At 39.0% G+C, this 72,089-nt stretch overlaps 1 protein-coding gene across 1 annotated transcript; it reads left to right on the forward strand.

Annotated features, from left to right (window-relative positions):
- The first annotated feature begins 19,562 nt into the window (after nucleotides 1–19,562).
- On the forward strand, nucleotides 19,563–56,842 carry LOC123637270 (interleukin 18 receptor accessory protein). The gene is made up of 11 exons (XM_045550324.1): nucleotides 19,563–19,575; nucleotides 24,321–24,489; nucleotides 24,960–25,281; nucleotides 25,376–25,559; nucleotides 43,199–43,346; nucleotides 47,312–47,377; nucleotides 48,846–48,969; nucleotides 50,778–50,929; nucleotides 52,064–52,201; nucleotides 55,114–55,287; nucleotides 56,071–56,842. Exons 2-11 carry the CDS (start codon nucleotides 24,420–24,422, stop codon nucleotides 56,553–56,555), a joined length of 1,863 nt encoding a protein of 620 aa, XP_045406280.1. The 5' UTR covers nucleotides 19,563–19,575; nucleotides 24,321–24,419; the 3' UTR covers nucleotides 56,556–56,842.
- The last annotated feature ends 15,247 nt before the right edge of the window (nucleotides 56,843–72,089 follow it).

The raw sequence follows: 72,089 nt of genomic DNA on the forward strand, positions 1-72,089 counted from the left end.
TTGGAGGCTGCAGACACTTTTCTGGGGAGGCAAATTACACTCTGGGGGGATAGGGCTGGGTCCTGCGGAGAGGAAGCCGGCTGCTTAGGACTAGCTCAGAGAAGAGAGTGAGAGACCTTCTCACTTCAGGAGTCCTTCTAAGCCATTAGGGGCAAATAAGCATTCAAAGGCAGTACAGGACGAAACTGGAGTATGTCCTTTGTGGCGTCTGCTGAGATACAGGGATTTGGAACCCCCCGCAGGGGCTAAGAGGTGGCCTGCTTTGGGCTTGCGAGCGTTCTCAGCAAGGCGCAGAAAGCGGACAGCCATCTGAAGTGGGGACATTGGCAACATCAGTGGCCAAAGCCGAGTTGAATCACAGCTTTAAATACTCAGAGGAAACGACCTCTCTCCCTGGCCTGACGTGCAGCTGTGAGGAAGGGGCCCCCGCGTCTGGGCAGACCATCTTTCTAAGCAGAAGCTACTCTGAGAGGAGGGACCTCCAGCAACGGAGGAATCCTCAGAGGGTGGCCCCGCCACAGAGCTAACAGGAAGCGGGGTGCGAGCACTGTGAGCGGGACACAGGCACGCAGGCTGGTGGTGATCTCAGCGCAGGCTGGGCACTTTCAGACCAGCACCCACATACCTATGTGAGGCTTTTGAAAACTAATTTGTATCTCTTTCTGGAATATTTTGTGGGTGCACACATGCACCCAGGGAACACCATACCTCATTTATACAATTGCTACAACTTGAAGCATGTGTTTCATAATTAATGGCGAACATGTTAATAGACTTTCGAATTGCGTTTGGGAGTCTTAGGGTCCCTCACAGGTGCCTCAGGGACCATTCTGAGATGGTGGGATGGAAAACTGGGGGACATGTGAGCTGGGCCCCCCTTCACCTCACCGCTCCTCCAAATGCACACAACCAGAGCCACGCTGCTTTTATCCATGCTGTATGTTGAGGTCTCACATAACGTTTTGTTTAACAAAATAGAGTACCTCTGAAAAGGTCATGGTTTAGATGGAATGAACATAATTCTCCCTAGCTAGTTTAAACAGAAATGGTTACAGAATTGTTTAGAGAGATAAAGAAACCCACTCTAGGCTCCTTTTCCTGGGCTATCCTCCAAATTCACACACCAAAAATCCTGGGCTGCCAAAAGAGCTGCTGATCCTGCCACAGCCAGAAAGAAATATGTGCAGTCAGGAAGCTCCAGAACCACGCAGGCTGCAGGCCAAGTTGATCGAGAGGCCCCGATGGTGGAATTGTTGAGGGCTGAGAAACCAGTTGTTTCTGTGCACTAACTCGGAGCACTAGGAGCAATGGCTTTGAATGAGCAGTGGGGGACGCCGGGCACTGCCCTCGAATCGCCAGCAGAGATGGCCTTAGAGGTGCTGCCTTCCAGTCCAAGTCATTCGTTTTAGATGCTCTCCAAGGCCCCTATGAAGATGAGACAGAGGAGGGAGTCGCAGAGCAGAGAGGCCAGTAAGTCAATGCCTTGAGGTTTAGAGTCTTTCTCTTGAAGGACATTTGGCTCTGGTTCCTGGCACATGGAACTGACCAGAAGGCATCTTGGTCATAGAGTGACCTTGGAAAGAAATAGACTAAGGCTACTTATATTGTGCTTGCTACTCCTTACAACCAGACCTCATATGGACCAACATAACCTCTAAAACATGCCTGAAAAGCAACTGCACTGTGAATTTAAAATGATTATCTCATAAGGCCTCTGAAAATGAAAGAATGAATAAGTGGGTTTTTAGAAGTATGTGTGGCATAATAATCAGCTTTAAAATCTCCAAAAGATTTGGTTACATTATCTATACTATATTCAATGACCATTTGCACTATGTGCAGAATGAAGTTTAAAGACGAATGAAGGTGTTAGGAAAATATGAGCTATAATTGGGATGCATTTTTTAACAAATGTATATGAAATTAGCATCCAAATGAGAGTTGTCCTCTTCAAAGTATGCACTTAAGCAGACCACAGACTTTCTAAAATGGTTTTCTTGAAGCAAACCACTTTTTAAAATTTGTCTTTAGGAAACTCACAACCCAAGGCACACGATAGCTAATACCCTTACATTTTCATTCATTAGTAAAGTAGATATTTTTGAAATTATCAAAGTCACTTGAGCTAAGCCTGATGAATAATGTTGATAATAAAGTTGATTTTTAAAATCAAAAGCATAGTGTGATGTTAAAGTTACATTTTTTTTTTTGCAATGAGTTGTAAACTACTTATTGGCTTTTGAAGTTGTTTCTTTTGATTTTCAATGTCATTATATTATTACATTCACATTGTGAAATTTAGAAAAAGTGTGGCCAAGAGGGAATTCAAGCTTATGTTAACTGAAAAGACAAAAAGAGAGGACCTGGCTTTACTTTTTAAAATGTTTATTATGAAACATTTGAAACATATAGGGAAGTAGAAGGAAATGTACAATAAGTACTCATGTATCTACAATCCAGATTCAAAGATTATAAACATTTTTCTATATTTCATTTATCCCTCACTGTATTTTTTGTACTATTTATTTTTGCTATAATTTTTTTGCATCATGACATCACTCTCAAATACTTCAGCATGCATCTCCAAGAAATAGATTTTTATCTACAAAACCACAATATGATTGCCAACATTTAACAATATTAATTCCCTAACACTCAAATTATCTATCTTTGGCCATCTTCAGGTTGACTCGTAAGTATTTTTGATACCACTGTTGTATCTTTGATCATTTCCTTTTGTTGTTGTTGTGGTTTTCTGATATGAGAAGATGTTCTAGACTTAACTTGTTCTTTTCTTTGTTTCACACAAAGCTATTTCTCCAAGGAGCCATAATCCCTTTCAGTGGGAAATTATATGTAGAGACCATAGTCTAGCTCTTAAGGTTGCTCACTCTTATCTAGGTTCATCAAAGTTTTTAGGCTTTTTAAGTAGATAGAGCAAGGAAATACACATATATAAAATGAATTATGAATTAATACTGAAAAGTCCAATTTAAATTCAGGACTACAGCTTTTACTTAGTCTCATCAATTTTACATTGATATCACTTCCATACAGAAAATCCCAGTTCCCAAAGACATTCACATAATTGTTAATTTGCTTTATCTCACAAGGTATATATTAAACACATATAATATACATATACTTCAGAATAAATCTGATACTAACATGTCTATCAATATTTTATTTGCTAAAATGCAGTTCAAGTTTTTTTGCACTGTTTTATCCCTTGAGAGTATTTCCTTAGAAATAAAGTCAAGTTGTGATGTTCTAAAGTCATTTTAGATTATTCATCTTGGTGTAGTTTTATCTATTCAATATACAGTTAGATTAATTTGTTTTATTTTGTTTTTTAGGGATTGATTCTTAAAATTTTATTTTGTTTTCTAATACTGCAAAAATATTTACATTCTTTTAAGATCAAATCTATAAAATGTGGTATATGCAGAGAAATCTATTAATACTTTCTATTCTTCTTTTTGCCACTCCTTCTCCTATAGCTAAACATTTTTCAAAATGATGTTGGTTTATCCTTCTGTATTTTAATATAAATAAATATACATGCATATTTATATCGTCTTACCTCTCAGAGATAAATGATAGATATTACATACAATTTTTCCACCTTGATTTTACCCCTTGATAATAAATTCTAGAAATCACTCCATAATTGTATATGGAGTTATTTCCTGTTCTTTTGTATAGATACATGATATACTGTTGCGTGGCCATATCATAGTTTATTGGACCAGTCCCAAATGTTTCCAGTCTTTTGCTCTTATAAATTATGTTATAAAGGAGTTTTATACATACATATTTTCACATTTTTTGCTAGAATATTTTTGGGATAGATTCTTAAATGTAGAATTTCTGGGTCAGAAGGTAATGCATATGTAATTTTGCTCAATATTGACAAATTCATCTTCATATGGGTTGTACCATGTTGCATTTCCATCATCAATGTATAGGAATGCTGGCTCTTTAGCTTTGGCCCCTTTCTCTCTAGAGATGTTGATCTCTTTCATTATTACTATTTGAAGGTCTTTACATATCAGCAATATTAAGACTTTGTGATGTAAGTTGCAAATATTTTTTTCCAGTTTGTCATTTGTCCTTTTACTTTGCTTTTGGTTCCCAAAATTATAGAGGAATAATCCATTCTTCCAATACTTATATAGATTCGTTTTTCATTTTAAATCTTTAATGCATTTAGAACTTTTTCTGGTGTGTATTTTGAATGTGTAGTTTTGGTGTGTAGAGTGAATCCATTGCATTGTTTTCCATAAGATCATCCATTGATCATGCCACCACTTTAGAAAGGTCATCTTTTACCCACTGATTTGGAATGCCCAATTTAACTTCTACTAAATTTCCATATCGAATTAGGCTTATTCATGGACTATCTACATTGGTCAATATTGTTTTTAATTGATACATAATAATTGTACATATTTATGGGGCATAATGTGATTTTTGATACATGTATACATATATACATTCTATAAAAATTAAATCAGAATATTTAGCATATCCATCACCTCATAACATTTATCACTTCTTAGTGCTGAGAACATTTAAAATTCTCTTTTGTAGCTATTTCTATTTTTAACTTTTTGAGGAATGTCTATATTGTTTTCCATAATGGCTGGCTGTACTAACTTACTTTCCCACCAACAGTGTTTAAGCGTTCCCTTTTCTCTGAATCCTTGCCAGGATTTCTTTTCTTTTTTTTTTTTTTGTTTTGTCTTTTTGGTATTAGCCACTCTAACTGGGGTAAGATGATATCTCATTGTGGTTTTGATTTGCATTTCCCTGATGCTTAGTGATTCTGAGCATTTTTTCATATACCTGTGGGCCATTTTCAGGTTTTCTTTTGAGAATGTCTATTCAGATCCTTTGCCCAATTTTAATGAAATTATTTGGGTTCTTTTGCAATTGAGTTCCTTATATATTCCAGATATTAACCCTTTTTCAGATGCATAGTTTGCAAATAATTTCTCCCATTTTGTAGGTTTCTTTTCATTCTGTTGTTTCGTTTGCTGTGCAAAATCTTCTTAGTTTGATATAATCCTGTATGTCCACTTTTTATTTTGTTGCCTGTGTTTTGCCCAAAAATCCTTGCCCAGGCCAATGTCATGAAGTGTTTCCCTGAAGTTTTCTTCTAGTAGTTTTATCACTTTGGGTCTTATATTTAAGTCTTTAATCTATTTTGAGTTTATTTTTGCATATGGTGAGAGATAGGAGTATAGCTTCATTCTTCTACGTGTGTATATCCAGTTTATTCAGCAACATTTATTGAAAAGACTATCCTTTCTCCACTGTGTGTTCATGGCACCTTTGTCAAAAATCAGTTGGCTGTAAGTATGTGGATTTATTTCTGCCCATTAGTCTATCTGTCTATTTTTATGCCAGTACCATACTGTTTGGGTTACTATAGCTTTATGATATATTTTGAAGTCAAGCAGTGTGATGTTTCCAGCTTTATTCTTTTTGCTCAAGATTGCTTTGACTCTTCAAGGTCTTTTGCGGTTTCTCACAAATTTTAGGATTGTTTTTCTGTTTTGCAGAAGAATGTCATTGGTATTTTGATAGGGATTATTTTGAATCTGTAGATCACTATGGGTAGTATAGTCATTTTAACAACATTCATTCTTTCAATCCATAAGCATGGGCTATATTTCCATTTTTTGTGTTTTCTTCCTTTAATTTCTTTCATAATTGTTTCATAATTTTCAGTGTAGAGGTCATTTACCTCCTTTTCAATTTATTCTTAAGTAATTTATTATTTTTGTAGTTATTATAAATGGTATTGTTTTCTAGATTTCATTTTCAGATAGCTTGCCATTAGTGTATAGACACATTAATGGTTTTTGAATCTTGATTTTGCATCCTCTAACTTTACTGAATTTATTTATTAGTTCTAAAAGTCTTTTAAATGATTCTTTAAGATTTTCTATATATGAGATCATGCCATCTGCAAATGGGGACAATTTCACCTCTTCTTTTCTGAATGGGTGCCTTTTATTTCTTTCTTATGCCTAATTGTTCTGGCTAGGACTTAAAGTACTATGTTAACTAGAAGTGGTACAAGTGGGCATCCTTGTCTTGCTCCAGATCTTAGAATAAAAGCATTCACTTTTTCTTCTTTCAGAATATAATCTGTGGGCTTGTTATATATGGCCTCTATTGCATCGAGGTACTTATACTTTCTATAAATAATTTCTTGAGAGTTTTTACCATGAAGGGATGTTGAATTTTGTCAAAGGCATTTCCTGTATCAATTGAAATGTTCACATGGTTTCTTTCCTTTGTTCTATTAATGTGATGTGTCACATTTATTGATTTTCATCCTCCCATCCCTGGGTTGAATCCCACTTGATCATGGTAAATGATCTTTTTAATGTGCTGTGGAATTCAGTTTGCTGAATTTTTTTTGAGGATGTTTATATTTATGTTCATCAGGGATGTAGTAGTTTTCTTTTCTTTTTTCTTGTGTCCTTGTCTGGTTTTGGTATCAGAGTAATGCTAGTCTTATAGAATGAGTTTGGATATATATGCTCCTCTTCAATTTTCTAGAATAGCTTGAGTAGAATTGGTATTAGTTTTCCTGTAAACGTTTGGTAGAATTCAGCAGTGAACCATCAGGTCTTTTCTTCTATGGGAGACATTAGATTCAATCTTGTTACTCATTATTGGTCTTTTCAGATTTTCTATTTCTCCATAATTCAATATTGGTAGGTTGTATGTGTCACGAAATGTGTCCATTTCTTCTAGGTTATCCAATTTGTTGGTATATAATTGTTCATAATAGTCTCTTCTGATCCTTTGTACTTATGTGGTATCCATTGTAATGTCTCCTTTTTCATTTCTGATATTGTTTGTCTTCTTTCTTTTTTTCTTAATCTTATTAAATGAACCCAGTGGATATATACAGAACATTCCATTCAAGAGCTGCAGAATATATATTCTTATATATATTCTTCTCAACTGCACATGAAACATTCTCCAAAATAGATCATATATTAGGTCATAAAACAAGTCTTAGTAAATTTAAAAAGATTAAAATCATATCAAGTATCTTTTCTGACCACAATGATATAAAACAATAACAGGAGAAACTTTGAAACTTTACAAATACATGGAAATTGAATAACAGGCTCCTGAATAACCAATGACGAAATCAAAAGGGAAATGAAAGAATCTCTTGAGACAACTTAAAGTGGAAACGCAAGAAGGAAATTTATAGCAATAAACACCTACATCTAAAAAGAAGAAAGATTTTAAATAAACAAGCTAACATTGCACCTCAAGAAACTAGAAAAACAAGAACAAACTAAATTCAAAATTAATAGAAGGAAAGAAATAATAAATATCAGAGTAGAAAGAAATGAAATAGAGACTGAAAAAATACACAAAAGATCAACAAAATGAAGAGATTTTTTTGAAAATGGTCAACTTTCTATTCATGTGATAATACTACACTGTTTTAATCATAAAGATTTTATAATATGTTTAAATATCTTGTAGTAGATGTGTCCTCTGCTCCTTCCCAAAGTTCCTATTTTTTAGCAATTTCCTGGTTTTTCTTGTATGTTTTTTTCTTTCAAATTAACTTTATAAATAGCATATTTAATGCTAGAAAAAACCTTGATGGCTTTTTTATTGAGTTCACATTCAATTTTTAAATTAATATGGGGAGGGTTGATTTCTCTTTGAGGTTGAGCCTTCCTAGACAAGAACATAAGACATCTTTCCACTTGTGCAAGTCTGATATTACATCAGAGCATAATAAAGAGGAGTTGGAAATTTAAAATGAATGACCTAAAATGGAAAACACAATATCTGGATTGGAAAATAGTGAAGTGTCACCCATAATGTAAAGCAAAAAACTAAATAAATGAAAATAGAGAAAAAACAAAATAATTAGAAACTTAGTCTAAATTAAAGTAATAGAATGTGAAATGAGAACAGATACTTTACAAAATGAGAGTAGAGAAGCAAAGAAAATTATTTTAGAAATAATTAAAGAAAATATCTCAAAATGTAAATGGGAGGATATGCATTTCCAGATTGAAAGAGCTCCCCAATTACTCAGCAAAATGGATAGGTAAATGCCTTAAGATTTGGGAGGAAAAATGATGTTGTTAACTTAATAAGTGACTGAAAATGAGAAAGTCACATTCAATTGAGGTTTATTAAGCCAAGATTTTAAGAATGTGCCCAGGAAAAGCACATCCCACAAAGTATCTGTTGTGGACTGGTCTCTCCATAGAAGAGGTTGAGGATTTCACATTTAAAGAAAAAAGGGGCTTCACAGGAAAAAGGGAGGGGTGAAGGAGGTGAGCAGTAAAACCACTGATGGTATTCTAGTAAATCTACATAAGATAAGATGAACACTCAAAAAAGGGAGTGGAGGAAGTAGTCAATGTTGTAAATGTTCTCAGGGTGGGTAGAAGAGTGTCTCTTCCTGGATTTGCATCTGTCGAGATAAACTTGTAATCAGCATTTAGGAGTTCATTCAGGCCACAATCCTAAGGTTATAATTGACATGCACCCATTTTATAGGGGCTATATATCTTGAAGGAGTTTTTATAGGGCTGAAGGAAATAAAAAATATTTTAACCCAAAATACATTTCTTTGTCATGTTTTGAGATGGCTACAGGCAAACAGGAATATGCTGTAAGGCTGTTTACGTGGACAGGTTGAGGGAGAGATTTGCGTCTGTAGAGAATCTCTATTAAATGCACCCATACCCTGCCTATTTTTTCTGGGACAAGTCTGCAGAGAGTCTGGTACCCCTAAAGATCTGAATAAAAAACCATTTCCCTGAGGGCTGTTATGAGGTTTATATGCATAACAAGACTACCTTGCCAACTCGGCTTTATTTCTCCCTCCCATACCTGGTCCAAAGAGAAAAATTCTGTTTAGCCATTTTCTAAGCCCCTTCATTTCTTAAAAGAGTATCCCTGTACGTCATTGGGGAGAGGATGGCAGTGTTTGTGTGGCTCAGTTCTCAGTTCTCCCTTTTGGCATAATGAATTACAGGGATGGGGGGTGTTCCTGAGATTTTTCTTTTTCTTTTACAATATGTCACTTAAAGTTCTCTACTAAGCCAAACAATTATTCAAATATAAGGGCAAAATAGAGATTTTCTGACATGTAAGACCTCAAGATACTCACTTCCCATGTACCCTTTTTCTGAGGGCCAAAGGAAGAGGTGGTCCTCTAAAAAGAGAACATACCCTAAGAAGAGAATGGTTTGGGGTTCAGAAACAGGACATCCAGCTTAGGAGGGTGGTGAAAATATCTCTAGGCTTGATGGCGAATGGAAATCCAAGGATACCAATTATGCATTTGCCATTGTCAATGGAAAAGAAGCCTAACACTGTAAAATAATTTAAAGAGGTTTATTCTGAGCCAAATTTGAGTACCATGACCCAGATCCACACCCAAGAAGCCCTGAGCAAGTGAACTCGCTGTGGTTGAGTTGCAACTTGGTTTTATACATTTCAGGGAGACAGGGATTATAGATAAAGTCATAAGTCAATACATGGAAGGCATACATTGGTTTGGCTCCAAAAGGTGGGCCATCGCAGAGCAGGGGCTTAAAGTTTATAGGTGGGTTTAATGACTCTTTGACTTGTAATTGGTTAAAAAATGAAGCTTTTGTCTAAATGCTTAGATTGTTTTAAATTAAGATAAGGAAGTCTGTTAATCTCAGACAAGCTAGCTGCCATATACTTGTCATGTAAATTGAGGACCTACAGGTTTGTCTTGCACGGCATTAGACCTGTCAAAGAGTTACAAAGGATGTCTACAAGAAGGGATGGGGGGCATGATGAGGCATGTCTGACCTCCCTCTTCATGGCTTGCAATTCAGTTTTAGGACATCCCCTTTGCCAAGAGGGGTGGTCCACTCAGTTATATATTGCAGGGGAGCCTTAAGAGTTTATTTTAATTCACACCATGTATGAGCAGAAGAGCAAGCTCCAGGCAGAATGTCCTCAGGAAGGAGGTAGATTTCCTGATGTGTTGAATGCATTGAGGTAATTTACATCTCTAGAGGAGAATTTAGGGGCATATTAATGATAGGTATAAAGACATTTAATCAAATGAAGAGAATTATTATATATTATAGTATGCAGGCAACTGATGATAATGAATGATGATAGAATTTAAGTTGGAAAATGCAAGCATGGTGGGGGTCATTGAAAACTTGATGGAATCAATGTAAGACTCTTTTGTGATTAAATGAATATTGGAATTACAGGATTTGGGGAATGAAGCTGAATTATAGGAGGTAATTTTCAGGGAGTAAGGTGCTTGAAATTGAGAATATGAAGGTGTAGGAATTATTAGTAATGACAAGTATAGGGTATGACCGTGGGAATAAATGGCTAAGGTAAGGGTGGAGGACAAGAGCTTTGGAGGAGAGGAAGTCAAAGAACTGAGAGCCCAGGATGTTAAATTGATCATCTATGTAAATACTAAAATGACCCAGAATCAAAACAGGAAGGGTTCTGGTGACAGTAAGAGTGGGCTGGGAGCTAAACTCTGCAGAGAATGAAACAGAGTGACTGTGGATGACTGTGACAAGGAGGTGGGTAATGGGTGGCTTAGCACAAGGATGTGATATCCCTAGGGGGAGGGGAGGTACAGTGGCAGGACACCAATAGCACAAGGGGCCTGAGAGAGAAAACAACCACCATTCAAGTGCTGTTAGAGAAATGATGTCCTGAGGGGAGAGTCAAATATCAGTTGGTGGGAAAGGGGTTAGTGAAAAAAGTCTAGGGAAGGGTGAGCAAGTATTAGAGAGGATCAATTTAACCACCTACACCTGAGGTTTCAAAAAATTAGTAAACGTTCAGTGAATTCTCTGTAGGAGTCATCCTTTAGACCCTAGCTTGGCTAAGAGCCCCTCTCCTATGGTCTGTGCATACCTCTGTCTAACATTGCCATATAAGATATAACCTTTAGAAGTCCTTCTCCCTCAGCTAAACTGTTAACTTCTGAAGGGCGAGAGCTATCTTGTATTCATCTGTATGATGACATTTCTCAGGGAAAAAAGAAAAATAGCTCAGAGTAGTCTGAGCTATATGAGGTATGCAAAATTTATCAGCTCCAGAGACATGAATATGAGATTTCAGTCATGAATCCCTTGCCTGGGGGGCATTGTTTAAAGGCATTTTGTTTTTGACTAGCTGCCTTGTCCATTGTCTTCACGTTCCTGGAATTTGTGATACACAGAACAATGTATAGCAATTCAATAGCTTATGTTATTATTATTTTAATGTAAATTCTTGGTAAACAATTTAGGAATTGCCTCTTTTTTTCTTTGAAAATTGCACTTGTAACTGCTGCTAACAGGAGTGCTAGGGCGCTTGAATCCATGCTCCCTGGTTGCAAATTCAGAGCAACTTGAATCTGTGCTTCTAGGTTGCAGCCCTCAGCTTTAGCCCCAACTCTCTACTTATATAAACTTTCTTCGCCTTCTTCCTTTTGGGTCATCATATTTGGCATAGTTGGCAGGATTCAGAGTGACTCCTCTCCACCACCTGGTGTTTCTCCCTGAAAGTGAGGCTTGATCCCAGTATGAACTCATTGCCTTTTCTCCAGCCTCAGAAGTCCCTTTGGGCTCTCTTGTATTCAGGCCTCTTACTCTTTGATTGAAGGTCTAGACTTTATTTGGGCTGTTTTTCAAATCCTCTCTTTTCATTAAGAGTGAGGCCTTTGGTCTCTGTCATATTGGACAGAAGATTCAAGTAAAGAGCTTTGCAGAGAACTGCCTTTTTTTCCACCTCTGTCTCACAGCAGAAAAAAAGGGTCAAGGTTTTTATGCCTCTGTTTCAGGACAGGAGGTTCAGGTCAAGGGACTGTCAGTATGGCACTGGTATTCTCATTTTACATAGCATGCTTTTAAGATTGAAGCTGTTTTCTCCTATTCGAGGTTGAGACTTGGTTTTTCATTTATGACCAACTCTGGTTAACCACCTGCTAGATTCACATATAACACTTATGGGGCACCCTCTTGTAAATTATCTAGGAAACTGGATCCACCTAACCTGGGATGGTCATAAGCAGCAGTTGCCAAAATTGGATCCTTTGAAATGTCTAAAGTAATTCATTTGTGTACACGACTGGGAAAAAAAAGCTGATTTTAGAATAAGACAAACTGAATGGGAGACCTACTCTATGTTCCTCCTGGCTGAAATCTGATGATAAAAGATTTGGAAGCATTTTTTTTTTTTTTTTTTAGAGCTGTATGGTCAGAAGTCAACTTAATTGAAAGCTGATATTTAAGCTACAATTTTGGGGGGAAAATGCCTTTTTGCTTTTTCCTCTTTTGGATCCTATTTCTGGAATATTATCCATTGACTAAAGTGCCTTTTTAAAAATGTTTCATCCCTCTGTTGGCTTCCTATTTTGTTGGCATGATTTTTACTGAGAAAAATGTAAAGCTTCATTGGCTTCCTTTAAATTATCAATCTGTTGATTACTTTTTTCATTGCCCTAATCTAAACAATTGTTTGCAAAGCAACCCTGCATTTGCCACTTTTAAACCTGAATGGTTGTTACTGAAGGGGGTACTCATTTCTTTGGGCAGAAATAAAGGTAGGTTTGAATACTTGGATGTTGTGGGAACACTCACCACCAAGGGATATGACTTCTGTGGGGCATGGGCTCTCACAGAGCATCCTGATTGGCATTAGGTCACCCACCAGACTCAGGGCAATGTCTTTGTAGCAAGAAGCACCATGGAAATGTGCATCCCAGTCCCATGGTATTTCCCTCTTTCTAGGGTCCCAGGATTCAGAAGTGGTATTAGCAAAAGTTCAGTACTTGCCCTTGAGGCCAAACGAAGAACAAGGACAAATGGTTTGAGGAAAAGGAAAGAGAAGTGTATTAATTTGCTGGCATATGAGGAGGATGTCAGACTCCTTTCTTAAAGTACCATTGTTTTATCTATAAGCAGAAATACAGAGCTTTTCAAAGGAGCGTTCAGCTTCGGGCTATTGCTGTTTAACTATAGCATCTCCAGTGAAAACAATCTCATGACCTCTGCTGGGAGAATTCCATTGAGCCATCTCCTGTGGTACAAAGAACAAAGAACACATTCCTGTCCCTCTGATTACTGGCCTCAGGCAAGGATGTAGGTTTTAATTCCCCAAAAGAGCAGGGGTGTCTTAAAGAGACAGCTCATAAAATAGTTTGCTCTTTTCAGGCCTTTACTTCTGTTACAGTGGGATCCTCGATTTTTAAAGATCTAGATATGCTGCCTTCTACTTGTGCCTGCTCTTCACATGTTTAAATATTAGGCCCTGGAAACTGCAAATACTTTCTTTGCCCTGTTCATCGAAAGGCTTCACCATGAAGACATTAATCTAATCAAGAAACAAACTAAGCTGAAAAGACCATCTAACTAGATTGGCCTCCAAAATATGCCCTTCTGGCATTTAGCTGGCTATTTTGAAACACTGTGTAAAAAAAAAAAAAATTGCATCTATAAAGAAAATCACTAGGTGTAATGGCATCTCCCTGCACCCGAGCCACTAGAAAATTTTACGGTGGGAAAGACACTGTTTCCATAACAAACCCTACGTTTGTTTAAGATATTTTTCCTGAGAATCTTGTCCTGACTGAGCCTTTTTGTGTATGCTTTTTATGTTTCAGCAAATTATCGTGTTTAGATCTAAAGTTCTGTCCCTTTGAGATGTAAATTTTCACCTAAGAGTCATTTCTTTGGAAATGCAAATTTAGGATGACCTAGCTTGTTTAGGGCAATGAAATAAGAATCAACAGCTTGATAATCTAAAGGAGGGAGAGAAATTATTTGAAAACTAACAAATAGAAAAACCTGATAAAGCTATAAAATCTGCTTCTGTGTGTCCATATGTCTATGTTTATATATGTCATGTTTATCTGCTCTATCACTACCAAATTATCTGAAAGAGCTCTAATTAATTGACTTATGGAAAAAGTAAGTCATAAATCAAATATTTTATCAGAAAAGTAGAAACTGACTCAAATGCCTTTTGGTTCACATAACTTGAATAAATCTTTGGTAAATAAGACTAATTTTTTGGTTTAGTGAAAAGTTATGTTTTTTAGTCAGCAAAATATTCATATATTTAAGTTTTGTGGGTGGCAACTGCCTAACGTTCACAGGCTGTAGAAATTATTGACAAAGGAATAATTTGAGATAATGGCTAGCTTTGTTTAATGAACTGCTCAAACACAATTGTTATGAATGAATACATTAAATGAACGTAAATGGGATAAAAGTTCACAAGTGAACTTTTCATAGTTTCAAAAATCTTTTTCCAAATTTAAATCTTAAAGTCATGTTATGTTAAATTAAGTAATAGATGATCATAAGATGTTTGAGAAATTTTTATGAGAGGAAAAGCTAAATATATTTAGGTATGTTAATAAAAATTAAAGAAATACTATCAAATAATTTTCTTCTACAAATACTGGTATAAAAAATTTCAAAATTACTTACTTCCTAGAGTTTTCACTGGAAATTAGGGTTACTAAGAATTAACATTGTAGTTAATATATATAATTAAAACTACTAGTTACAGGAGAAAGAATTTTACAAACAGAGTGTATAAAGAAAGTAAGATGTAAAGAAAGTTGAAAGTTGAAAAGAGAGACTAATTTTTTTCTTTTATATTAGGGAGAACTTTGTGTGGTCAAAACCATAAGGGGGAAAAGAAAGTAAAATTTTGTAGAATGCCAATATAAAAAAAAGGAAGTATAGGACAAAACTGGAGACTTAAGAAAGCTGTAGAAGGTTTATGGAAGATTAATCTCATGTAAATAATTTTGTGTTTGATCAAGTTGACTACAATTAGAAGGGAATTATTTATAAGTTTTTTCTAAAAATTGATCATCAATATCAAAAGCACACTGATTTAAGGCCAGAGTTTGGGCCCTTGTGTGAGAACACCAAAGTTTTTTCAGAGCATTGATCTGGTCTTTAATAGAAAATTATAAGAGGTTGTAATAGGTTTATGGAAATCTTATCTTGTGAGGGCAAAGCTGATTGAGATTGGATAAATTTGTTTATAAGTTATTATTAAAATTAGCTTTAACCTTAATAATATACTGACCTAATGATAGAATTTGATTTTCTCTTTTGAACAAGATTTTTGTGTAGTATTAATGAGAGATGATAAAAGGTTTGTGTTCACATTTTCAGTAAGCTTGAAGAAAGAAAGGGGGGTTGGGGGAAGAGTTTACCTCAAGCTATTTTTATCAGGTCTTTTGATTATTTGGAAAGCTGAGTCTCCTCTCTCTCAAATAGTAAAGGTTTTTGCTTTTTGAAATGTTTTAATTATTGTTTTGACTAAATTGTAAGAGGAAGATGGCACTTGTCCCTGAGACCAAATCACTGAGAATGAAGAATGAGGAGAGATAGTTTGAGGAAAAGGAAACAGAAGTTTATTAATTTGCTGGCAAATGAAGAAGGTGGTAGACTAGAACCTCAAAAGACCACCATCCTGTCTTTCAGCAGAAAAACAGGGCTTTTTAAAGGGGGGAGGGGTTCAGCGGTTGAGCCTGGGTCTACGTGACCAAGTGTCACATGTGGTGGCTTCTGGCTATTGTTGGTTAACTATAATTGGTGGTTTCAGTCAACTTTATTTCTAGTGACCATGATCTTGTGACCCTTGTCCAGACAGTTCTGTTCAGCTATCTCCTGTGGTTTAAGATACTAGAAAACAAACAGCAAAAAACATTTTTCTGCCCCTTTGATTACTGGCCTCCAGAAGAAATGCAGGTTTTAATTCCCCAAAAGGGTAGAGAGTGTTAAAGAGACAACTCATAAAACATTTTGTTGCCCTTTTTCAGAACTTTATCTCTGCTAAAAAATGAATGACCATTATTTTTCAGGGATCTGTGATCCTATTTTGATCAAGTGTTTTAAACCTTTAATGTTTGACTTACTTCCCAAAATCAAATTTCAAATTCTAAAATTAAGTCTTTTCCAAAAGGAACCCCTGGAAGTCCAAAACAGACATATTAAGCTTATTTGGTATGTTAAAATTGTACAGGAAGCATTGCCAAATAAGAATTTGAGTTATATTTGTATGGATACATCATTAATATGTGTCCCAAAATTATGTGAGATTCCTAAAATTTTGATATGTCTTAATATGTCTTGTCCAATATAATTATGGTTATTATGTTAAAGTATTAAATGTCACAGAAATAACCAAGTTTCCTTGCCAATCACATCTTTAACTATGGATACTCTAAGTCTTTTGTCACTCACAGTTATTATTTTACTTTGATACTTCTCAAAAATTGGTTTATAATTCGCTACAGTCCAAAATTACTTTTTCTTCCAGATTCATAGAAAAGAACCCTGGCAAATACTCATGAATGCAGGTTTTTGATAACTTTGGAAATCATATCACTGAACTAAGTAAAAACTTCCAGAGCACTAATAAACTGATGCATTCATAAAGTTTGCTAACCCAACATCAAGCAGAACAAGAATTAATTACACAGAACTGAATTGGTAGAAGACTGAAATGATTCGTAATAACTTTTATTTGAAACATTGCTGATTCTTTTTATATTTTGTTTTCCAGAGTCAAGAAAACTTTTTTATTTTGAGTTATTTATATCTTACAGCAATTGGGTAAAATATACCTTTGTGAGCAAAGTTGAAACATTTGCCTTTTTCTCCACCCGTTTTCTCCAAGATTGGGAAACTATCCATGAGTATTCTTATTTTGTGGCAATCTAGTTATTTATATAAGTTTAGTAAGAATCTGTTTTCTGTAACAAGACACAATTGGAGACACTGGTCCTTTTACCAAGCAAGGTTTTGACTGGAATGGCATATTTTCAGATATGACCAGACTGCTTTTAGGAGTTGACATTGACTTTATAGAACTGAGCAAAAGCCCCTTGGATCTCCAAAACCTCACAAGGACAGCTCCCACACCCCAATTGACTTTGTTCAACTAGACAGTTATTGAACACTTGTCATAAACAACATCTTATTTTTAGCCTTTTTCACCACCCAACCATACCTCTCCCAAACTTCCCAGGTCTACTGCCCTTATTCTTATCCTTGGTGCTATTCGCACGTGCTCTGTGGGCCTGGAGCTTCACATTCATGGAGTGTATTTTCCACTGCTCCCTCTCACCATGCTTGCAATTAGCTTAAAAAAATACCCTAACACCCCCCCTGCAATTGTAGGCAAATTCATGATCAGTGGTGGATACATTTTTGGAGCTCATTCCTGGCTATAGTTGCTAATTCGTCTTCTACACTTCATCCCAAAGTAAAGTTAGTTTTTATTTGTAATTTATGTTATTGTCCAGTTATATGTAGAAATAGCTTGGAGCTTTGATGTTGAAGGAGTTTGAGAAATTTCACCCCAAAATATGACTCCTTGGTATAAAGAGTATTTTGAATTAAAGGTCTTTAGAGATCAGCAGGCTTTGGAAGGGGCTTTTTTTTTTTTTTTTTTTGGCATATTATATGAGCACCCTCTAAGGGAAGCAGGTTTTATTTGCATTTTAAGAGTGAACACATATATGGAAAATGCTACAACAGGTTGATATGATGCTCAGTCTCTTTTTAAGTGACTCCTTGGGGAGAAAGTCAAAGACCTCAGAGCAATGGAATGTGAACACAGAAATTACCTACAGTTCACCTTAGTGAGTAAACGACATGGCCCTACTGCAGCCACTCCCAAGAAATGTCTTCCCGCCAAGGAGTGTTTACTTCACGTAAACGCCAAGTAAACAAAATGCCAAGCGGTGTATTTGAAACAAACGTGAAGTTGCCTATACTGGCCTCGTGTGTACAGAAGGAACTTTGGTCAGACTGTGCCAAAAAAGGCAGATGGTTATGTGGAATTCAAAGCGTAGTTCTTTGTGTCTAGGAACGTCTTACTGGCGACACTAACTGTATGATACGTTAACTGGGACAGGAGTTTATGTTTCTCTTCCCATCCTAAAAAGAAGCGCAACAGAGGAAACAGATGCAAAACAGAGGAGGATATTGTTTCCCGGGTTATTTCAGTGCACTGTGGAACTGCATACATGGGCCAGAGCGAGGGGTGCCCTCGGCTGTAGCCCCCCGAGTTCTGCATGTTCAGCAATGGATATTTACAGGAGGGTTTCACAAAATAGTTAACTACTAACGGTATCCAAAAAAGGCCTGAGAAAATCTGGTTAAAATGCATACCCTTGTATTGCTACTGATGGGAGTAGTCAGTCCATCTGGACCCATCAAAAAGAACAATTGACTTCCCTTACCCTCCCTGTCATCTCAATATATTACAGGAAAGCAGATCAAGAATGCAACCAGATTTGACCCAAATCATTTTAAATATAATGTCTGTCTCTCAGGTTAATGAAATTTCCAAAGAGAATCATTTACAAGGCAATCTGTTTCTCTCCATCCATTCATTCTCCCAAGTATCTATTCATCCTCCCTAGTAACCATTTATTGTCCCTAAATGGAATTACCTATATTCCTCATCCCGCTGCCCCTCTAAAATGAGATTATATAAACTTCTGTACTCCATTGGTATATTGAGTAATCACTCTGTGATTTTTCCCATGCACATGGTAAATAAATCTCTTTCTCTTATTAATCTGCCTTATTGTGAGTTGATCTTTCAGTGAACCTTCTGGGGTGAAGAGGAAGTTTCCCCTCACCCCTACAATATGCTAAGCTATATCAGGCTTATCTTTATTAGGATATTAGACTCTTGAGGGAGGATGATATCTAGGCTTAACCAAGATGTTTTCTAGATGAAACTCTTTATGACCAGCGTGGTCTCTAAGTGTTAAGTGGTTTTAGTTGCTCTGTCAAAGGAACAATGGACTTCTTAATTATATGTTCTTTTCTGAAGTGTTCTCTTTAATAAATAGGTATGAAAAACCTTGAGCAATTATAGACTTTAAATTTATTTCCCTCTCTGTATCAATAAATTATTGCTTCATATAAGTGGTATTGGAAAGATCTTTTTTTCTTTTTCAGAACTAAAAAGTTAATCGCAAAACAAGCTTTAGTTTTTTATCTTAAAGGTTACACTTTTGGGGGTTAGTTTTACAAGAAGAAAAAAAAACCCACAGTTGAGAAAATGAGTTGATGTTAATATTCTTTACAGGAAATTCCTGTGAAGGAAACAGGCTTACTCACTCTTTCAACTAAACCCAACCACAAACCTTATCTAGTCAAGGAGGCTGGTCGAAGAAGAGTTTTATATGCTTCATCTTGAGGGCATTTCCTTCTACTGATAGAGGTAGTTTATTTGATTTTCCTCTGTACGACCACGCATTTCACAATGTTAATGGTCATTTACAAAATACCAAAGATTTTCTTTTTTTCTCTCTAGGTAGAATTAATTCAAAGTGTGTGAGTTAAATGGCTATTGTGTCTTCTGCAGGTATCCCTCTGATTAGGAAGAAATATAGTAGAATTCTTTGAAAATGGATATTCTCACATGTTTTTCTTCAGTTACAAAAAGCCGGCAGTCACTGAAATAAGGACTTGAAGTTCCTTCCTCTTTTTTTATGTCTTAAGAACAGGAAATAAGGTAAGACAATAGTACATTTTGTTTCACTAGATTTCCTAACCCAAAAATATAAATTGGGAAAAGAGCTTAAATAATTTTCAAAATGAATTGCTAATACAATTACTTTTCTTGACATATTTTAGAATACCAGATGTGTTATCTCACTAGTATAATTTACATCTCCATATATATGGGGTTTTTATAAAAAAGTTTTTTCACTTTTTAAAAAACAGGTGTTATAAAATAAACCCATCCATAGCGCTTTGAGCATTTTACAGGAATAGTTAAGAGTAGAGGGATTCAAGATGTTCACTGAATTTGAATGCCCATTTTAACTACTCACTTTAAGATCTTTGAGGGCAGGCACCACAACCTTCATTTTCTCTTATCCGTAGACAATGGGGTATATAGCTACCATGGACCCTGTGAGAATCATAATAAAATTAGTTGAGTTAAATACTGTTACTATTATACCAGACCAAATCTCTATTTGCACATGTGTTCTCCATGTAAAGTAGTTTAAGTCTGCCTTTGACAGTGAGATTCCTCTTCTGGGCCTCAGATCCCCTGTTGACACCTGCCTGCTCCAGCGTTTTCTTCTCTCTCCTCCCCTTCTCCCGTCAAAACCTTTGGTTAGCGAGAATTTTAATTCATTATTCCTCCCGAAGATAGTTGAAGGTATAGCCTTGACTCACTGAAGGGAAATCTTCATACTCTGATAAAAGAAATATGATTTTCAAAAAATGCATCTGGAAAATGCTTTGGGAACAATTAGACATGACAAGCCCTAAGGTGTGGGTGAGATTTCCAGAATGGGCTTTTCCATGTGTTGTTCGATTGCCAACAGTGTTGAAAACAGCTACTAGAATTTAGCGCTGATCCACTTCTCCAAGTTCTACGCTTGTCCGTGAGCAGGGCTTCCCAAAAATGTCTCTTGGATCATAGGGATTGCCCTGATGCTTGTTTATGATATAGATTCCATTGTTCTTCTCCATAAGAATCTGATTTAATGAGTCCTTGGTGAGCCCAGAAATATGCATTTGTAAGAAGTGTTTTAGGTTAGTCTTAAAATCAAGATAATTTGAAAAACACTGTCCCAGAGCCAAAGCTGCAGACTGGAATCAGCCCCAGGCAGCCTGAGGTCCAAGGTCAGCAGGTGGGTGCATTACTAGGGAATGTCTGTCATCTCAAGGTTGGGATGGGAATTCTGAGGGCTGGAGACCACTGAGTGTCTTGGTAATCAATTTACTACAGGCTTGGACAGGCAGACATGGAATATGAAACAGGTATATGAAACAATTCTGCTGTAGTGTGGCTAAATTCTGAGCAAGTACTTACTGGACTCCTGTTGTTAGCTAGGCACTGTTCCTGGAGAGAGGATGCAGAGCCCAGAAAGACAGACTCTGTTTATGTTGGCACGGAACTTATATTTTCGTTGGGGAAAAGTTTTAGCAATAAAATATTTTCAGACAATAATGTGTGCAAGGACAAAAGTAATACAAAATGAGTAACAGGGGAGATGGCTTCTGGTGAGGAGGGAGGGAGGGGCTTCTTCATCCAGGTGGTCAGGGAAAGTCTCTGTGAGGAAGAAATCCTATAGGGTTTTGTACATGGTGCATTGGAATCAGCTCTTTATTTCATGGGTGCTGGGAATTGGTGGAGTTTTTAGCATAAAAATGAAGTTCTCAGCGTTGCTTTTTAGGAAGATGTCACAGGGGGCTCTAGCTGGAGAAGACGTTCTTTCAGGGGTAAAGGAAAGGCAAGGGGGGGAGACAGCATCTTTAAAGGCAGTTGCCCATCCTGCCTGGTTCCTTGCTTGCAGGCCTTGTAAGAAGAACCAATGGGGATAAAGAACCCAGTGACCTAGCGCCCCCCACCCCGTCCCCAACCCCATGCTCTGCAGGGCTCATTTCCTTCTCCCCTGAGCAGGCCCTTGCTCTCAGCCCACTGCAAGGTTAGCCGCCCTGGACTCGCAGCTCCCACCTGGGCAGAGGGGGCTGGGCAGAGCTCCTCATTCTGCCGGGCTCCGCCTGCCTGCGACCCACATGAATCTCTCCGCGGTGTCGGGGACCCCATCTCTTCTGGCCTCTCGCCCGGGAGAAATGAGTCCATGCCCTCCGTCCTCACTGTCACTTGTACTTGACCCCGCTGGCAGGCTGACTCATCCCCTCGCAGGGGAATCTTGCCCAAAGCGCTCTCATCCTCAACACCAGCGACAGCGCTGGCTTCCCAGCACGGGGCAGCCGTGCAAAGCGCTTTCTCCCACACTCCCCGTTCCCTCCTCTGCTCTCTTCATCTCGAAGCCTCCATCACCTCACCCTGCTGCTGCTCATCTCTCAGGGGCAAACCCGGGATACTTCTCAGTCTTGCCCCTGCGACTCCTGCAGCTGCTGACGTTGATGTCTAGTCTCCGCCAGACTCCCTCTGTCCTGGGTGCCAAAGTGGTCTCCGCTCTGCTGCTTGCCTTCCTTTTAGGTTTGTTATTCTTTATTTTCCCTAGGCCCTTGCCCACTCTTAAGGGCCGATGTTCCTCCGGGGACATCGCCTGCCCTTCCTCTGGGACTGCGGACTCCCCACCCATGCGGCCGACACGCGGACCCCGCGCTGCCCCAGCCTCCCACGCAGCTGCCCTGGGAACGCTCCGCTTCCGTCCCCGAGACGCCTCGTACTGAATGTTTCTGCTAGAGAAACATTAATCACTAACTAATTTAGAATGATTGAAATTACTTCCTCCATCCTAAAGATGTTGGAGACGGGATGTGTGTGTGGTGGTGGGGGGAAAGGGGGAGTGGTTACAGATGAAGAATTTTATGAGGTGAGAAAAGCTAAGTATGTCTTTATGAGAAAACATGGAGCTACTTGGAAAGGAAGGTCCTGGGAAAGCCGGGGTTGGGGTTGGGGCTGCAAGAATGGCCAAAGAGCACAGGAAGGAGTGAGGAGAGACACTTCCATGCCTGGAGAGATGCAGAGGAGAGATACAGACAGAGAAAGAAAGGAAGAGATTGATTTTGTCAACAGCTTAAAAAAATCAGGGATATTATGAGGAGACAATTTTTAAAGGTAATTTTTAGAGTGGCCATATAATATTTAATATAACTTTCCCTCCCTCTCCTCTCCTCCCTTCCTGCCTCCCTTTCTTCCTTCTTCCCTCCCTTCCTTCCTTCCTTCCTTCCTTCCTTCCTTCCTTCCTTCCTTCCTTCCTTCTTTCCTTCCTTCCTTCCTTCCTTCTTTCCTTCCTTCCTTCTTTCCTCTCTTTGGTTCTTTCTTTTCTTCCTTCTTTATTTTTTTCTTTTCTGTCATCACTGCACTTTGTTTCTTTATTGCATTTTGTTGTAATGATTCATCTGCATGTTTATGTTGACAAGGACTCTTCCCCTGGGCAACTTTTAGTCAGGTCCCCAGCCTTCTTCTCCATTAGGCCTCAGCCTTGGCACCTGTCCTATCTTTGCCCTGCCCAGCTCAGTCTTAGCAAAAAATCCTGCTAAGTTATCATCCACCCTTGGAATCTGATCACTCTTAATATCTGAACAAGTTCCTCATCCACCACCCTTGATATCTAAGTCCTGCATTGAGAAAGAAATGTGTTTCCTTGATGTGTCTTAGTAATTTTCCATCCATTAACCCCCACCCTGATCCTTGGCTATAAATTCCCAGGCATCCTGTTATGCTGGAAGGTGAACTTGCTTTCTCTCTCCTATTGCAGTCAATACCTGTATTGCAATAGTCTTGAGTAAAGTCTTCCTTATTGCTTTAATGAGTGTCAGAATAATTGTTTCTTTTACTATATTCTCCATACTGTGATAGACCCTTGAGGACAGGCACTGTACCATTTACTACCCTGCCCCCCCACTTGCCTTAAAGAGCCTATGACAGTGTGGAAGTGTTTTAGTGGGAAATTTTAGCCAAAGTTCTGGAGGAACTTACTATTACCCCAGGGGTTACACATAAGTTATTTTTAAGTTAATGATAATAGTTCAGAATTCTAAGAGATGCAACAAAACTGTTCTGTAGCTAAATACTTTTAGTTTCTACCTAAAACAAAATGAAATAATAATCAAATATTACCCACCCAGGCTTCTCATCTCTCATCTCTTGTAAGTGGTTTGAAAGTTACCATGACCACCCAATCAACAAAGGGTATAAAAGCACCATGGACACAGCCCAGCTCTGATTCTCTTTCTTGGGGTGACCTATTCTCCACTTTCTATTTGAGAAGATTGGTAGTGATGCCATCCAGGGACAACTTTCCCTTTTTTATTTAGGGCAGGGAGAGGCAGGCTTCCTCTATTCTCCAGCAGTTAATACAAACCAGTGATATGCAGGCATTCTCACATTTAGTAGACAGGAGCTATAGCTCCAGCTTCCCTAACTGTGAAGAATCTGACATTTTCATTCAATCTGGGTCATCTTTTCAGGAAAAGTTAAACTTAACTCTTTCCAAATTACTCATAGAAATATACATACTAGATAAGAACATGAAAAAGAAAAGAATTCTATGAAGGAAAAAATGGCATTAAAAGAACACACTGTATTGTGCATAGGTCCAAGGGATGCCGTGAGCTGGAGATGAGTTCCCTCCTTTAACTGTGTAAGAAATGACACAGATAAAGGATTGCTACACGCCATTGGAAATACCCACACGAAGTATGGGTATGTGGGTATGCGAAGGCCCATTTGGGTAGGACCTGCCCTTTCAAAGCTTCCTGTGTGACTTGTATTTTGGTTGCTGGTTCCGATTTCTCCATTTCCCATTTCTTGATTTACAGAAATGAAGAGGATACTCAGGGCGGAGCTCTGACTCTCATCTTGCTCTCCTCTGGCCCAGAACAAAGTTACTGAAGTGATGACGGGAACGGGGGAGAACAATGCTTTATTTGGGCTGGATGTTTCTTTGTCTTGTCGCGGGAGAGAGGATGAAAGGACTTAATATTTCAGGTAGGAGTTTTCACTTTTCATGTTAACACTGCGAGTCTTGTGGTCAAAGCTTAAAGTGACAGATAATTAGATGTATCAGCAGTGTGACATATCAATACAGAGCTTTTCCTTTCTACTGTTAAAAAGAGAGTAGGAGAAGAAGTATGGCATGTGAACAGCTTTCAGCTGACACTAAGCATTAATGGGGGACTCAGTAACTGCAGCTGAGTGTTTGGTGAGCACAGCTAAGGAGGAGCGAGCAATGGTTCAGCCATCTCTCACAGGAAACCGGGGTGCTACAGGCCATGCTGACGTCCACTGCGAGGGAATTAGAAATTGCGCTTCCTTTCCCTGATGAAGTGGTCACAGTGAAGAAGAAAGACACACAAGGAAACTTAATCTCTTGCCAAATCAAGTACTATTTGTAAATATAGGTTAGAGTTTCATCTTCTAATGTGTTTCTGTGTTGTCTTGTTTATTGTGATTTTCAGATTGTTACACCAGAAAACTCCTTTGGATATATTCTTCAAGGAGTGGTGAAGAGTTTGTCTTATTTTGTGATTTGCCAGAGCCACAGAAATCACATTTCTATCACAGAAGTCAACGCTTACTGACACAAGGCCCTGAACACCTGCCCTGCGGGGGCAGTAAGGACCTGTCTGATGTCCAGTGGTACCTACAACCTCAGAGTGGAGATCCATTAGAGGAAATTCCAGAAAGCTCTCCTTACATCATTCAGGAGAAGAATACCCTTCGTTTTTTGACCCCAGAGATGAATATTTCTGGGTCATATATTTGTAGACCCAGGATTAGGTACGTTCCAATGCATTCCTATCTGGAAACATTCCCAAATCCTTTATTACGTGGATAAAATATCTATGTTCACGTGACCTTGTTAATCTCCTAGGAGCCCCCAGGATGTGGCCTGTTGTGTCAAGACGGTCTTAGAAGTTAAGCTCCAGACAAACGCATCTTGTGAGAACCCGACATTACACAAGCAATACCTATTTCTTGGTAGCACTAACTCCATTCATTGCCCCAGTCTCAGCTGCCAAAGTGGTGTACAAAGTCCAGAGGTGACATGGTACCAGGTGAGAATGAATTCTCTGAAATTAATATGAGAACATTTTTTTATGGTAACATCTCTGCAGGTACTTTATAGAAAAGGTTTAGAACCTCTCAAAAACCAGCCCCATGCCTGTGTAGGAGAACTGACTTCCTCAAATGGTCTCATCCCCTGGATAGCCACACAGAGCCTGATATGCTAATTATTTAGAACCACCTTTTCATCAATGCCAGAAACATTTCTAAAATTCAAGTACATTACACATCAGGTAAGACATAAGCTTACATCTGGTAATGCAGAAGGGCAGGTTAATTCATTTTTGCTGTTTTTAGAAAGCAGTGGGCACTGAGAAGGGGACACCAAACAAGAAAGTTTTGAAGGGTTTGTGAAAGAAATAGGAGGAGACTGGAATTCTTTCTAAAAAGGACACATCTGGGAGGACAGTTAGGACAAGCCCCGGGTGGCCCTGGGTAGCAGGTGTTTTGTACAGGTGAGATGGTGGGGAGCAAGTACAGCACTAGGAGAAAAAGGGAACAAGGATGAGTTTCATAATGATGTTGAGTCATTGACCACATGTACATGAACTCCTGTAACAGAAACATTTCACATTTCTACCATGGTTTATGGTTTTGCCAAGTGCTAGCAGATGCATAAATACTGCTTAAATATCTCCTTCAACAGAGGCTGTGTCAGTTAAACCCTAAGTGGTGGATTCTGGGAAGAGAATCTATACTGCCCCCCTACAATTACAATATCTGAAGTCCAATACTTTGCCTTAAAAATCATGCACAATTTTACACTCAACTTTATAATATTGTTTGTAAATATAAAAATATCATTTTAAATTGCCACCAATTAAAGTCATAAAGGTGGATCATGCTTACCTGGTGGTTTTATGCACCCCAAAATTTGAGAATGAGGGACTCCTGGGAGTGCAGTTAGGTACAGTTAGTGTGGCAAGAGAGGATATTTCCCCACTTGATTCTTGACACTCTGTGATGACAGGTGGACAGAAATAAGTACACAGACAGGGCGAATGATGTAGCTGTGGTCTCCCATTTGTATTTTAAAATGACAGTGAGAGAATACTGGTCTCAATAAAATTCGAACTCAAGAAACATTAATTTTATAACCTCTAAAATGAGGTTAGTAAGAAGAGTCAATACTTCTGTTCATTATTTTCAGTTCTCTCTCAAGAACAACACTTCCCTTGGTTCAAAGTATCTGTAATCAGGGGTGACAGCTGTGCTGCTGTCTAGGTGGGCTACTCCTAGGTCAGCAAAGCAACCTTGTCCCAGTTATTTCAGATGAAAATGTGTTTGGGTTTTCAATGATGGTGTACCTAAAATGAAAGCTATATTCACTTTTCAGGTGAGCACAAGCCACGTAGTACTATTGCCGGCTCTCTGCATCTGTTGCTCTTGTAAGCTAAACCCTAAAGTTGTATGATAGTCACAAAAGGAAGTTTTGTTTCACTTCTCTGTAACTTTGACTGCAAACATCAGTAGATGTTTAATGGTGAACAGGCAGCTATTCTGAAAGTAGGCAAACAATAGCTGTTGTGAAAATCATCCCTCTTCTGATAGAGATTTGGATAGGTCCTAGTTCAGGTTATGTTTCATGAATTACACGTGTGCACATACATGGTAACCTGGATGTCACAGACCTCATGGCAGCAGCATATCACTAAAAGTGATGACATTAGGCAGGGAATAACTCCAATGTCCCTTTCCTTCATGCTAACCCACAGTTTCTCTTGTGGTAGGTGGGTCACACTTAAGATCTCTGAACAGATGAAGCTGACACTTGCTGAGAGAATGAACGTGGTATTATTGAATTCAAATGAAACTCCTGACCAGGGATACACCTACAAGATGTACAGAATATCCAACTGAAATAAATCCAGGGGCTTGGAGTCTCTGGAGGGTTCTAAAATATTTTTAGTAGGCACATGAGAAAATTTAGGATTGGAGATTCTTTTAAAATTTTTTTTAGTTATTTTATTTTATTATGCTATTTTTTATTCTTTTAAATAAATAAATCATACTTGTCTACATTTAAAGGGTACAGTGTATACAATTATGATGATGATATGATGTTTTGATATACGTATACAATGTGGAATGATTAAATCAAGCTAGTTAACATAGCCATCACCTTGCTTACTTTTTTGTGGTGAGACATTTGAAATCTACTCTCTTAGTTATCTGAAATATACAATATATTATTATTAACTATAGTTACTCTGCTATGAAGTAGATTTCAAAACTTATTTCTCTTTTCTGTCTGAGACTTTGTACTCTTTGACCAACATCTCTCCATTCACCCCCCCTCTCCCCTCAACCAAGCATCTGGTAATCATTATTCTGTTCTCTACTTCTATGAGGTCAACTTTTTCATTTTCTACATATGAGTTGTCTTTCTGTGCCTGGTTTATTTCACTTAGCTTAATGTGTTCCACTTTCATTCATGTTGCTGCAAATGAAAGAATTTACTTCTTTCTAAGGATGAGTAGTATTCAATTATGCATATCATATGTACCATATTTTCTTCATCCATTCATCTGTTGATGGACACTTAGGTAGATTCCATGTCTTGGCTACTGTGAATAGTGCTGTAATGAGCAAGAGAGTGCAGATATCCCTCTGACATATTTATTTCAATTCCTTTGGCTATATACCAAAGTATATATTGCAAAGACATATACCAATTCCAAAGGTGGCATTGCTGGATCATATAGTATTTCTATTTTTTAGTTTTCTGAGGAACCTCCATAGAGTTTTCAATAATGTCTGTCCTAATTTACATTCCCACCAACAATGTGCAAGAGTTCTCTCTTCTCCACATCCTTGCCAACATTTATCTTTTTTTTTAATTTAAAAAAATTTAGGGGTTGCTAGTGTTTTTTGTTACGTATATCGATTGTATGATGCTGAAGTCAAGGCTTTCATTGTACCCGTCAGCAGGATAGTGTTCACTGTACCTAATAGGTAGATTTTTATCCCTCAACCCCCTTTTACCCTTCCCTCTTGTTAATTTTCAATGTACACTACAGCCCTTTATGAACATATGTTCCCTCATTTAGCTCCCACTTATAGGTGAGAACATGCGGTATTTACTTTTCTATTCCTAAGATACTTCACTTAGGATAATGGTCTCCAGTTCCATACAAGTTGCTGCAAAAGACATTATTTCATTCCTTTTTATGGCTGAGTAGTACTCCATGGTGTGTGTGTGTGTGTGTGTGTGTGTGTGTGTGTACCCACAGTTTCTATGCCTGGTTTTTTGAGAGTTTTTATTATGAAGGAATGCTGGATTTTATTTAATGCTGTTTTCTTCTTTCCTTTAATGAAAACTGCCAAGCAAATGCTTTTTCTGCATCTATTGAGATGATTATATGGTTTTTGTTTTTAATTCTGTTTATGTGGTAAATTACATTTATTGATTTGCATATACTGAACCATTCCTTGCATCACTGGGATGAAATTGACCATGGTGCGAATTGTCCTTTTCATGTGGGTTGGATTTAGTTTGCTATTACTTTGTTGAGGACTTTTGCATCTATGTTCATGAGGGATATTGGTCTGTAGTTTTCTTTTTCTACAGTGCCCTTTCCTGGCTTTGACATCAGGGTAATATTGGTTTCATAGAATGAGTTAAGGGGGATTCCCTCCTTCTTGATGTTATGGAAAAGGTACAGTAGGATATGTGATAGTTTTTTGTAGATCTAGTAGAATTATGCTGTGAATCCATTTGTTCGGGGGCTATTTTTTTGTTGGGAGATTTTTTACTACTGTTTCAAACTTGCTACTTATTATTGTTCTCTTCAGGATTCCTGTTTCTTCCTGATTCACGTTTGGGAGTTTCCATAAATTTATCCATTTCCTCTAGATTTTATAGTTTGTGTGCATAGAGGTTTTTATAGTAGTCATAGATGATATTTTGTATTTCTGTGGTATCAGTTGCTCTTTTTTATTTCTGATTGAGTTTATTTGAGTCCTTTCTTTCCTATTTCTGGTTGATCTAGCTAGTGGTCTATCAATTTTATTTATCTTTTCCAAGAACTAAACTTTTGTTTCATTGATCGTTTGCATTGTTTTTGTTTGTTTGTTTGTTTGTTTTTGTTTCCATTTCGTTTAGTGCTTCTCTGAGCTTTGCTATTTTGTTTCTTCTGCTAGCTCTGGGTTTGGTTTGTTCTTCTTTTTCTAGTTCCTTGAGGTATGATATTAGGTTGTTAATTTGTGATCTCTCTGAGTTTTTGATGTAGGCATTTAAGGCTATGACCTTCACTCTTAGCACGGCTTTTTCTCTATCCTAGAGGTTTGTGGAAGCTTGTGTGGTCTTTGTCATTCAACTGGAAAATCTTTTGATTTCCATCTTAATTTCATCAAAGATTTGACCCAAGGATTGCTCAGCAGCAGGTTGTTTAATTTCCATCTATTTGTGTTGTTTTGAGAATTTCTCTTGAAATTGATTTCTAGTTTTATTCCACTGTGGTCTGAGAAGACACATGGTGTGATTTCCACTTTTCTAAATTTGCTGAGACTTGTTTTGTCCATCCTGAAAAATATTTCACTTTCTGATGAGAACAATATATTCTTCAGTTTTGGGGTAGAATATTCTGTAAATGTTTGTTAGGTCCACTTGTTCTAGAGTCCCATTTAAGTCCATCATTTCTTTGTTGATTTTCTGCCTCGATGATCTGTTCAGTTCTGTCAGTGGAATGTTGAAGCCCCTGACTATTATGATGTTGCTCTTTATTTCTTTCATTAGCTCTAGCACTATTTGTTTTATGAATCTGAAAGCTCATGTGTTAGGTGCATATATATTTAGGATTGTTATATCTTTTTGTTGAATTGCTTCCTTTATCATTATATAATTACTGTTTTTGTCTATTTTTGCCATTGTTCATTTAAAGTCTATTTTATTTGATATGAGAATAGCTATTCCTGCTTGCTTTTGGTTTCCATTTACATGGAATATTTTTTTCCATCCTTTTACCTTGAGTCTATGAGAATCTTTGCAAGTTAAATGGATTTCTTGGAGACAGCATATATTTGGGTTTGGGGTTTTTTTTTTAATCCATCAGCCAAGCTATATATTTTAAGCGAGGCATTAAGACCATTTACATTCAATGTTAGTACTGATATGTGAGATAGTGTTCTGTTCATCATGTTAGTTGTTACCAAGTTGCTCTGTTTTCTCCTTGTGTTACAGTTTTATAAGAGCTGTGAGCTTTAACTTTTGGGTGTTTTTACACTGGTGGATATTGATTGTTCTGTTCCATGTATAACTTTTGAGCATATGTTGTAGGGCAGGTCTAGTAGTGACACATTCCCTTAGAGTTTACTTGTCCAGGAATAACTTTATTTCTCCTTCATTTCTGAAAATTAGTTTTGCAAGATACAGAATTCTTGGCTTACAGTTATTTTGTTTTAAGAAGACTAAAAATGAGACCATAATTCCTTCTTGCTTATAAGGTTTCTGCTGAGAAGTGTGTCATCAGTCTGATGGGTTTTCCTTTGTAAGTTATTTTTTGCTTTCCTCTCTCCACTTGTAGTATTTTCTCCTTCACTGTGACTTTGGCCAGACTTATGACTATGTGCCTTGGTGATGTCCTGTTTGCTATGAATCTTTCAGATGTTCAATGAGCTTCTTGAATCTGGATATCTAAATCTCTAGTGATACCAGGGACGTTTTCCTCAATTATTTCCTCAAATAGGTTTTCCGTGCTGCTTGCTTTTTCTTCTGTTCCCTCGAAGATACCTATGATTCTTATATTTGTTTGCTTTACATAGTCCCACACTTCTCTGAGAGATTGTTCATTCCTCTTACTTCTTTTTTCTACATGTTTGACTGACTGAGTTAATTCAAAAGTATTGTCTTCAAGCTCTGAAATTCTCTCTTCTGCTTGGTCTAGTCTGTTCTTAAAACTTTATACTGTATTTTGAAATTTCCTAAATGACTCATTTCTATGAATTGTGTTATATGTTTTCTTACATTATCTATCTCCTTAGTGATTTTTTCTTTGATTTCCTGAATTATTTTTTTTTCCTTTGGGTTGGTTTTCAACTTTCTCATCAATCTCATTGATCTTACTTCCTATCTATAGTCTGAATTCCATATGTGAGATTTCAATAATTTCCTTTTGCTTGGAGTCAGTTGCTGGAGAACTATCGTGATTCTTTGGGAGTGTAAAAACAGCCTGTTTTTTCATGTTGCTGGAGCACTTATTCTGGTTCCTTCTCATCTGGAGCCTCTTCTCTCAGCTCAAGAGATATAAGTTTGTGGTACACTTGTTCTTCTCTGGTGGGAACTCTATTGCTCAGTGAAGAGAGAGAGAAATCCCTGGAAGGTGCATTTGAGTCCTACTCTGGAAGATTGAACTGGTAGGAGAGGGGCAGATGCACTATGAGCCTTTAACACTGCCGCTCTCCTGCGTCTCGCAATTTCCCTGTGGTTGACATGGGCAGTTGGTGTGCCGTGGTATGGGCAATCACCCTGCCCAGGTCTGGCAGTGGCAGCAGAGATTGGTGTGAAGTAACCTGAGCATTTCCCCACCCTGGTCCCCCAAACACTTACTTTTCATTTATTTTATAAGAGCAATTCTAACAGGTATGAGGTGATATGTCATTGTAGTTTTAATCTGCATTTCCCTGATTATTAGTGTTGCTGAGCATATTTTTAATATACCTGCTAACTATTTGTATGTTTTCTTTTGATAAATGTGTGTTCAAATCCTTTGCCCGTTTTTATTTTATTTTATTTTTATTTTTGAGATAGAGTCTCACTCTGTTGCCCAGGGTAGAGTGCTGTGGCATCAGCCTAGCTCACAGCAACCTCAAACTCCTGGGCTCAAGCAATCCTACTGCCTCAGCCTCTCAAGTACCTGGGACTACAGGCATGCACCACCATGCCTGGCTATTTTTTTCTGTGCATATTTTTAGCTGTCGAGCTAATTTCTTTCTATATTTTTTTAGTAGAGATGGGGTCTTGCTCTTGCTCAGGCTGGTTTTGCTCATTTTTAATTGGGCTGTTTGTTTTCTTGTTATTAAGTTATTGGAGTTTCTTATACATTATGGGAAATAACTCCTTATCAGAGTTTGTAAATATCTTTCTCCATTGAGTGTATTATCTCTTCATTCTGTTATTTCCTTTGCGGTGCAAAAGGTTTTCAGTTTGATGCAATTTCATTTGTCTATATTTGCTTTTTTTACCCAGATCGTTGTTGTGGAACTTTTCCCCTATGTTTTCTTCTAGCAATTTTAATTTCAGTCTTATATTTTAAGTCTTTAATCTAATTTGAACTGACTTTTGAACATGGTGTGAGGTAAACATCCAATTTCATTCTTTTACATGCAGATAACCAGTTTTCCTAACACCATTATTGCAGAAAATATCCTTTCTCTATTGTGTATTCTTGGCATCTTTATCAAAAATCAACTGAACAATAATTCGTAGGTTTATTTCTGGGTTTTCTCTCCTTTTCCATTGGTTGATATATCTGTTTTTGTGCTAGTCTGATGCTATTTTGATTACAATGGCTTTACAATATATTTTGAAATCAGGGTGTGTGGTACCTTCAGCTTTGTTTTTGTTTGCTCAAAATTGTTTTGGCTTTTTGGGTTCTCCTGTGGTTCCACATGAATTTAAGGAAAGTTGTTTCTATTTCTATGATAAATAACATTGGAATTTTGGTAAAGATTGCACTAAATCTGTAGATCACTTTGGGTAGTAAGAACATTTTAACAATTTTAATGCTTCTAATCTATGAACACAGGATATCTTTCCATTTATTAATGTTTTATTTCATTTCTTTCATCAGTTTTTGATAGCTTTTAATATACAGATTTTCTCCTCCTTGATTAAATTTATACCTAAGTATTTTAATTTTTTTGCTGCTATTGTAAATGTGCTTATTTTCTAATTTTCCTTTCAGATAGTTCATTTTTATACATAGAAACATTACTAATTTTTGTATGTTGCATTCATGTCCTTCAACTTTACTGAATTCATTTATCACTTCTAACAGTGTCTTGTTGGAGTCTTTAAGCTTTTCTCTATATAAGATTGTGTCATCAACAGATAGAGACAATTTTACTTCTTTCTTTCCTATTAAGATGTATTTTATTTCTTTCTCTTGCCTAACTGTTCTGGCTAGGACTTCCAGTACTATGTTAAAAGGAGAGGTCACAGTGGGCCTTCTTGTCTTGTTCTTGATCTTAGAGGAAAGGCTCTAAACTTTTCACAATTGAATATAATGTTAGCTATGAGTTTATCATATGTAGCCTTTATTGTGTTGATGTACATTCTCTCTCTACCTTATCTGTTCAGATTTTGTATCATGAAGGGTGTTGAATTTTGTCAAATGCTTTTCTGGCATCTATTGAGAGGATCACATAGTTTTTATCCTTGATTTTGTTAACATTTATTTATTTGTGTATGTTGAACCATCTTTGCATCCCAGGGATAAATTTCACTTGATCATAGTGAATGATTATTTTAATATGCAGTTTAATTCAGTTTGCTAATATTTTGTTGAGGATTTTTGCATCTATATTTTTCATGCATATTGGCTTGCAATTTTCTTTTCTTGTATTATCCTTCTCTGGCTTTGGTATCAGGGTAATGCTAGCTTCATAAAATGAGTTTGGAAGTATTCCTTCCACTTCAATTTTTTGGCAGAGTTTGAGATGAATTTATATTAGTCTTCTTTAAATGTTTTATAGAATGCAGCAGTGAAACCATCCACTACTGGGCTTTTCTTCGATGGCAGACTTTATTTTTACTGACTCAGTTCCCTTACTCATAGGTCTGTTCAGAGTTTCATTCTTCATGATTAAATCTTGGTAGGTTGCATATATCTAGGAATTTATATGTTTCATTTATATTATACATTTTGTTTGCATATAATTATTCATAGCAAATTCTTATGATCCTTTCTATTTCTGTGGTATCACTTGTAATGTATCCTCTTTCATTTTTATTTTATTTATCTGAGTCTTTTCTATTTTTCTAGTCTAGCTAAGCTTTTATTGATTTTGTTTATATTTTCACAAAAACAATTTTTAGCTTCACTTATTTTTTTATATTGCTTTTTCTAATCTCTATTTCATTTATTTCTGCTCTAATCTTTGTCTCCTTCTTTCTGCAAACTTTGGGTTTAGTTCTTTTTTTTTTTTTTCCTAGCTCCTTGTGGTATTACATTAGATAGTTTACTGGAGATCGTTCTTCTTTTGATGTAGGCATTCATTGCTATAAATTTCCCTCTCAGGACTGCTGTTGCTGCATTCCGTAAGGTTTGGTATGTTGTGTTTCCATTTTTATTTGTCTCAAGGTCTTTTTAAATTTCGTTTTTGATTTCCTTTGTGACCCATTAATTTATGAACATGTTGTTTAATTTCCACACTTTTGAGTATTTTCTAAGGTATTTCCTATTCCTAATTTCTAGTGTCATGCCATTGTGGTCCAAAAAAAAAACTTGATTAAGAGGATAATTTCAATCTTCTTAAATTTTTAAAGATATTTTGTGAGCTAACATATTATCTATTTTGAAGAATGTTCTGTGTGTGCTTGTGATGATGTATATTCTGCAGCTGTTGGATAGAATGTTCTGTATATGTCTGTTAGGTCCATTTGGTCTAAACTGTAATTCAAGTTCAACTTTTTTAAAACTAATTTCCTTTCTAGATGATCTGACCATTTTTGAGACAGGGGTACTGAGTCCCCTACTATTAATGTACCACAGTCTATCTCTCCCTTCATTTAATAATTGCTTTATGTATTTAGGTGCTCTGATGTTGGGTGCATATATATTTAAAATTGTTATGTCCTTTTAGTGACTTGACATTTTATCATTATATAATGATCTTCTTTAATAATTTTTTTACTTAAAGTCTATTTTTCAGATATAACTATCTTGCTCTCTTTTGGTTTTATTTGTATAAACTATCTTTTTCCATTCTTTCACTTTCAGTGCATCCTTAGTAGTAAGGTGAGTCTATTGTAGGCAGCATATGGTTGGATTTTTAAAAAAATCCATTCAGCCTTTCTATGACCTTTGATTAAAGAATTTAATTCATTTACATTCAAGGTAATTATTGATAGATAAAAACTTGCTACTGCCATTTTATAATTTGTTTTCTGGCTGTTTTGCAATTTTTTAATTTATTTTTTCCTCTATTACTGTCTTCCTTTGTGTTTTGATGGTTTTCAGTGGTGTTATGTTTTGAGTCCTTTCTTTTTCTATTTTGTGCAGCTACTACAGGTTTTTGTTTTGTGGTTACTATGAGGCTTACAAAAAACACTATCCTTATAACAAGCAATTTTAAGTTATAACAACTTAACTTTAGTCACATCAAAAAACTATACTTTCACCCCTTCCCCACTACCTTTTATAATTTTTATGACAAAATTTTCACTTTTTGTAGTTTGTATCCTTTAATAATTTATTGTAGCTACAGTTGTTTTTTTAATTAGTTTTGTCTTTTAAACTTCACAGTAGCTATAAAATTGCTTTATATATTTATGGCACTAGAGAATTCTGAATATGACTACACATTACTTATACTATTGTTTTCTAGTTTCTTTTTTTTTTTTGGTTATTAATTAGAAGCTTTTCATTTAAGCTTAAAGAACTCCCTTTAGCAATTCTTGTAAAGTAGTCCTAGTGATAATGAATTCCCTTAGCTTTTGTTCATCTGGGAAACTTTTTATTTCCCGTCATTTCTGAAGAAAAACTTTGCTGAGTAAAATATTTTTGATTAAGTGTTTGTTTTCCCCCTTCAGCACCTTGAACATATCATCCTACTCTCTCCTGGCATACAGGGTTTTTGCTGAGAAGTTCACAGATAGTCGTATTGGTATTTCCTTGAATATGGTATATTTCTTATCTCTTACTGCTTTCAATATTCTTTCTTTGTCACTGATTTTTGATAATTTGATTATGATGTGTCTTGGTGAACTCCTCAGTGGGTTGAATTTGTCTGGAGACATCTGCGCTTTCTGCATTTCATATTGTCTTTCCTCAGATTTGGGAAACTTTCAGCCATTATTTCCTTAAATAATGGTTTTTCTCTCTATTTTCTTCTTTTAAAATTCCTATTATGCATGTGAATCTTATTTCTTTTGATGATATCCCATAATTCCCTTAAGCCTTCTTCCTTATTTTTCATTCTTTTTTTCTTTTTGCTCCTCTGACCAGATAATTTCAAATTTCCTAGCTTCAGGATCACTGATTCTTTCTTCCGCTTAAAGCTTTCTATTGTTTTTTTCAGTGCAGTCTATTAATATTATTTATGTCTAGGATTTCCATTTTTTTAATTGTTTCTATTTCTTTTTCCAAGTTCTCATTTTATTTATGAATTGTTTCTAAAATTAATTTGATCTTCTATCCACATTTCCTGAGTTCCCTGAATTTCTTTAAGATGATTCTTCTGAATTCTTTGTCAGTTATTTCATTGGTCTCCATTTCTTCAGGTTCCATTATAATAGATTTATTAGTTTCTTTTGGTGATGTCCTATTTCCTTGACTTCTCATAATCTGTGTGCCCATGCATTTGTGCCTGCATGTTTGAACAAATAGTCATTTCTTCTGGTCTTTGCAGATGTTCTCTGGTGGTGATAGACCTTCACTATTTAGTCTAGTGTGGGATTCTAGATGGGCCAGCTGGTAGTCACCCCAGATAAGCAGAACTTGGTGTCAGGTTTTCTACTGGGCTTGGCTGCCACCTGTACTCTGAGGTCAGATGGAACTGTTGGCTGTGCTCTGTGGTCCAGTGAGACCACTGGCTATTCTCTGTGGTCAGGCAGAGCTGCTGGCTGGGCTCTGAGATTGCCTCTGATTAGTCAAGTTTGCAGATTATTTTCCCTGGCTGGGTGGTACTGCTGTTTAGAATCCGTAGGTTTCAAAACAAGATTAGTTCTCTGTGGTTGCTGCTTAGCCACACAGGGTGAGTAGGGGTAGAGGCTATGCTCTACAGATGTGTGTGGACTTAATTTTGCCTCTGGGTCTAGGGTAACCTTAAGCAGAGCCATGAGACTTTGTTAGGTTGCGCTTTGGCTGCTGGGACTGGGTGGGGCCACCTGATCCCACTGCAGATAATTGCTGATCTGCACTTGCTTCCTGGCCTGGAGAAGGCTTAAGCAGAGCACTGGGGCCTGGCTGGGTCACATGCTTGGAGATTCTTAATTAAAATATTTAATAACTAAAAAGTCAGAATTAAAGTGAGTTATTTGTTCTTTATTCTAAGAATATTTTCTCTATATTTTCTTAATTTCTAGAAACATAAAAATACGTTGGCATAGGCAAGCTTTATCTTAAATGATAATTATATTTAATGGAATGGCACTTTTAAGATGTTCAGCTAAGAAAATCTTTGACACGAGGCAAAATTATAATGAAGAGCAGCAGTAGGAAAGTCTCCTCTAGAATGGCCTCGAGCAACAAGGTTTCACTGACACCGCAGTGACCTGCTGTTAGTAGGATATGTGCCCTGAATAACATTTCCATTGGTGGTTGAAAACAATCTCACTCATGCCACATTCACTTGCCACAATGCTGATGTGGCTGCTGGGGGGTTGTTTTTGAGGCCTGTGTTCCATGGAATTTTTTCACCTAGACCTGCCACTTCTTCTCATTTCTTTTTGACCTAGTTCTTATAACTGGCAACTGTTGGCATTCTGTGAGCCTAGTACCGTGAAGAATTGGTGAGCATGTTGAGATTGGCTAGATTCCGAATTTAATATGTTTCTAAATGGGGAAGATGTAAAGATAACTTATATTATATTTTTGAAAACTATTTCCAAGGTTGATGCATTGGCCCATTCAGTTGTTCTCACTGTGAACATTTCAGAACTCTCGTGATGCTGGACAGCTTCCTAACACCTGTTCAATACAATAATGCACATGCCGTCTAACCAATACCGAAAACAGAGAAACTATTTTCTTCCTTGTTCTGAACAGAATATTAATGCAGCCCACAATTGCTTTAGCTTTGGGACAGCCCCATTATACGGTTAATTTATTCTGAGTTGGCAGGCAGGTATTTTGAACAAGAACTAAAATGGAGCCAATTATCTCTATTTTGTGCTTATAGAATAGAATTTGTAACCCATACTCATGATTTTACATTCATTCCTATTAAATTTTCATTTGTTGGCTTTAGCACATCATTTCATGTGTCAAGCTATTGGAATTCTGATTTTGAATTCCAGCGTATTAGCCATCACACCCAGATATGTGAGGCTTGTAGAAGAAATAAGCATGTGCAATATGGGCTCACTCAAGCCCCTAGTAAAACTACTGCACAGGCTAGCTCTGAGGACAGAGAGATCATTCTAGTTAAATATGGTCCATTAATCCACAACTTGGGTGTCCTGCTGCTCAATTAAGTAAGAAGGTACCCAAATGTCCTATCATTCAGCCCACTTGTGTCTTTTGTTTAACAGAGAGGTCATGAAAGTACTTTCCAATTAACTCACTATAGTGAAGAAACACTGTGTCTGCTATATTCCTCTGAGCCTCTGGTCTAACCATTCAATCAAGAAGGAAAATGATATAACTTTGATATGATTTTTGTTAGTGAATCCATGCTGGCTGATATTAGCCATCTACTTCCTTTCCTACAGGTTCATAAACCACCTATTAAATAATTAATTTAAGACTTTCACTAGGGAGTCACATCTATCCCATCATCATTAATTTCCATAATGTACCCTTCTTCCATTAAAAGATAAGTATTAGTGCAAAAATTATGCATAAATAGAATACTCTGTTGATAATTGGGGCAAGAGACTGCGCTGCTATACTTAGCAAGAAAGAGCAACATAGGCAACAGAAACAAAAAAACAAAGGGCATATTCAGCGAATGGTGAGGGCTCAGCATGGTGGAGCAGAGAGTTCTTGAATGGTATAATAAGAGTTAGAGCAGAAATGAAAGTTGTGGGTTGATCATGCAAGATGGTTACTGGGACCCTCTTGATGTGTTTGAACTTTACAAGTGTGAGTCCTGATCCAGGGAACTAGAAGTGGGAACAGAAAAAAGGCAGCAGATGCTAGTGATATTTTTATGAAATAAAAAGATTAAAAGCTTTGACTCAGGGTGGGTAAAAGAAATGACTATAATGTTTTGGGTATTTCTGGCTCAAAATATATTCATGGTGTTTACTAATTTACCATTTGTCATTTACCAGAGAAAGTAGAAATTAATTCAGTTAGGAGTCGAAGAGAGGTAATGTATACAGATCTGGACACATGAGTCCATGATAGGGCACATTAAAATGGACATGAAAAGCTGAAGTCCATCAGAGAGGACAGGACTAGAAATGTCGATCCTGGGAGTCCTCCCAGACTAGGTGGTGGAAGCTCAGGTAGGAGCCCCACTGTGTTGCCCAATTCCAGGGAGCACCATTCCCATAGAATTATATAATGTGCACAATGCTCCCAGGAGTAGCTGTACTGACTGGCAGTACAAGAACTTGTTGAGATTGTAGTATAATATCATCATAACTGCCCCTAGTAGTAAGAATGATTTTGTTCTTCTCTTCGCTTCACACATACCTTTAAAAGTCCTTGTTAATGTCTTCAGCCCCCCCCTTTTTTTTTTTGCATATTTCAGTTTTTTCTAGGACTTACTGACAGTATTCATACAGATTCACACTGGTGGATATTCTTCCTTCCCTATTTTGTTCACAACTGCTTCACATATGAGCAAAATAAAGAGCTTCCTGTGCAGTTACATTAGCCTGTCTCTTTCCTACTAGGATCATTTGTAATTGTATTATCTGAAAGTTTCCCATCATCCTTGGCATAAATTACTAATTTCTTTTCTTTGATGTTTCCTTTGAGTTCCACGTCATAAAGTCTTAATGATATGCACTAAGCCATGCTTACCTTTTTATGAAAAAGAAACCAGGTCCATGTGGTTATGCCCCATGTTCCCCAGTGACTCAGCTGAGGTCTTAATGACATTCTGCATCCCCTTTCTGCTACTTTCTCATGTGATTTACTACACACTTCCCCTCTAAATTCTGACCTTCACATGCTATTACTGTGTTCTTTAAAGTTTATCTCTGAATTCCCACCCCCCTTCACCAACCTCTTAAACTTCCATTGGAAAGCTTCTTGGTCCTTGAGATCACCTAACGAATATTTAACCTCGTCTGTTCCGACCTGCTGGCCTTTTGCTACTTCCTCCTCCCTGCAGCCACCTCTCTCTGACAAGTCTGGCCTTCCTCTCAGGCTCCTGGCCAACCTACTGGAAAGTCCTTTTTGGACCACAAGAACCACACCAGAGATTTGGAGTAGGGGAATCCCTGCTTCTACCAGTCGGCAGCCAAAGCGGAAGGGAAATTCCTCAATCAGAACATGAAACTCAGAACCAGAAAATGCTAGATAAATTCTCAGTGCTCTCATTTATGAGCTTTGTCATATAGAGAAAAACCACTCAAATTCCAGAACATCTGTTTTCTCATCTATAAAATGGAAGAAATAGAATCCACAAAAAGCAAGACAGAGAATCCTCTGGACGATCATATGCAATAATACGTGAGAAAGAACTCTGTGATCTATGTAAGATAACAGACTCTTATTATTTTATTTTTTTGTTTGTTTATCTCTTTTCTTTCAACTACAATGGAAAGAGATATGCTCCTGGTACTCTCAGTTGGAAATTGGAAGCGTACGTACCAAAGGACATTATTATACATGGAGCGGGGGCTACATGATTACTGGCACAGTGATAATCATTTGAAAAATATCTATCGAGTCCCTACTATGTCCTAGCCCCTGCTTACACAAAGGTCATTATGATAGTCTTTGCTAAAGCTTACAAGAATTTCCATACCAGTTGCCTGTCATTTCTCTAAAATGTTTGATCATGTGACTCTCCTGCTCGAAAACCTTTTTTTTTTTCAATTGTACATTCACTTAGTCACTCATCATTTTCAAAGACCTTACTATTGCTGTCCCACTTGATAAATACTGGAGACACAAAGGTCAGACACGTCTTCAGTCATCAGCCCTTTCACCTTGGCCTTGTTTCCTAAGTACACACTTTGCTTCAAATATTCCTAAAATGGCACTTCCTTTCAACTGATTGATTCCTACATATTTTTCAAGGCTCTGTTTAGCCTTAAGGGAGCATCTCTGCAACACGTGAGCTGAGATAGGGCCACCTGAGTGCTCCCTGCGCACGCTGTGCATGGTGCCATGGGACGGCTTACTACTCAGGGCCTGCATTCTTAGAGCTTGCTGAGAGAAGGGACCCGTGTTTATTCCTCTCTGTGTGTTCAGGACCAGCTAGATGCCTTGGCACCAAGGCTGCTCTCAAATAACCATGGAGAAGGAGATACATAAACACATAATTACTACAAAAGGGCTATGCACAATAATGGTTTGTGCTCACTACTTTGGGAGCTTGACATGACCACTTCTGCTGGGATATGGGTGGTGACTTATCACCTTAGGAGATACCTTTTGAGTTGGAGCTGTAGACTGAGTAGCGGCCTACCCAGTGGGAAAAAAGTGGTGGGAGACATGTGCAAGCTCAGGGATCAGGAAAGAACTTGGTTATTTAGGGAATGGCAAGCGGGTAGATGGGCAGTACCAGCAAAGGAGATGAAGGAGGATTGGCAAGACCAGACCATAAAGAATTTTAGACATTTTTCGAAAGACAGCAGGGAGTCACTGATAGATTCTAAGTGTGAGAGAGATAGATTAATAATCACACTGAGTTCTTCCTTGACTTCAGGTCCCTTGTGAGCTAAATAATTGTTTCTCAGTCTTTAGTCATTCTTTGTACTATTTATGCATACCTGTTTATTTAATCTTTTTATCTAAAATTTATTCTTTTATTAGGGTTAGCTTTATTTAAAGAGGAAATTTTATATATAACCCTCAGACATGGGAAATCTGTCAGTTTCCAGAAAAAAAATATATACACGTACACACACACTTTTTTTTTATATTCATTTAGGTGTCAGCCCTTAGAACACAACAAGCTTTCCAGAATACTCTCAGGGACCTGAGCAAATGCTCTGAGAAATACTAGGCTAAGTAGCTCTTAGTGGGCTGATCAGGTTTGGCTCCCTCATTTCTACATATAATGTAATTGTGTTAGAAAATGCCCCTTGGCCATTCATGGTGGCTCACTCCTATAATCCTAGCACTTTGGGAGGCAGAGATAGGAGGATCACTTGAAGCCAGGTGTTTGAGACCAGTCTGGGCAATACAGCAAACCCCATGTCTACAAAAAATTTTTAAAAATTAGCTATGTGTGGTGGTGTGTGGCTGTAGTCCCAGCTACTCGGGAGGCTGAGGCAGGAGGATCGCTTGAGCCCAGGAGTTTGAGGTTGCAGTGAGCTATGATGATGCCACTGCACTCTAGCCCAGGTGAAAGAGCAAGATTCTCTCTCAAAAAAAAAAAGAAAAAAAAAGAAAGAAAGAAAAAGAAAATATCTCTTTTTTCAAATAAGAATCTTGCAAATATAGTTTTTTAACACAATATCTTCATAGCTTATGAGATTCCCTTTTCTCAGACTGATCTTCCTCCTCCCTGGTTCAAATTTGTAAAGTTTTTTTATACGTATGATTCATAAAAGTTTTCTTTAACAAAAAATCTATGGTTAAAGAAAGTTGTTTAATTTTCTTATCTTTCTGATTAGAATGGAAAACTCTCTGAACAAAGGAGCAACCCAATGATAGTGGATGAAGTTTATGACTTTCACCAGGGCACATACGTATGTGATTATACTCAGTCGGATAACGCAAGTTCATGGACAGTCAGAGCTGTTGTTCAAGTGAGAACCATTGGTAAGTGAGATTTTTGTCTCAGTATTTGAGATCTTAACTTCAACTGGCCAAATTAAAATTATCTTCCTTTGACTTAGTAAAAAAAAAAAAAAAAGGATAGTCATATATTTGTAGTCATGAAAATCCTTGAATGTGGGCAAACATCAGTTTTCCCACTGACCCAGTTCCCATCCCCCAGGGAAGGCTTGGTTCTGAACCATGTTCAAGCTGTCACAAGTTGGGCTGTCCATGCATTGGTTTCTGATTTGCTTTTGCAATGAATTAAAAATACATTAAATATATTTCACACACAAAAATATTAAGTGACATCCACGTACCTATCACCAGCTTTAAACACATTAATGTTTTCCCATGTGCTTAAAATCTTGTTGGTTTTTTTTTTTTTCATAAAGAAACAAAACATTGCAGATGTAGCTTGAGGTCTGTGCCCCATTCCTTCCCTTGCCCTTTCTGTGCCAGTGTAGTCACATCTTGTAGTTTATGTCCTTCCCATTTGTGTATTTATGCTTTTTCTACAGATGTATGTATCTATTAATAAAATATTATTTTGTTATGGAATGTGTTTTGTGTCACAAGCACATGGAATCATACTAAGGTATCATTTTGCTAATTTAAACCTCATCAGTAACTAACAGATTCCTGTTATTCCCAAATGGTATTTGGTGTTATCAGACTTTTTGATTGGCATTACACAGGATTTTTTTGTTTGTTTGCTTTCTTCCAATTTACACTGCCCTGACTAATAATTGGTTAAATGTCTTGTCATATGTCTGTTGGCACATTGGATATTTCTCTCTGTGGCTTATCTATTTTTGCCCTAACCTTTCCCTTGAGTTGTTCTACAAGTATCAGCATGAATGAACTACATGATGTAATTAATTTAACCATGGCTTATGGAGTGAAAACATAACAGAGCCAGTCATTCATACTTTGTATCAAAGAGCTACTCAGTGGTTGACTTAGCTCTCAGTAAAGATATTAATCAATTTTATCTCCTCTTCTTTTATTGTAACATACAAACCACATGGAGCACCCAAAGACAAAGTTAAACACCCCTGCCTACTTCCTGGCCCTTGCACCCTCTGGTATTTCAGATTGGTTTTATTTTATTATATTTTATCTTAGATTTCGTATATATTAGATTGCTCCTTGAAAAAGTAGTTAGAATGTGAATTTCCCTAGGGTTAGGGTTGGGGTTGGGGTTGGTTCAGGTTGTCCCTGAACCCTCTTGTCCCCTCCAAGTGATATTCAGCCATCACTCAGCCCTTCAAATTCTCTGTGGCATAATCTGCTCTTCTCTCATGCAAAGGACACCTTGCACTATCTATTGTATCTGTTTCAATCAAGCCTTCTCTGTCATCATTCCTGTCTTCCTCATCGATGCATTCATTCTCACATTTATTCTTTCCCACACGAATATTTACTGCACATCTAATATGTGTCAGACTTGGAGCTAAGGATGTAAGAATGAGTACCTGAACTCTTTATCTAGCCTCTAAGGACTTACCATTTGGGGAGCAGACAGGTGGGAAGTAGTCTACCGCAGTACAGTATGGCGAGAGAAAGGGGAGCAGTGGGCATATGGGAGGCCCACCGGACCCAAACCTGGGGAAGCCCACCCAGTCCAGGTGAGAAGAGCTAGCTCAGTGAAGGTGGAAGCTGCCATTCCAGGGTGAGGGAGCAGCACAGCGGTTAGGCAGGAGATGAAGGAGGGCATGGTACCATCCAGAAAGAGCAGGAAGGTCAGCTGAGGGGGAAGGTGTGGAAAGGGACTGACCTCACACTGTTCTAATAAGTTTGGATTGTATCCCAGGAACAATGGGGGCACACTGAGGGTTTTAAGTGGGAGAGCGTCATGAATAGATTTGTATTTGAGGTAGATCCCTCTGTCTGTTGTGCAGAAAATGGGTTTGAAGAGCAAGAATGGAGGCAGGGAGAGGAGTCAGGAGGTTACTGAGGTCAAGCAGGCAATTGCTGAGGGGACCTGAACTGGGGGATAGTGGGAGACGGCATGAAGTTAGGAGGCTTATCTGGAAGCATTTAGTGATGGGAGTGAGGAAGGGAGAAGGAGGAGCCAAGGATGAGAGCCAGGTCTTGAGTCCGGCAAACAGGCAAACTTCTTGCAATGTACTGAGGCTGTCAGTGCAGAGGCCGACAGAGCACAGGGCTGGGGCGCAGCAGGTGTGGGTCCTGTCATTAAAAGATGCCTCTGGGTGCTCTGTGAGTAGACTTAGCAGAGGTAACGAGAAGTGCCTGGAGGAGTGAGTCAACACAACATGATGATGGATTTTGTGTAGAAAATAGGAGAAAGAGAGAAATCAAGGATGCTTCAGGTTTCTGGCTTGGATAAGTTGGTAAATGTTGACACCATATAATAAGCCTTGAACATGCTGAAGAAAAACAGGGTCTGAGGAGGAGATTAAGTATGAGGCTTGGAAAGTCTTGTAGTCATCCAACTCATGATGACAAGTGGGTATTCGGATAAACCAGCCTGCTGAAGTTCTGGCTGCAGAGGTGAATGTGAGAATGACCAACTTTTCCATGATACCTACAGCCAAGGAACTGAATGAGATCACCTAGGAAGTGGGGTTAGAGAGAGAAGGGTCTAGCATCAGGCCCTGGAGTATCCCAATACTTGGAAAGGTGGGGGAGAGGAGGAAGATCCCCAAAGGAGCCAGGACATGAATATGAGAACACATGTCGGTGAGTGTGTGTCAGGGGAAGGATGGGGACGAGAGCAGGGGAGGAAGAGACATTGATGATGCAGAGAGAGAAAATCACAGGCACCACGGCCCTTCAGGGAGGGGTGAACTGTACTCCCCGGGGGGAGCAGGAAGAGTGAAAGAGCACTAGGAGAGAACTGGGGAGACAACTGATGTGCAAAAGAGGCCCAGAGGAAGGGGTGCCCACAAGGACACAGAGAAGTGAGCACAGAGGTTGAAGGAGAGTACAGGAACATGGGTTTGAAAAGGCAAAAGGGTCTTGAAGAGAGCGTGGCCAACAGTGCCAATGCTGTTGAGAGGTAAAGTAGATTAAAAACTCAATTGTGCCCAGTGAATTTAGGTGCCAGGGTGTCACTGATGACTTTGGCCAAAGCAGTCTCAGTGGAATGTTTGGAACAGAAATAAGACTGCATGGCAGGTGAGGGAATGGAGGAAATGAGCACAGAGAACTCTTTTTAAGAATTTGGCTGGGAACGAAGGAGAATGGGTGAGGCAGGGATGGAAGGAAGAGGGTGTTTTCTCTTTTTTAAGACAATGAGACTGAGCATTCTGAGCATGGATAAATGCTGATGGGAAGAAGGGGAGAGAGAGAGAGAGAGTTAAAGACACAGGACAGAGATGGTGTAATTGCAGTAAGGTCCCTGAGAGGTAAGAGTGGGTAACATCGAGAACAAAAGTCCTGAATTTTCCTTTATCAGGAGATGGGACACCTTCAGGAGGAAGTTTGACAGTGAACGCAAATGGAAAGTTTGTGGCAGGAAGCTGAAGGGTAAAATTGTTAACTAAGGGCTGGATTCTCCTTTATTTTGAAACAAAACAGGAGTTTAAGGATGGAGGAGGTGACCTCAGATCTGCTTGACTTGTACAGTATCTCAGGTGGATTCTTCTTTCTGTTGGATTACTCAGCCAGAAGGCATCAAAAAGAAATCTAGGAGAAGCCCAAGATGGGGACTCGAGTCTGCAAGGGATGAGCAGGATTGGTGAGGAAGAAAAGGCACTCAGGCAAATACATATTAATCAAAGACCGACGTTTTACTAACACCTGCAACCTGATGTCACAGTCATTCTGGGGACAAGCTTTTCACATGGAAACTTGAGTTCCTAGGCTTGTGGATTATGGATAAAATTTGAAGAGGGCGATCCAAAACATTTAGATCAAACTGTGGCCATGCACCCACATCTTCAGCAAGCAGGCCTTCAGATTTCTCAATGCAAATAATGATTTTTCTTGTCATCTTTTAGTGGAAGACACTAATCTCAAACCAGACATTCTGGATCCCATCCAGGACACACTGGAAGTAGAACTCGGTAAGGTGGGCTTTATCATCCTTGAATGACATGTGCTTCTGAGAGCAGGTCTAAGTGTGATATAAGGAAAAGAGCATCGGCCTTTGCAGTCAAACAGAATTGGGTGTGAATCTTGACTCAGCCACTGACTAGTTTTGTGACCTTGCACATTTACTTAATCCTTCTAAACCTCAGTCTTTAAATCTTCAAATAAGTATCAAAACACTGATCTTACAAGGTTGCACTGAGAAATAATGGGACAATGTATGCTAAGTGGCTGGTGCATTGGACATGATGGATAGATTTTAGATTCTTTCTTAACTCTCTGCAGGAGCAGATATATATTGGTTAGGTCCATTCAGTACATCTGTAAATGTACCAACCTGAGCAGCATTAACCCTTATGAATATGATGTTTGGTCTGGCCTTTAAAATCATTGCAGTGGAATACTACAAGCCTTGCTCAAACAATTTGCATTCTGAAACAGTGTCTTCTGTTGGGTAGAGGGGAAAGTGACTTCCCTGTGGTCTCCTTTTATTTTGTCAATTTCAATAACATCTATATCTTTCCACACAGCCAAATAAGAATTGCTCTATTTAAAACCAATTGCCAGTTGTTTCACTAAAATAAGTGCTCTTTTACCTGCGAATAAAAGATTTATTTTTGTATGAGTAACTGTAAAAGTAGATATTATGGTGTAAGATCAGTAGGTGGCAGTAGTGGCCTATCTGGATTGCAGAAATTGCAGTAGCCATATGGGCAACATCACAAGAATGGAAGGAAGGAGAAAGGAGGAAAAAAATAAATTAATTTGAAACAGTCAAGTTACATATGATGGGATTAGTGAATTTAAGGTATCACTGGTGAAAAAAACATTAAGGTGCAACGGTGAGTTTTCAAATGGAGTTCCTAACCATTTCATGGTTAGATAGTAAGTGTGAGTGAGAGCATACCTGGGTAACCCTCATGGAGAAAATGAGTAGAAAGAAGAAAATCTAATAACACGTGTGCTCATCCCTAGGGCATTGTTCAGAAAAGCATCTGAATATCTAAATAATTTTTTTCTTTAAACTACATGCTACAATAACCTCTTGATTTTCCTTTAATACAGAAATATTGGTTAGGAAAACGTTTTCTGTTGATGCACCTTGTTACTCAATGGTGTTGAAGGCAGAGCTGGTCACTGAAGCTCCCCGTTTTCCTAGTGTCTCTATCAAGACTTTTAGTGACATGATCACACTCATCTTCATTTTATGAACACACAGTTACATGGTTGAGATATCAAAATTACCCATTAAAGACAAATGTACCTGGTTTTGTGTGTTTCTGAGCGAGAGCTATGTAGGTGTTTCGTTATTGCTGACACAACTGTTCTATCTGCAAACCTGACCATCAGCAAACCGTTTTCTGGGCAAGTCTCCCCACCCCTGCACAGGACAAAGCATTCTCATCACTGCCTTCCTGTTTTCTCTGGCCTCTGCATTTTTAGGAAAGCCTTTAACTATTAGCTGCAGAGCACGATTTGGCTTTGAAAGAGTCTTTAAGCCTGTGATAAGATGGTACATCAAAGATTCTGACCGGGAGTGGGAAGTCTCAGCACCTGAGGCGAAAAGGTAAGAAGAAAATTCTTGGACTCTATTCTCTGTAACCCAGAGGAGAAGCTTCCACCGTTAGAAACTTCTAAAATACACACACAGAGTCCACGGTGTAGCCAACAGTACCAATTAGTGGTGAAAATAAAAGTACAGAAATACAAAGTGAAAAGGGCCACAAAATGAAATATTTAAGTTTTTTTAAAACTCAATTTGTAGCAACATTTGATGTGGCTGCTTTAAAAGTCAAGCTATGAAGCAGACAGACATACTGACCTAGGCTTCAAGAGAAGTAGCACGTCCAACAAATGGGAAAGAAAGCCCCAGCTCCCATGTCACTTGTGTCATCCACTCAGAGCATGTGGTGAATTCAGGGTCCCAGGTGCGTGGAGCAGTGTGGAAAGTGTCCAAGGGAAGTGGCACCATTATAAGGAGTCTGGCAAAAAAATATGTGAAGTGAATGAGGCATGGTTGAAGCAACTTAACTTGGAAAATGAGAGTCAGAGGTTGGCTCTCTGTCTTGAAGTACTTGGGAGCTATCATGTATTATGAGAAATTAAACTTAGTTTGCTGCTCTCTGGAGTCCAGAACCCAGTTCAGTGGTAAGAATCAGTGGTGAGAGGTTTTGACCAATAGAAAGGAAAACTCTAGACGTTCAGAGCTAAGCAATGTCTCAAAAAGTTAGTCTCCAGTCCTCAGAAGGGTCAAAGAGCTTGGGTCCAATCATCCCCAACCAGACATATGGCTAAAGGATGCATTCTCTCATTTTTCCAAGATCTCACCCAAACCAGGAATCTATGCATTAAGTACCCTCTCCTGATTTTTGCAACATTTCAATGAACAAATGACATCATTTTGAAAAGTATACATCATTACAAAAAATAAAGGACAGATTTTGATAACAATAATAAAATTTATCGAGAATTCCTAAATTCAGGGAAGTCATTGGGGTCCATTGTAGCCTGACATTACATTAAAGTTCAGAGTAGGAGAGTATGGCAAAAAGAGTATACTTGATGTCACCCACGCTCGGGTTTGAGTTTCTTCTCCATCTAGTAGCAATGTGACCCTTAACCCCAGCGAGACTCCATCACCCCATCCATAATCTATGGATAATAATGTCCACATTGCAAGGTCACTGTAAGGGGCAGATACAGGCAGGGTGATATGCTTATCACAGTCAGAGCAACACAGCCTAAAACATCGTCCCCATAAACATGATTTCTTAACGTGAAGACACATTGCAGACTGGCAAAATTGTGAGTAAATGCCAAGACTCACAACTCCCTGGATGGGACAGAATGGTGCATGCCCCGGAGTCAGGCTGCCATTCCCAAGTGGTGTGACCTGGGGCTGCTCACTCACCCTCTTTGCCCTTTTTGTGTCGCTGGCTAAGTTGCGATGATCGCATCATTATTTGGTAGGGTTCCTGGGAGGTGAGGAATGGAGGAAATTAGAGAGTCCATATTCACTGCTCAGAAGAGTGCCTGGTGCCGCGGGTAAACCCTCGGTAGGAATTAGTCATATTTAATATTATTCTTACAGTGGTGTTATTATCTGTTCTTGTGGGGAATTGTTAGAGTTAGGAAGGTCAGATGAGGCCCCCAAATAAATTACATCTTAGTGTAAATGCTCAGTAGAGTCAACAATTTAATCAAGAATGAGTCCTCTTTGACCATCTTACATTCTTATGGATCTTCTTATACTATAGATCTCACAGTTCTGAAAGCCAAACTGGTGGCTGCTTAGGAGAGTTCCAAATGCTGCACGTGGATGTTATTTTATGGAACTAAATGAGTGTGGTGTGTTTTTTTTTTCTCTTTTCCCAGTATTAAATCCACTCTAAAGGACAAAGTCATTGAGCGTGATATCATCTTGGAGGAAGTTACTCAGAGTGATCTTCACAGGAAGTTTGTTTGCTTTGCCCAGAACTCCATCGGGAACGCAACCCAGTCCATCCAACTGAAGAAAAAGAAAGGAGGTATGCCTGGAAGGTTGTCCCAGAATATATGCAACCGCTTTTACTTGAGGGGGGAGGAACTTTCCTAAAGAATAGTAATAATGACAATAGCAATTAACATTCTCCAGATGCAGACATTGTTCTCAGTGCTTTGTTTGTGTTAACCCATTTAATACCTTGACAAAAGCCAGACGACAAGTAAATTGCATATTAGTGATCCAGAGCCGGTCCTCTTAAATAATTAATGCTCCGCATATGGGGGCTGTGTTGGAAAAGCCAGTCATTCATTCATTCACTCACTCATTCATTCATTCTACAGTACCTACAGGGCATGCCCTCTGTGGCAGGCATTGTGCTAAGACCTAGCTCCCTTTCTAATTTTCCTTTCCTGGCTTGCAAGTCCAGAGAACATGATGGATTCATGTTCTGATGGATGGAGAATGGAGGCGAGAAAGAGTAATCTTGCTCAGTGTTCAGAATGATAATGTGTAGATCACAGACTGTAGCCTTTTCAAATGGTGGAGTGGAAATTCCAGGTGAGAAATAGCTTTTAAATTGTTTTAAGAAGATGCCCAGAGATGAGGTTGATATCATTCATTCATTCCCTCATCCAATTAATAGATGACTATAGTACAAGCAGGTTTGACTGTGTGTAAGGCTCCAGCCAGACAAAGTTTGGTCCTGGCTTGTAGTGGATGCTCTATAGAGGTGGCTTCCCTCACTGGGGGTGTGAAGGGGAGCCCTGTGTTGGGTACCAGGGAGGGTGCAAACGTAAGCCACAGGTGACTCCAGGTCTCAGGAGGTTTAAACTTAGTAGGGATGTTAATCCATGAAAATACTTTATAGTATACAGTGCGAGAGATGAAAATGAGTTGTATGGAAGTTTACAGGGGAAAAATAAATCAACTGGCTACAATGTATTTCCCAGGTCGCGCTGGTCAGGAATTGCCCATTCCCCTGGATCTAGAGTCTATTAGAAGATAGTCCTCAAGATGTGATTTAAAACATTCCCAGGTTCGAGAGAACTGCTGCCAGTGACAGCGATTTTGATAAAATGATGGGGCAGGAGAGGGCGCTGGGTGGGCCACGCGTCCTGAGTGGGCTCGGCCAGGACTGGTGCCTCTGCACCTGCTCACGGCTGCCGTGTTTCCCCAGTGCTGCTCCTGTACCTGCTGCCGGGCACCGTGGTGACGCTGCTGGGCGTGCTGGCCGCGAGCGCGCTGCTCTACAGGCACTGGATTGAAATAGTGCTGCTGTACCGAACCTACCAGAGCAAGGACGAGACGCTCGGGGGTAAGGCCACCCCAACAGAGGACCCTCTGACTTGCCCTCTCGTCATTGACTTAGAGCAGGACAATAGAAAATGCCATCACTGCCCCTTGACTTGTTTCCTCAAAGTTATCGTAGGTGAGAAAACTTCAGATGCCTTCTGCCAGCCAGGACAGAGCTTGTGAGAGGACCGCAAGAAAGGGGGGGCCCCTGATGGATAGAGTCATGCCCCTGAGGTTTTGAGACCTTCCTCCAAGTCCGGTGGCGTCACACTGGGAAAGGCTGGAGAAACAATGGTTTTTTTCATTCCGGTTGCCAGGAATCTTGTAGACAATGCTATTGTGAGACATGCTGGACTTGAGAATAATCTCTCTGCTAACCAACCTAAAGCAAGATGTGCAAACAACTTAACAACTCTGTGCCTTAGTTTCCTCATTCATAAACTAAAAGTGTAATAGCATCAATCACGAAGGATGCTGTGAGTGTTCACTGACATATTATTAAGACATGTTAATCATTTAGAATGGCACCTAACATGCAGTAAGCACTCAGCATGTGCCAGCTGGTGCTCTTAATATTTTTTGAGGACTGGAGCATATGTCCATCATGGCTATTAGCTACTTTATTTTTCACAGCAATCCAATGAGCCAGGCAGAGAGAGTGAAGTCATGTGCCCCAGACTGAATCGCTGTCAGGCATTAGAGCTTGGGATTCAGGCCCAGGTTGTCTGGCTTAAGAGTTTCCATCAGCTATTACTTCAGTTAGCCTCCTCTGTACAACGAGAAGCTTTAAGATGCTGGAAATGCCTCCAAAAGTGGGAAATCCTGCAAAATGCAAATACTATTACTATTAATAAAGTATCTGTCAATTTTCCCACAAGACAGGATAGTCATGTTCATTAATGTTTCCTTCTTTAGAATAGAAAAGCTACTTCTGTTTTTTTCTAGACCTGGAATTCTCTAAGGTTATGATGTTTGCAGTTTCAGTAAATGATTCTGTTGCTTGGAAAGAGCAGAATCCCCTTCTGCTGGATTTCATGGGTAATTATTTATCTCACTGGGAGGCCTCTCCAAACTCCAGTGCCTTCTCCACACTAGGAATTCAGTGAGGAGCTGTCAGATCCCTGGGGAAAGGGCGAGTAAAGAAATGCATCAGCTATATCTTTCTTTAGACTAATTACTGAGAATAAATGCTAGAAATCCTTAGGCCAAAAGTGTTTTTAAGATTTATTTTTTTTAAAAAATAGCTTTTTCAAATGGAGCAAAGTATTGAATCCATGCCTTAATCGTTTCCCTAGGCAAATTCATAGGTCTTTTAATGAAATGCTATTTACCTTAAGATTCTAGAGCTTGCGTAGAAGACTCAATCAACTGTGAAACATTTCAATGTGTCCTTTGTTTTTCTATTTTGCAAGACAAAATAGTAATCAGATCTGGAGGCAGAATCGGGTTTTTAAGCACAGTGCTGCAGTGCCCTCTGCTGGACAACCTGATGTTTTCCAGCAAAATGATTGCTTTGAGGTTAATGCTAGTATTTAAAATTTGACTACATGATGAGTGCCAGGTGCACTGTCTGGAGAATGAGAACGGACGCGCTTGGGACTCTGACTCGGGGGGATGGGTGGGACATGGAAAATGTATATAACCTAAACTTATGTACCCCCATGATGAGCTGAAATAAAAAAAATATATATATAAAAAAAAAATAAAAAAAAAAAAAATTTTAGAGACCTAGAGTGCTAGAATTGTGGAGGACCAAGGAGGACAAATAATACTCACTCTCTAATTCTATGACTAAAGAAATTTAGTTTCCAAATTATAGAAAAATAATAGTTTGCTGGGGTTTCACATGATATGGAAGGAATATAGGCAACTCAGGTGTGTGACGCATTTACAGCACAAGGCACTTGTACTTACCTGCCAGCCACGCCCGCCCCTCGAGTTTCTCCTTTGCACCTGCATGATAAACTGCCTCACAGATTAGCCTCCTGGCCTCACCGCGGCTCTTTGGTGTTCTCCTCCCTTGACTCTTGGACCTTCGTCTCGGGTAGCTGCACTTCCATCTGCTGAGGCCTCTTTTCAGATCCAGCTTGAGCAGATACACTGCTAAATAGCATCAGACACCAGCGCTATTGTTTACCACCTCGTAACAACCCTTGACAGGGCTTGCGGGAAAGTGAAGTCCAGTGAGTTAACCTCCGGAATTTTCTACTTCTTCCAGTTAGTTCCTTAGCATGTCCCAGTCATCAATGTGCATTTGTAATAGTATAGTCAACAGAAGCGTATGAAATCTTTAAAATACCCTGTAACAAAGTCTATCATTTCCCATTAGAAGAGAGGGGAATGGACATTTATCTTGGGCCTGCTAGGAGCCAGACGCTAAGTACTTCGTATACATTATCTTATGCTACCCTTAAAACAGCCCCCTGGGGAGTTAATGTTACCCTCATTTTACATATGGGGATTCAAACATAGGTGTATGAGCTGTCAGCTCTCCAAGGAGGTATTTTTTCCTCCTACGGATGCAGTGTGCTGGGTGTTAGCAGTACTTTGCTCAATGGATCTTATCACGCTTTGATAGTGCAGTCTGCTCTTTGATGTGTAACTAATGAGACAGAAACACTGCAGATGCAAAGAAGGCTCAGAGGAACTCCCGAGTACATGATATTTAATCATAGAAGGCCCCAGCTGTTTGATGTAACCTCAGTGACGATGCAAGAGTGCTTCATAAATTAGAACTCGATTGTGGGTGGACAGTCAATACCACTCTGCCGCGTGGTTTTGAAATGGACGCAGCTGCTGCTGTTAATTTTTCAAATCAATTTTGTAAGGATCTCAAATCTTATTTACCATACGTTTCAAGCATGTATATGTGTACCGTGATTGTAAAAAAAAATGTAAACGGCTTACATTTTTTTTATTGTCCCTCTTCCTCAGATAAAAAGGAATTCGATGCTTTCGTATCCTACGCGAAATGGAGCTCTTTTGAGAGCGAGGCTGCGTCATCTCTGAGTGAAGAACACTTGGCCCTGAATCTGTTTCCTGAGGTTCTGGAAAACAGATATGGCTATACCTTGTGTTTGCTTGAAAGAGACGTGGCCCCAGGAGGAGGTAGGTCCTGCAGGCCAAGAAAAAATACAGAATAAAAAGGGCCGTTAAATGCATGCACTTTCTAAGTGTTTTCTGTCATCTTTTCTTTTGAGATATACATCTTTTTGTGAGGTTTCATGAACTTAGAACATCTTGGGCAACAACACAGAAAAATATGTATTCAAGTGACCTGCACCATCATCATAAAAAAAAAAAATCCACCTTCAGAAGAAAATAATAATAGGAGGCCCTAGGAAGGCCTTCCAGAACAAAGATGTCTTTCCTGGCTTTGCAGCAGAAGGTTGCCTCTGTTGTCCCAAACAGGTGCCCTGCTACCCACCATCCCCAATTTCTGGGACTCTGCCCTCCACACACCTAAGCACAGTTCAAGCAGGCTTTTCAGGCCTGGGCCCAGCCCTGGCCACCGTGGGAAATCCAGACCTCAGGCTGTCCTGGCCTCCCTGGCCTCAGATACTCCCACCTAGGAGTCTGGGACATTCCAGGACCCCTGTTACTCCAGCTTACTGAGTTCCAATGTGCTTTGCTTCTAGAGGAATTGGCAATTTGGGGAGTCAGATCACAAAGGGAGGAATGTAAAATTGAGGGTCATTGGGCACTAGAGTATATCTTCAACTATCAACAGACTTGATACATTAAAAGTGATAGCGTAAGCCTGTCTCCTTTCTGCCTCATGCAAGAGTACCCATTACAACAAACTCTCTGGATAGATCTGGGAGATTCAAGGTTATGGTGACTCATGGTTTAACCATTTCAATTGAAAATATTTAAATTCTTTATTTCCAGTCTACACAGAAGACATTGTGAGTATTATTAAGAAAAGTAGAAGAGGAATTTTTATCTTGAGCCCCAGCTACATCAATGGATCCTCTGTCTTTGAACTACAAGCAGCCGTGAATCTTGCCTTGGCTGATCAAACACTGAAACTCATTTTAATTAAGTTCTGTTGCTTCCAAGAGCCAGAGTCTCTGCCTCACCTTGTGAAAAAAGCTCTCAGGGTTTTGCCCACAGTCACCTGGAGAGGCTTAAAATCAGTTCCCCCCAGTTCCAGGTTCTGGACCGAAGTGCGCTACCACATGCCGGTGAAAAACTCTAAAGGATTCATGTGGAACCAGCTCGGGATTATCCCAAGGGTGTCTTGCTGGAAAGGACTCAGTAAAACAGAAACCACTGGGAGGAGCTGCCAGCCCAGCGAACAGTGGAACCACCTCCCTTCCAGTCCCAGGGACAGAGACACTGCTGGACAGAACACACAGCATGGATCAGGCTGATAGGAGATTGAAACAGTTTTCCGACAGCCACAAGCAAGCCTGACAGACACTGGAACGAGACTCAGGCTGTGGTTTGGAGCCTTTGATTTCCTGGACTGGACAAAGGGGGAATAAATCCCCTAGACCTTGTGTGTACTCAGCACACAACACCCCCGAGGTCTTCCCAGTGGTCTGAGCCGAATCAGCAGGTGCAGCTGCCTGGTGGCCATGGACTGTCACATCTACCCTGTATTGTACATATGACTTCATGTACACTTGCTGTCAAATAAATATTTTATTAGAAATGAGTGATTTAAAACTCTGCCTAAAGCATTTCTGTAAAGAAGGCAATTTTTACTCCATGTTCTCCCATCAACTCTGGAGCACAGAAAGTAAGTATCAAAGGTAGAGACCGATGGGACACAGAGCAGACAGGGCTGTTGTTAGTTTCTACTGTGTCCTTATGGGAGGTGCCCCCTCTGGGGGGAAGGAGCCCTTTCCTTTGGGCCGATGCAGTCTGTGCCAAGATATAGGCTTGAGGAGAAGGGTAGGGTTAATCTTAGTTTCTCCTTGTGCTGTTGGTCAGAGACTTTTGTTCTGGATATAAAGTGTACAGCCTTACCCTGGACATAAAGTATACAGCTTTACCCTGGGCTGCTGGAAATAGGAGCCAATTGGGCCAAAATTTTTAGGCCAATGAGGACACAGGGAATGTGCGAGCAGTTCCATACAACTTAGGCAGTGGCGAGAGTCAGCAGCCATGCTAAGAGTCTGGGAAATCAATGTATACACTGGTTAGAAGGCAGCGAGAGTGGAGCTTGAACAGGCTTTAGTCTGAGCCGTTCGCCTACCGTGTGCTTCCTGACCTAGGGGTGTCAGTTTCAGCCCTCCTAAGTAATGGAGGGATGGGCTGGAGGGCTAAGTAGTTGTTCCTGATAGACAAGGCTAATCTCATTCTCATAATTTTTTTTTCTTTACGAGAGTTCAATCTGCAGTTAAAATAGTGTTCTAGTCATATATGGATATCCTACCCTGATACTCTGTCCTCCCTGATGGAATGGAGTGATTCATCATTTGAACAATAAAGAAAAGCAACTTTTGGACTCATTCACATGTAATGGGTCACATCCACCCAATGTGATCAAGTTCAGAGTGGCTAAAAGTCACGGCCATCTGGCCACTCCTGGTGCCTGTGTGCAATGCCCTTCTGCCCATTCTTCACAGAGGCACCCACATCATAAAAACCATGGTGGCTTTGGCACCAAGCAACATCCTTGTTGGAAATTTCAGTGATAGAGTTAACGATGAGTTAAAGGGTATAAATTACTCCTGGAGGAAGTTTCTGGTGGGAAGGATCATTGCAGGGTGTCAGTGGGGAGGAACCCACACTGTCATTGTGCCTTTGTGCTCTGAGGATGGCCAGGATCCCTGGCTTTTCTGCCAGCTGCTCTCTGAGATCTCAGGCTCAGAAATTTCTTTTGGCCAGTTCATACAGGTTTATCTTATTCTCGGATAGATGTTGCTGTAACTGTGCTATCCAGAGGTCTAGAGTTTTGTCCTTAGCTTTATAGGAAATCGAACAGAGCCTCAGGTTTGTACATACACAAAAGGATACATATCTAGCTCTGATATTTACAGGATATACTCTTTCCAGGTTAGTAGGTACCCTGAAAATGATAAATTAGCATTCAACACAAAGGGCTATTTATACTTCTTACATGTAAGTCAACCAAAACAAATGTTCTATGTATAGGAGACTGGTTGTTATCAAACAACTGGATGCAGTGGAATACAATTAGTAAAAAGCATTTTCCCATCACATTTCTAAATAAGGTGGCGTGTGTTCTGGGTCCTGGTTTATACCTGCTGTCCAAGTGTAATTATTATGGTGCGTTCTTTCACTCTGAAAAAGTGTGGATGATGAAAAGTTTGGATGATGGCCAGCCTATTTCTAATACACACTGTAGAGTCCTCCTTCCTGACCCTGTATGATAGCCCAGGCAATTCTCACAGCTTTTCTGGTCTCTTTTAGTTTTTAATATCTGTATTTAACATATATATTAGTTCCAAGTTGTAATTCCAGGTAAGATGCAGTAAACACACATCATCCTGTCTCTTCCTCTTATTTCAGCTACAAAACCTGTATAAAATGCATAAAAAAATCAATTTGAGGATTCTAAAAAGTAAATAAAAGCAGGAAGATTGCAGAAGACAAGAATTCAAAATTCCACAATTTAATTTCCCCCAAATTTCTCCTGACTTAGGCTCAGTACAATTTGAAACCCAGAAGTAGACCCCAGTGATAATAGAAAGTGCTCCAGAAGAAGCCCTCTAGTTCTAGCCTGAAGACTAAGAAAGGGGTTTCCTAATTCTCCTGCATTTTCTCTTCTATGTTCTTTCACTGCCCAGCCCCTAAACAATTCTGTGGTGGCAGCAGTGGCACCAATAAAAGCAGTGGCAATTGAGGTCCTCAGGGGCCTACATCTCTGAGGAACGGGAATTGTCCACTTTGATGTAAGGAGCTGTGGTTCCAAGAGGGTGTGGCAAACTTCTACTGGTTTTTTCTCTCTTTGTGTCCTCTTACCATTTGGTTATGCAGGTGGAAATAGTTATGGGAAGTGCACTGCACAGTGGGGTAAATAAAGCCCCAACACTCTGGCCAGAGAACTGCACAGAGGAGAGGAGGCCTATGGAACCAGAAAGTGCCGTGGAGATGGCAGACAGAGAAGAGCTCAGGAAAATGAACCCATAAAGCAGCTGATAAACTCCTGGGCTCATCCCCAAGGTGCATATGTATGACTCTGACCCTAAAATGGAATACTGTAAACTTTGAGAATTGAACTACAGGATAGAACACTTCTGAGTCCCAGATTGGCCACTGTAAGGTGTATATATGTATATAGGGTAGGTCCATACAGAACTGAAAGGCAGTGAAGTAGTACTGACATTGGAACCACAAATCTGCTTAAAGTTGGGGGCCTTAATCCCACCAGGTCGACTGCCTGCTAAAACAAAAATAACGCTCTACATAGGATTTCAGCAAGACTCAGAATTGTATAACATAATATTTAAAACATTCAGGATGCAATCTGTTGAAAGCAAAATACAACATTTTCTTGCAGTATTTTCAAGGTAGGTAGATGTAATATGTAAGTTGTCTGCAACATAAAAGAGAGCGGGTAGGGAGACTTATATGATAGTAAGGTATCTAGATATCACTTAAAGTGGTAAAATACTGATTCTAAGTAGAACATGAAAACAATAGTATATTATATTTTAATTCATTAGGCAACCACAAAAACAAACAAAAAACCAAATAGTGTTAAAACATGATAGAAAATGGAATATTATTCATCCTTTAAAAAGAAGGAATTGGTGTAATAGCCTACAACATGGGTGGACTTGAGAACATTATTTTAGGTGGAATGAGCCAGACACGTAATGGAAAATACTGCATGATTCCACTTATATGAGGCATCTAAAATAGTTAAATTCATAAAATCAAAGACTGAAATGGTGGTTATCAGAGACTGGAGCCCATGGGAAATGAAGAATTATTGATCAATAGACATAAGGTATCAGTTAAGTAAAATAAATAAGCTCTAGAAATCTGCTTTATAACATTGTACCTACAGTCAACAATAATGTATGGTACACTTAAAATTTATTGAAAGGATAAATCTCATATTATGTGTTTTTACCACTTTAATTATTCCATTTAAAAAAACCCACATTTTTAAATAGAATAATAAAAATGTTTAAATAACCCCAAAGAAAAGAAAAGGAACAAAAAACTGAGGAAATAAACAGAAATCAAATAATAAAACTGTAGACAAAAATCCAAACATAATAATTATATTAAATATAAAATGTCTAAACACAATAATTAAAAGACAGAGATTAATATCATAGGTTTTTTAAATGACTCAACCTTATTTTTATTAGAGATATCTCCTTACAATAAACATACTTCAAATACAATGACAAAGGTAGGTTAAAAGTAAAATGTTAGATGAAAATATATGAACATTAATTAAAAGAAAGCTAGAGTGCCTGTATGAACATCAGGCAGACTTCAGAGCAAAAAAAATTGCCAAGTATAAAGATAAATATCACATCATGATAAAAGGATAAATTTACCAAGAAGACATAACAATCTTAAATGTGTGTGTACCTAACAAAAGTGCTTTGAAAATACATGAAGGAAAAATTTACAGAACTGAAAGGAAAAATAGAAAAATCCACAACTGTAGTTGGAGACTTCAACATTCTTCTCTCAGGTATTTGTAAAACTGGTAAACAGAGATTTAGTGAGGATATGGAACAACCGAACACCACCACTGAAAGGGTGTTTTTCTGGACCTACTTGACAGTTGTAGGATTATCCACTGAACAATAGCAGAATACACATTCTTTTGATGTGCACATAAAACATTCACCAAGATAAACCATATCCTAGATTATAAAATAAACATTAACAAGAATTAAAAAATTGAAATTATACAAAGTATGTTCACTATTTGTAATGGATTTAGACTAGAAATTGTTAACAGAAAGATGACAGAAAAATCTGAAAACTTTTGGAAATTAAACAACACATTTCTAAATAATCCATGGATAAAAGAGGAAGTCTCGATGGAAATGAAATAATATTTTTAAATGAGTGGAAATAGAAATGCAACATATCAAAATTTGCTGGGTGAGACTACAGCCATGCTTAGGGGGAAGTGTATAATATTAAATATATTATAAAAGGAAAAAATATCTTAAATTAATAGTCTAAATTTCCACATTAGGAAGTATGAGGAAGGAAATAATAAAGATAAGAACAGAAATTGATTTCAATGACTATCAAAAAACAATAAAGAAAATCAATATCACCAAAAGCTTGTTGTTTGAAAAGATCAATAAAATCGATAAACCCCTAGAAAGACTGACCAAAAAAAAAAAAAGAAGGCACAAATAACCAATATTAGGAGTAGAAAAAGAGCTACCACTACAGAGTGCTCACATGTTAAAATGATAATAAGAGAATACTATGAATACTATACGGATACATATTTGACAACTTAAATGAAATAGACAAATTCTCAAAAAACCACAAGCTACAAAAACTCACCCAAGATGAAACAGATATTTGACTTGGTCATAACTATTAAAGAAATTGAATTCATATTTTTAACTTTTCAAAAAAGAAATCTCCAGATCCAGATGGTTTCACCGTCTAATTCTACTAAACATTTAAAGGAAAAAAAAAAACCAAACAATTGTACACAATTTCTTCCAGGAAACAAAAGAGGAAGGAACACTTTCCAAGTAATTTTATGAGGCCAGAATTTTTCTAGTACCATAACCAAACAAAGAAAACCACAGACCAATATTTTACACAACATTGACACAAAAATGTTCGAGAGAATATTAGCCAATTGAGTCCAGCAATGATAACACACCATAATGAAGTTGAGTTTATCCTGGGTGTGCAAGGCTAGTTTAATATTTAAAAATCTCTCAATGTAATCCTCTATATCTGTGGTCCCTGACCCTTGGGCAGAGGACTGGTATTTGTCCATGGCCTGTTAGGAACCAGGCCACACAGCAGGAAGTGAGTGGTGAGCAAGCAAAGCTTCATCTGTATTTACCGCTGCTCCCCATCACTTGCATCACCACCCGAGCTCTGCCTCCTGTTAGATCAGCAGCAGCATTACATTCTTTTAGGAGCGCAAGTCCTACTGTAAACTGTGCATGCGAGGAATCTAGGTTGCAGGGTCCTTATGAGAATCTAATGCCTGATGATCTGAGATGGAGCAGAGGTGGTGATACTAGCCCTGGGGAGTGGCTGCACATGTAATAAATGTAATGCACTTGAATCATCCTGAAACCACACCCCCCCACTCCTGGTCTGTGAAAAAACTGTCTTCCATGAAACTGGTCCCTGGTGCCAAAAAGATTGGGGACTGGTGCTCTATATTAACGGTCTAAAGGACAACCACATGATTATACCAACTGATTCCAAAGAAACATTTGAAAATATTCACCAGCCATTCACCCATTCAAACAAAAAAACTATAGCTAAAAATCACTTAATGGTGAAACACTACATGCTTTCTCTGTAAGTCTGGGAAAAGGGCAAGAATATTCAATCTTCCAATACTGTAGAACCTTGTATAAAAGTTTTCACCAATGAAATAAGGCAAGAAAAAGAAATTAAATGCATGTAGTTTGGAAAGGAAGAAAGACATCTCTCCTTATTCCTGAAAATTGATTTTCTATGTAGAAAAGCCAAGAAAGCTACAAAAAAATTCCTAGAACTAATATGTGAGTTCAGCAAGTTCTCAGGATACAAGATTAACTTGTAAAAATTGAACATATTTCTATTTCTAGTGACAAACAATTGAAAACCAAAGTTAAAAGGCAAAACCACTTAAAATAGCTCAAAAATAAAAAAGAAAAATTAGGTAAAAATCAACAGAACATGTGGATGCTGTATAAGTTGAAATTTATAAAATGCTTATGAGTAAAATTAAAGAACAATTAAATAAATGAGGGCAAATAGCATGTTTGGTGACATAAAGATTCAATATATTCTCAAATCAACAATTCTCCCCAAATTGATTTAGAGGTTAAACGCAATTCCAACCATGATTTTTCATAAATATAGGCAAACTGATTCTAAAATTTATGTAGAAAAGCAAATAAACTAGAATAACCAAAGCAATTTGGAAAAGAAAATAAAGTTGGAAGAGTCATAGTACTCAATATTATGAATCAATAAAACGTTACAGCATTCAAGGCAGTATGATATTGACAAAATGATAAATCAATGGAACTGAGTAGAGAGTCCAAAAATACACCCACACAAATATGGCTTGTTGATTCATGACAAAGTTCCAAAGGCAATGCAATAAAGAAAGGGTAGAGTTTTAAACAAATGGTGACAGATCAATTGGATGTACATATGCTATAGGAATCTCATACCTTACACAAATATCAACTCAAAATGGAGCCACAGATCTCAATGTAAAACCTAAACCTATAAAACTATAAAAAGAAAATATGACCCAGGATTAGGAAAAGGGTTCTTAGATATGATACCAAAAGCATAATCCATAAGAGAAAAAACTCATAAATTGGATTTCAGCACAAATAAAAACTTTTTTTTTTCCAAGAAAAACACTGTTCAAAGAATGATAAAACAAGTCAGGTGCTGTGGTTCACGCCTGTAATCCTAACATTCTGGGAGGCCGAGGCAGGAGGATCACTCGAGGTCAGGAGTTTGAGACCAGCCTGAGCAAGAGTGAGACCCCGTCTCTACTAAAAAAAATAGAAAGAAATTAACCGGACAACTAAAAATATATAGAAAAAGTTAGCCGGGCATGATGGCGTATGCCTGTAGTGCCAGCTACTCGGGAGGCTGAGGCAGGAGGACCACTTGAGCCCAGGAGTTTGAGGTTGCTGTGAGCTAGGCTGATGCCATGGCACTCTAGCCCGGGCAACACAGTGAGACTCTGTCTCAAAAAAAAAAAAAAAAAAAAAAAAGAATGATAAAACAAGTTTTAAACTGGCAAACATTATTTGAAAGTCACATATCCAACAAATGTATATCTTGTATCAAGAATATATTGATCTAAAGATCTCTCCAAATTAAATAAGAACAAGAAAACCACCCAATTAAAAAAGAAGCAAAAACTTGAAAAGTCATTTCACAGAAGAGGATATGCAGATGGCAAATAGGCACATGAAAAGATGTGCAACATCCCATGCGTTAGGAAAATGAAAATTAAAACCACAATGAGAAAAACTCCAATGCACTGCCATGACCAGGGGTGGGGAGCCTGAGGAGAAAGAAAAGTCACCTGACACTACAAAATGCAGCTGCGGATGCAGAGCACCTGGAACTCCCACGTGCTGCTGGTGGGCTTGTAAGATGGTGCAGCCACCCTACAAAACAGTTTAACAAACATTAATGTGAAACATCCACCGACTATACGTTCTAGTAATCCCACTGCTAGAGATTTACCCTACAGAAATGAAAACTTATGTTCACACAAAAACCAATACAAGAAAGTTTATAGCAGCTCTCCTCATAATCAATACCTGGAAACACTTCAACGACCTTCCACCAGTATGTATCAGTTTGTGTCTAATCAAGAGAGAGAAACCATGTAGTAATTTTAAAAGGGAAATATTGATAAACATAATTATTTGGCTATGATAAGAGAGTGATAAAGATGTGACTAGAATTCCAAAGGGTATCTCAGGACTGAGGAAGAATGGAAAGACTAAGTTGGAAGTGGTCCCCTCCCCAAAGCATGTGGCCCCTCCTTTGCAGTTCAGACATTGAACTTGAATGTCTCCTTTCAAGAGCAGACATTGTTAGACAAGATGTGGTGCAGCCCATGGAATGGTAAAGATGCTCTCCTTTTTGCTTGGGCCAGAGCTAGTCCACAGTGGCTGGGAGAATGGAAGCAAACCTACAACGCATAAACAAAGCATAGCTGGTGGGTGGACATACAGCATGGGTCAGGGCATAACTGGGGGGGCTGTGGGAAACAAAGCTTTGGGGTGCAGTGAGCTGCCCCTGATGTCGGGGTGCATAAGGCATTTGGAGTGCCACTGTGGGCATGGGGACAGAGTGCAGAATCCATGTCAGGAGGTTGTGGGGAGGTGGTCGCCTGGGCGAGGCTAGGACTGTGAGGTTGCTGACAAACCGCTTCCTCTGGGTGCACGGCCAGGGCAGAGCACACGCATGCTCACTGCTGACTGATGGTGCCACACAAGCAAGGACAAACACAGAATGAGGCAGCAGGAGCCAGGAAGACTGCTGGAGTGCTCCTCCAACTCCCTGTACTGAAGAGCTTAACACTGTGTTCACTTTATGGGATACACGCCTCAGAAATTTAATCCATTACACAGAGCAGGTACTGAATGGTGAGTTTTCAGCTGAGAGGTAATAAATTGATAACTGGCACAAGGTGAAGTAATCTACAAATAGTTTTACATGCAAACAATGGAATACTTCTCGGCAATAAAAAAGAACTCATTATCACTGAGACATGCAATAATTTGGATGAATCTCAAGATAGTATGCTGAGAGAAAAAAGCTGATTTCAAAAGGTTACATTTTTCCATTTCTATGACATTCTCAAAACAGCAAACCAGTGACAGAGAACTGTGGTTTCCAGGGGTTAGGGGTGGGGGAGGTTGTGACTCAAAGGGAGAACACAGATAGTAAGTGACCTCATTGTCTTGGTGATTATGTGACTCTACATCTGTATTAAAAATGCATTCAACTGTAACACAAATGAGCTAATTTTATAGTATGGTAATTTAACAATAAAAATTTTAACTGTACTCCCTAACCCCAGGGGGACTTCCACTGCTCCTGGTGCACCTCATGCATGTGATCATTTTGGCTCCACCTCATCTTCTGCTTCCTCCAGTAAAGCCTCTAAGGGTCAGTTCTTCCAATGTGGCTCCAACCTGGTTGTCTTGCGTGGCATTCACCTGGCTTGTAGGGAAGTGGCTGCCCACGTTCCCCACCATCACTCCCACTGTTTCCCTGTCTTTCCTTGCTTTCCAGTTGCAGTTGTTCCAGCTGAACTCCCACTGTGAATGATATTCTGTTAAGGGTCAGGCACCCATCAAATCTTTGAACCTTCCAAATTCCAAACTAACTCAAGATTTAAAAAAAAAAAAAAAACTCTTCTACATCTCAATCCCATGCATGCTATTGGAGTTAGCTCTGTACACCTGCAGCAGAGGATGAAATGTCAGTCCTCCTGTTGCTGAAACTGCAAGGGGGTTTTGGACTAGGTCAAGTTGTTCATCACACAAAGATCCAATTATTGAGACAAAGAGGATTGCCAAGGAAGAAAGGAATTTTTTAATATGAAAGATGTATTGCCAGGAGAACTGGAGCAGCTGCCTCAAATCCATCTCCCCAACTGACCAAGCTCATAGGCTTGAAAGGAGGGGCCAAGTGCCTTGAGGCAGGTCATGGTGCAACCAACAAGGGTCTCCATGCACTGGGGGGCAGGTTCTGAGGGATGGTGAATCTTGGTGTCAGGAAGTCTACCCTGGGGTGTTCAGAATCTCGGCTCCTTTGACTTGCAGAAAATCCACCATTTCTGGGAAACAACTCAATAGGTCAAGCTGTTAGTTATGGGAGAGGATTATTAAAAAACATGTAGGTGTCACTGAAATTTGTTCGTAGAGCCAGTTGCACTCCCAGCTGGGAAACAAGCCCGTGTCTATGAGTTGTTCTCTTGGTGCTCTCTCACTGGTGGGGCTGGACTGTCCTTCACACAGGTCACTAGGGGTTGTGATTGCTGGACCAGTTTGGTTGCCCTTAGCCAAGTCCTGCAGGGGTTTTGTCTAACACCACTGTTTGGACTGAGAGGGCATTTGTCACTCTCAGTTCTTAAATTTGTGACCTCTGCCAAATTCAGTCAACTGGAAAAGTCCCATTTAACATCAGATTGTGCCCTCCCTCAGTGAAGTGTCTGTGGCCTCTTAAAAACCAACTATGTACAGCACATCTCTGACCAGAATTCTGCACGGTTAAATGTCACTTACCAGCTATTCTTACCTTTCTACTCGTGTTCATTTCATGTCTAGGAGTTTTTCACAAGTCTGTAACAACTGCAACTGGGTTATTGAACATGCTGAACTTACTAAGATATCCACTGAAAATGGCATTGTTCTCCCACCGTCACCTCACTACATTCTCTGGGGTCTCCTTTGCTTCCACTGACCAGATTCCATAAGAAGCTATTTACAAATCAACTATTCAGCTAGCATGGATGATCACTTATGCAATTATACTTTGAGTCTAATTAGAGCTAACTGCAGAGGTATGGTAGAGACAATGCTCAGTGTTCACCAAAGTCATTTTGTTTTTCTGAATGTACAGGACAGCCACTTCCCTAGCTTTCTTTGTAGTTGGTTGGGGCGATGTGACTAATTTTTTCTATAAGGTGAGAAGAAGTGATAAGTGATCTCTAGACTGAGGCAATTAAGTTCAGATATAACTTTTGCACACTGTCTCCCTCACCACTGTGACCTTGGAGGCCACACACTCGAGATGACGTTGTCACATGACAAAGGTCTTTCCAGCCCTTTACATTGGAGTATAATGTAAGTGCAAAATAAACTTGCTGTCTTGAGCCACTGAAGTTTCTGGATGATTTATTACTGTAGTAGAGTCTAAACTCTCCTGACTAATATAAGAAAGAAGATTTTTCTGTTCTCCTCCTTGACATCTCAGAATGTTTTTAGGGTTTTGTCATCCGAAACTGTCATGCTTTTCAGAGTGAAAGAAATTCATATTGAAACAGTTCTTTCTTGGTGAACAGTGTCCTGATCTCCTCCCATGTTTTGCCTCATTTTACCTGTATGTTTTCTCCTTATTGCCCTCTTATTGTGGACTGTGTGCCTGTAACAAAGTAATTCAAACAATCATTGTTGGATGGAACTGAGCTCTGGTGCACTACTGTATGAAAATCCTAATGAAGTATCCACCCCACCCGACTCCCAGACTTGCACAAGTGGTATCGACAACTTATTCCAACAGGTGCTCTTTCCAACACTTTCCCAAATTCTTCTATTTTCATCCTCTTAAAATTAACTAAATGTCTCTTCTCTTTTGTCAAGTAAGTAGAATATAGACATTTCTCAAAGGAAATAGAATACATTGGAATCACATCATTTAGCATATTTCTCAGTAAAATCAGATTCACTCTGAGGGCATGGATGTGGGTACCCCATTGCAAGCGGGTTTAATTGGTATGGAAAGATCACATACACCCACCCAGCATCACAGGTCTCCCCAACAACCACATGGACACTGAAAACAGTAGAACAGACCTGGCTTCCGCAGGAGGGGCACATGCAGCCTTCCTTGCAGGGATTTCCCTGGCCTTTTGGTTTCCTATGAATCATAGCATCCTTTCACTTTCCCCAGGCAATGAGATTCCTGCCAGAGTTGACAAAATAGCCTCATTCTTGGTACCCTGCTAGTCTTGGTCCTTAAGGATCATGACTGAAAGATCTATGACTCCTGTTTAAGGGACTTACAAACAAACTGTGTGCTCTTAGTTCTTGAACCCAATTTGGTATTATTTCAGCCACATCCTGGCATGCAGAGGAAGCAAAGTCAATGTCTGGGCCCCTGAATTTTACCTCTGCCCCTGTTTTCATGTGCCCGAGAAACCCATTATTTTTCTCTCACAGAAAACATCCTGACTCTGGTTAAAAGCCTTGTTACTTGAGTGGTTCCAATAATGACTTTGGATCAAGAACCATGAGCACAAACTCATTTGCCTACAATAAGACACAATGGCATCCCATTGGTTCAATTATCCAAATGCTACCTCACTGTGAGAGGCTTTCTTTTACACCTGAGCACCTGGCAATTATCCCATGGGCAGGTCCTGCCTGCTGGTTGACAAGAGCCTATGACCTTCCCTCCTTCAGCCTCACAAATTACTGGAACCACACAGACTGTGTTACTCAGACCTTCTTTGCCCGATGTTTGACAATTGTCTCTTAGCAATGTTGCTTTGCTTTCTTTTTCTGTTTAAGAGCCTGCTCTCGTCTCTCTATCATACATGAGTTGAAGAAGACAACTACTCAAGCAGAGGGAAAGGTTATGTCCTCAGCTGTGGAAGTTCAGGCCAGCAGGCAGGGAGGTGTCTAGGGATAGGGTGGGATTTCCAGCCCATGTTAAAGAGACAGGGATTTTTATCAGGGCTCCAACATTCTTAAAGTATTGAGAAAAACTAGACGTGGAAGTTAAGAATCTTGTCCTCTCCTTCTGAGGCACACCTGGAAGACTGGTTGGCTACAACAGTGCTTGCTGGCCTCTGCTCCAATGGCCACTCAGCTAGTAGCTACAGGGTAGTTTCTTCTTCTCCATGGCAGAACATTCTGATAGGAGTTGTCCATTTCAGTGATTTATACAGACAGGCTTTTGGAGAATCCTTCTAGCCCTTCATCAAAAACCCTCCCTTTGCTAAAGGCAGACAGTCATGAATGCTATATCATTAAGGGACATAAACTCTGTCTTGTAACAAGGAACAGAACTCAGAAGTGACAAGCTACCTGTGAGAGCCTCCTGCACCAGGGAGATTAGCAGACACACTCTTCTGTCTTAATGGAGTACCTAAGAAAATGCAGTTCTACCAACTGAAACAGCAAAGAAAACATGTTCTTCTACTGGAAGCAACTAGCTTCATCACGGGAAGTCATCAAGGGAAGCCAGGCAGTGACAACACTCTCCCAAAAGTTTTCTGCTATGGATGGAATTGTGCCCCTCAAATATATACATTGAAGCTCTAACCTCCAATGTGACTATATTTGGAGATAGGGTCTTTAGGAGGTAATTAAAATTACATGAGATCATTGGGTGGAGCCCTCAACCAAGAGGATTGTTGTCCTTCTAAGAAGAGACACCAGAGATCTAGCTCTGTTTCATGTTAGCAAGCACATAAAAGCCCATGTGAGGACATGGCAAGAAGGCAGCCAAGAAAAGAGGCCTCACTGGAAACCGAATCAGCTGCCACCTTGGTCTTGGACTTCCTAGCTCCAGAATCATGAGAGAATAATTTTCTGTTGTCTATGTGCCCTCATCTGTGGAAATTTGTTATGACAGCCTAGACAGATTAATCCAGTTTCCAGACTCACCTAGGTATGTGGTATTGGAGGGAACAGGCAGAAGCCTCTGTAAACCAGGCAGAAGGCTTGAAGGGGGAATAGTTTCACCTGGACTGAGCCACAAACAACGGGAGGTGGCAGTAGATCACTGGCATGCAAGCTGGTTCCTTGCGAACTAATTGTGAAAAAAGGTCAGCTGTCCTCCTCCACACCCAGGCATGTCCTTGAAGCCTAAGTATAGGAGAACACTGAAATCTCCTGTGACCCATGATATTGCCCCACATGTCACTAGCCTGTGTCTGCTACATTTAGCTAAACTGCCTGAAGATCTGTCAGCGATTCTTCTGGACTAACAAAAGCATCCTTCTCCCAATGTCAGCACATGCTATCTACCCACCTTAGTGGGAATCAGAGTTCCTCAAAATCTAGCATCGTGGTCACCCTGAAGGAGTAGGAATTTGGTTGGGGGCTGAGAGGCAAGGAGGAGTAATATTAGAAAGAGAAAAGAGAGAACAGACCTACTAGGCATTCCTAGCACAAGTGATGGTGGTGGTGGGTAGGGTGGGATGGGGAGAGGGTCAGCCCCTGGAAGGGAGGGGAAAGAGTAGGGAAGGTGCTATTGCTAGCTCAGCCGTTTTAGTCTGGATCAACTAGCCTTGTGACTTGTTTTCTGAGTAGCGGTAAATGGTGACAAGGTGGGTCAGTAGGGCGAGATGATACATTGCATTTTCAGCCACCTGGCTGTCTTAATTCATTGAATACATTTAGGGTACATTGAGGACAAGTAACATATTAGGCAGTATTATGGATACTAAACAATATAAGACTTCCACCTATATGGAGTTTATAATACCTTTGGAAAAAAATCAGTTAATACTCCTCTAGTATCTACCCTGTACTATGCATTTTTCCCTCTATGTCATGTCACTTAATCTTCAAACTATTTTTAAGATCATCATCATCATCATCATCATCATCATCATAGTAGATAAAGCAACTGAGGCTTGAAAAGGTTTGACATGCCCAAGTTCACATAGCTTCAAGTTGTTCCCCATTGCAAAATTCCTATTTCCTTAGGGAGGCTATCACATTAGAATTGCAAAAATGTGACATTAACTCTGGTGTGAAGACCTGTCTTATTCCAAACTCGCATGCATGCCCACCTTAACCAGTCACACTGCACAGTGGTGCCTAGCCTCTCCTCCCACACTAGAGAATCTGCTAGATTTGTTTATACCCTTTACAAGGCCCCTCTGCTTCTCTCTGAGCAGTGGAAGGTTGACTTTGGGGAGCAGAGACAGAGCTCAGCTTCTGTGTCCTGAAAGCAGGGTCAAAGCTCTTGACTTCTCTCCAGCGTGGGATGCAGGCTTTCAATTTAAGGGTATGGTGTATCAGAACTTGATCCAAGGCCATCCAGCCTAATTGCTAGCTATGGGCTTGGGAAGCAAATCATCTTTCTGGACAGCATTGACCAAGTCTCTATCACTGCTCTTTTTCCTTTTTCTTCCTAAAAAAAGAAAAGAAATTTGAGCCCTGACAGAGTAACAAGAGCTCAGGGTCAAGCACCAGATACTTCAGTCTCAAAAGTGCTGTGCAAACATTTTCTGGTAAAGTCAATTATGACCACACAGTATGGGAAGGAAGAAAAGGCATGTTGATCATTTTGTTGAAAATTGTTCTTGGAGAGAGATGACTTTCTAATTCATCATGTGTAGGCACAGAATATGGTGTCTGTTTTGCTCTTGTTTCTTTTGGAGCTTCTCTAAAATAAAAATCCTCTCTGGAAAATGGAGGATAAAAAGGGAAGAAACCCCCCCAAACTCCTCTTTCAGCTGTGCACAGCTGAAGGCCTGGGGGATGAAGATTCCCCTGCAGGGTGTTCCACCCTCAATTAGTCCCACA

Source organism: Lemur catta, chromosome 4 (assembly GCF_020740605.2).
Source record: "Lemur catta isolate mLemCat1 chromosome 4, mLemCat1.pri, whole genome shotgun sequence".
Lineage (NCBI taxonomy): Eukaryota > Metazoa > Chordata > Mammalia > Primates > Lemuridae > Lemur > Lemur catta.

Excerpts from the sequence above, each read along its gene's own strand:
- LOC123637270 (XM_045550324.1), top strand. The coding sequence starts at position 24,420 with ATGCTTTATTTGGGCTGGATGTTTCTTTGTCTTGTCGCGGGAGAGAGG. Across the intron at positions 24,490-24,959 it reads GAAAGGACTTAATATTTCAG|ATTGTTACACCAGAAAACTC; the intron begins GTAGGAGTTTTC and ends TGTGATTTTCAG. Across the intron at positions 43,347-47,311 it reads TGTTCAAGTGAGAACCATTG|TGGAAGACACTAATCTCAAA; the intron begins GTAAGTGAGATT and ends GTCATCTTTTAG.